The 63,069-nt window shown below is 45.2% G+C and overlaps 1 protein-coding gene across 1 annotated transcript; it reads right to left on the bottom strand.

The window, feature by feature from the left end:
- Positions 1-2,492: 2,492 nt before the first annotated feature.
- On the bottom strand, positions 2,493-21,212 carry srd5a3 (steroid 5 alpha-reductase 3). Its single transcript, XM_041196069.1, has 5 exons — positions 20,992-21,212; positions 17,884-18,035; positions 16,776-16,967; positions 7,050-7,181; positions 2,493-3,425 (listed from the first exon to the last, which is right to left on the bottom strand). The coding sequence occupies exons 1-5, from the start codon at positions 21,195-21,197 to the stop codon at positions 3,166-3,168; spliced, it is 942 nt and encodes a 313-aa protein (XP_041052003.1). The 5' UTR covers positions 21,198-21,212; the 3' UTR covers positions 2,493-3,165.
- Positions 21,213-63,069: the final 41,857 nt, after the last annotated feature.

The following is a 63,069-nucleotide window of genomic DNA, read 5'->3' as shown; positions in this document are numbered from 1 at the left end:
TCCAACAACTCTCAAGAAGCTTCAGGACAAAGCAGCCTATTTAATCGGCTCCGCATCCACCACCTTAAACATTCAGTCCCACAACTACCAGCTCACAGTGGCAGTACTGTGTAACATCTACAAGAAACCCTACAGCAATTCACCAAGGCTGCTTTGGCAGCATCTGCCAAACCTGCAAACTCAATGACTTAGAAGAACATAGACAGCAGGTGCTTGGGAATATGATCACCTGCAAGCTCCCCTGACTTAGAAATATATTGCTGATCCTTCACTGTTTCTGGGTTAAATCCTGGAACTCACTCAAGAAAACAAGAATTAGGAATAGGCCATTCGGCTCATCGAGTCTGCTGTCATTCCATAAGATCACGGCTGATCTGACAGAGACCTCAACTCCACGAGGGGCATAGATAAGTTAGACAGGAAGGAACTTTTCCCCTTGGTGAAGGGATCAATAACCAGGGGTCATAGATTTAAGGTAAGGGGCAGGAGGTTTAGAGGGGATGTGAGGAAGAATTTTTTCACCCAGAGGGTGGTGGGAATGTGGAACTCACTGCCTGAAAGGGTGGTAGAGGCAGAAACCCTCATAACATTTAAGAAGTATTTGGATGTGCACTTGCAATGCCATGGCAGACAAGGCTTTGGGCCTAGTGCTGGAAAATGAGATTAGAATAGTTAGGCACTTGTTTGACTGGTGCAGACTCGATGGGCCAAAGGGCCTTTTTCTGTGCTGTAGACCTCTGTGGCACATTCCTATATCCCTCCATAATCCTGCACTCCCTGGTCAATCTAACTCAGCCTTGAATATGTTCAAAGACCCAGCCTCACTGCTCTCTGAAGAGAATCCCACAAACTAACAAACCTCAAGAAAAAAAAATTCTCATCTCAGTCTTAAATGGGAGACTGCTAATTTTTAAACTGTGCCCCTTACCTAGTTCTAGACTCTCCCACAAGAGGAAACATCATCTTAGTATCCACTCCCTAACAGCACGTAGAGTATATCCCTATGCCACGTGGACTGCAGCAGTTCAAGAAGGCAGCTCACCAACACCTTCTCAAGGTCAATTTGGGTTGGGCAATAAATGTTAGGGTTGGCAGCGACAGCCAAATCCCATGAACAAACAAACAATCTTCAATGTTCTTTTGCAAATTACCTTTAATATGTTGTTGACTCTCAGATCCATGATGGTATTTTAAATATTTCTATCTCCAAATGTATTGTTTTCCCAAGTCCTTTTCAAATTTATCATACCTCATCCCCTAGACCCTCTGTTCTTGCAAACTGCTGTGCCACCTTTTTTATGTTAGCAAAGGTGGTCCCACTAAGCTCAACAGCAGGAGAGCATTGGAGGAGGAAGGCGGATGGCAAAGGCTGCAGGGAAAATGAAAAGGAAAATAATTGAGTCATTTTGACTTTGAATAGAGTCAGTTCAATGCTTTATTGGAGAGCTTCAAACATGGAGTTGCAGGGAAGATGGGTATAGATTTTGGAGTTGACATGTTCAAGGTCTTTGGAGAGCAAAGGGTCATTGAAGATGGGGCAGTAGCTTGCCATGACAGAGGGATCAAGAGTGTTCTGAAAAGGTAGTGATGACAGAGAGGGAACTGTTTATATTATCAACTGGTACAGGAGCTGAGGGAAAGTGGGTGATCAGCAATTTGATATAAAGAGGATCAAGAAAGCAAGAGATAGCACACTTGCTTCCATTACTTTTACTTAATTTCTGCAAATGACACTTCAGCAACAAACTGGCACCACTAGGCATCATATGATTGAGCGAAAGTACTAATGTATTCAATTAAAAATTTACAAAACTTCTATAAACAGAAAATTACCCATGATCTACATTCAGTTTGTTCTCCTGAACCACTCAATTCTGATTAGTAATATTTTGTTGTTTTCAATACATCATTTGAGCGATAGGCCAATGATGTAAATGTCCTTATCAATGTGACACAGTCCCAAATTAATACCCAGTGACTTGGGTTCCACCCTTCCAAAAAGTTTAGCATTAGATTTGTACTGCATCAGAAAAGCAGTATACCTTCACAAATATACTCGTAATGCAGCTACATACCTCTAGAGAGTATTATTCTGATCACACTGGAACATGGCTTTTCACATTTGTTCTTTGCAGGAGTAAGATGGAAACTAGTGATCAGTGTAGAACAAGGGAGTGGAGGTAGTGGAAAGAAAAAATGCTTCAAGATTGCTTTAGGGGCAAGAAAAACAGGCATGAATGAGGTGGAAAGAAGCAGTGACAGGGAAATACCACTCAGAGAAAGAAAATAAAAGCAACGTGTGGGAATTATCAGGCATTATAGAGCTCAGGGGGCTAGTGTAGTAGAGTCCACTACCACAATTCCATGCATCTTGTACAGAGCTGGGTATTCTCAATGGGAGGCAAGTATAATTAAGTTTATTTCTAAAAGGCAAATATTACAGAAAACGACACCAGGAGTAAGTGTGACACTTGAAGGAAATATACACTGTATGAGAGTTTTAATATATTTATTTTATAGCAATGCAGCTATAATTATCATAAACATTTAGTCATTAAGTCACAATCATAGTACAGACATTGTTATACAAAAACTATTTGGAGCATTTAGACAACATACTGTCATCATGCACTGATAATTGCATTGCTGTAATCATTATAGATATTACAAAAATATACATTGTACAGAATTACAGCAAAACTGTATATGATCTGGAAGATCATATATGTATGATCTGAGAAGAAGGCTGTTGATGGAACTGAATGGTCTGTTCTCATTCCACACTTTTGTTTGGTAACAACATCATAGTTAAGAAAAGCAAGAGAGCTACTGGGGCCTCTAACACTAAGGCTCAACTGAAAAAATCTTAATGCAATGAAAAGCTCTTTTAAAACTACTTCTTTTGAAGACTTGCCTTCATATGAAAGTTTAGCTTGTCAATTATAGCAATATTTTCCTTAAAGTCCACTATTGCACAAATTCAGGCATTTAAAAAAAATCCAATTCATCAATGACAAAGTTCTATTTCAGTAAAGGATTAACTGACAGAAAGAACGTACGATGAGTTTTAAGCTGACTTCAGTGAATTTCATATCATCAAATACAATACAATAACAGGAGATGCATCAAAATATGTAAACTATAGTACTGTATATGAAAATAGTATTAATATATAAAAGGTATTAATGCTTTCCGATTTTTTGGGTATGTGTCAAACTTTTTCACATAGAATTCATGGCATAAAATGGCCATCATTGCATGGCTAAACAACACATACAACACAACACACCACCAAGTAAGGTGTCGTCCTTCAAAGGTCACACTTATAGCAAGGTAGATCAGCAGTTCAGCCAAGTAATGTGGGCAGGAAACTACATCAAACCAGTCACCATAGGGGATGCTATGCCTGAAGTTAATCACTTCACCTGTATATTAACAACAGAAACAGTTCATTATGCAGGTAAAGTACATCAAATAAATCTTAGTACAGCTCATTGTTTAGCATGTAAATTTCAATTTGAAAATTATTCCAAACACCATGATAATTGCTTCATAACTTTACCGTCATCAAAGGGGAAATGAAAAGTAACATACATTGAGACAAGTTGCTTTTTGGAAAGAAAAATCTCTAACGAATATCTTCTGGCAGAGGTTCTGAGTGAAAAACTTAATAGATTTTTGATTGTCTGAGTACAGAATATATGCCATGGTATTTGGGGAAAGTAAAGAGCTTATTACCTTCGGAAAGCTGGATTTCTACATCCTACAAAAAGTACTTTTGCAAATTTCTACTGAATATCCACGTCTATTCAGTTAAAACTGATGAAAATACAACATTTGATACCAAATAACGGCAAATCTCAATGACCTAATTAAACTCCCTCATTACTACACAGAAGTTACTTTCACTAAATCTCCTCCTGTGGCTACATTGTCTGTCTATTAGTTTCCATAGCTAGGCAGCAAATATGCTTGTACTTCAACTTTCCATACCAGGTAGTAGAATGTGGTTTCCTGAGCACTGAATTTCTTATTATGCCCATACCATTAGGATAAAATGCCCAGTGAAAGTTGGACATCTTTGTATTGTTAGGAGAGACAATCAAAAATCACAGAGGCTGAATCAATCTGGGCATACTCTAGCTAGTGCTCTGCATATGTCCTAAAATATGAGCCTTTCCTGTATACATTACTCAGCCAACAAAACTCTTGGGATATAAAAGAAAGATAAAATCTTTACCAAAAAAAAATAATTAAGTAAATAGAACAGAGATGGCAGGGCAGGCAATGTGTTGCAGCTGCAGCATGTGGGAGCTGATGGATGCCAGTGTAATCCACGGTGACCACCTCTGCAGCAAGTGTTGGCTGCTCAAGGAACTTTGGCCCAGAGTTGATGAGCTACAGTCCGAGTTACGGACAATGTGACACATCAGGGAGGGGGAGAGTTACCTGGGCACTGTGTTTCAGGAGGCAGTCATGCCACTTAGACTAATTACATCAAATTTTATCCATGGTCAGGGACAGGAGGGTGTGACTGTGAGTGAGGCAGGTATGGGGATCCAAAAATTTAGCTTTGGAGGTACGAGGTTCTTGCTCCCGGTGTGGATGAGGGCACAGGAGGATGAGCAAACTGACATAGCACCGTGGTACAAAGCACCATTCAAGTGGGGGAGAAGAGAAATGTAGTAGTAATAGGGGATAGCATAGTTAGGGGAATAGATACTGTTCTCTGCAGCAAAGACAGAGTCCCGAAGGCTGTGTTGTCTACCTGGTGCCAAGGTTAAGGACATTTCTTCTGGGTTGGAGAGGAACTTGAAGTGGGAGGGGAAGGATCTAATTGTTGTGGTCCATGTAGACCAATGACATAGGTAGGACTAGGAAAGGGTTCCCCTGAGGGACTACAAGCAGCTTGGGGTTAAATTAAAAAGGTAATAATCTCTGGATTACTACCTGGGCCATGTCCAAATTGGCGTAGGGTAAATAAGATTAGAGAGGTAAATGCATGGCTCAAAGATCAGTGTGGGAGAAAGGAGTTCCAATTCATGGAGCACTGGCACCAGTACTGGGGAAGAAGAGAGCTGCTCCGTTGTGACGGGCTTCGTTTGAACCATGCTGGAACCATTGTCCTGGCAAATCGTATAACTGGGGTTGTAGATAGGAATTTAAACTAATTAGTCGGGGGGAGGGTTCAATTGAAGGGAAGTTTAAAGAAAATCAACAAGAAACGAGAGCAATGCTGCAGGTTAGTGAAGAGGTGAATGATAATCAAAGTGTGACAGGAAGGTGCAGAAAATATAAACAGAAGAGTGCCTCAGAAATTAGAACCAGAATGAATAATAATGGTAAAAAGTCAAAGCTTTAGGCTCTTTATCTGAATGCACACAGCGTTTGTAACAAGCTAGATGAGGTGACGGCACAAATAGAAATATATGGCTATGACTTGACAGCTATTACAGAGATGTGGTTGCAGGATGACCATGTTAGGACTTTATTCATTAGAGTTTCAAAGTATAAGGGGTGATCTTACTGAAATGTACAAGATTCTGAGGGGACTTGACAGGGTAGATGTTGAGATGATGTTTTCACTAGTGGGGGAATCTCGAACTAGGGGACATAGTTACAGAATAAGGGGGCACTCATTTAAAACTGAGATGCAAAGGAATTTCTCCTCTCAGGAGGGTAGTGAATGTTTGGAATTCTCTATCCCAGAGAGTTGTGGAAGTTAGAACTGAAAGCATTTAAAGAGGAGGTAGATAGATTTTTGAAATATTGGGGAGTTGAGGGCTATGAGGAGCTGGCACGAAAGAGGAGTGGAGGCGTGGGGCAGATCAGCCATGGGGGGAGGGCAGAAACAAAAACAGAATTACCTGGAAAAACTCAGCAGGTCTGGCAGCATCGGCAGAGAAGAAGAGTTTACGTTTCAAGTCCTCATGACCCTTCAACAGAACTAAGTTTGTTCTGTCGAAGGGTCATGAGGACTCGAAATGTCAACTCTTTTCTTCTCCGCCGATGCTGCCAGACCTGCTGAGTTTTTCCAGGTAATTCTGTTTTTGTTTTGGATTTCCAGCATCCAGTTTTTTGTTTTTATGGGGGGAGGGCAGGTTTGAAGGGCCAAATGGCCTTTTTTTTTAAAACAAAATTGAATTTCGACCTTGGGAGAACTTTATCTTCAGAAATCAACATTTCAGCTGTAGCCCAGCACAGAAACTCCCTTGACTTATTTAGTTTTAATTGAATTTATATTATCATCTAATTCTCCCATTCCTCTTTGGCTTAAGGCACAAAATAATGTGATATTATGTGATAGGGGCCAGAAGGTCAGGTTCAATTTGTCCTCTGTGTCAATTTAACAGATCTTAGCCTGGGCATAAAGTGGACACTATAATTAGACTGTGTCACAGGATTGGTTGGATTTCCACTGCTGATTCAGTGATGGTTGCTGGAAAATGTCCATGAATAAATATTGGATGATAGGATCACTCAGCTGTGATGCTCTTTACAGTAGGATAGCCCACTAACACTTAATGTTTATGTTCACACATGAAGAATAGCACATGGACAAGGTCCTGGGTATAAAACTATGAATCAGTGAATTGAAGGATGAAATTAGTGAGGAAAAGTAACCTTCCAGTTAATAACTGAAACTAAGCTGTTTCTTCACCTTTCGATCTGTCAGATCAAATGAATAATTATTGCAAGCATCACTACAACATCGGTAACATTACATTTTACAAGATGTTTGTTAAATAGCATTCTTCATGTTATATTGATGAACTGAAATTTAAAGCATTTTTATGATTATTAAATAACAGGTGTTCATTAGAGCAATCATTACTGAATTTACAGAATGTAAAACAACCTTGCTTTTTTAAAATTATTCATTCATGGGATGTGAGCGTCACTGGCTAGGCCTGCATTTATTGCCCATCCCTAATTGCTCTTAAGAAGGTGTTGGTGAGCTGCCTTCTTGAGCCACTTGCAATGTTATGGATGAGCAGGCAGGTTCACACTCATTTCTCGTTGACAGAAAAATTGTGTAATGTTCTTACCCAATTTGTTCTTCCTAAGATTGGCCAGTATCACATGACTCTTGTGGTGGTGAACTGTCGCCCAGAAAAACAGCATTACTCCAGCTGCATGGTACCACTTCCCTTGTGCAAGCAGGTCTCGAATAGTGTACACTAAACAAGGAGGTAAAAGAATGATTAAAATAGCAAATCACATTCGACCATTTTATTTTAGGTTGCATCCATACTGTAGCGTTGGGGAAGAAAAGCTGTTCAATTGGTAACTATCAATTTACTAGCTAAGTACCCATTTGAATGCATAAAAGATAAAACAGTGAATTGGTTGCTCAAAGGAGTAAAAGAGAAAACAGGAGAGACAAGTACCAAAATAAAACTAAGATAAAAGCAAAAAACTGCGGATGCTAGAAATCCAAAACAAAAACAAAATTAGCTGGAAAAACTCAGCAGATCTGGTAGCATCTGCGGAGAGGAACACAGTTTCGAGTCCGTATGACTCTTCAACGGAACTAAGGAAAAATAGAAAAGAGGTGAAATATAAGCTTGTTAAGGGAGGGGGGGGGGGGTGGGGAGGGGGTAGAGGGCAAGTGATAGGTGGAGACAACCAAAAGATGTCATAGACAAAAAGGACAAAGAGGTGCTGAAGCTGGTGGTATTATCTAAGGAATGTGATAATAAAAGGTACATATAGCTCTAGTGCGGGTGGGGTGGGGGGGTGGGGGGGGGGGAGAAAGGGATCGAAATAGGCTAAAAGGCAGAGATAAAACAATGGATGGAAATACATTTAAAAATAATGGAAATAGTTGGGAAAAGAAAAATCTATATAAATTATTGGAAAAAAGGGGGATGGGAAAGGGGGTGGGAACAGAGGAGAGAGTTCACGATCTAAAATTGTTGAACTCAATATTCAGTCCAGAAGGCTGTAAAGTGCCTAGTCGGAAGATGAGGTGCTGTTCCTCAGTTTGCGTTGAGCTTCACTGGAACATTGCAGCAGGCCAAGGACAGACATGTGGGCATGAGAGCAGGGTGGAGTGTTGAAATGGCAAGTGACAGGGAGGTCTGGGTCATGCTTGCGGACAGACCAAAATAAAACTGTTGGAAGAAGCCAGTCTTAGTCTTTATCTTTATTTCAAGCAGGTATTAGGATTTTATCAGTGGTAACAGAAAATGGTTCCTGCTTGTAGTAAAAGATTGGAAACTAAATTTTCTTCAGACAAAAGACTGTATTTGGAGTTAGCTTTGAGAGGAGTGGTTTTGGATTAACTTTGGCTGGCCGAATCAAAACGTAGAGTTTTGGGGGTATGATTACCCACCGATGTTTTCTGAGAGTAAACCCTATGAGCAATGGAACAATGAAGTAACTACGTGGACACTGGTTACGTTCTTACGGAAGAAAAAACAAGGAATGGCCTTGGCACTTTCATTACCATACAAAAGCAAAGTAAGATGCAAAGTATTTTTGGAATTGGAGCCTGAGCATTTGAACACAGATGAAGGTTTGAAAACATTATTAAATTTTATGGATAAGATCTACAAGATGGAAGACTTATTAAGAGAAACTTCTTTAGCCAGAGAATGGTGAATCTATGGAATTCATTGCCACAGAAGGCTGTGGAGGCCAGGTCATTGAGTGTATTTAAGACCAAGATAGATAGGTTCTTGATTGGTAAAGGGATCAAAGGTTACGGGGATAAGGCGGGAGAATGGGGTTGAAAAACCTATCAGCCATGATTGAATGGCAGAGTAGACTGGATGGGCCGAATGGCCTAATTTCTGCTCCTATGTCTTATGGTCTTAAGTACTTACAAAACTTGGCCAGGTTTTGTCAAATTTAGAAAGTGGAGGATAGTTCCATAGAAGATTATATAATAGAATTCAGTAGACTATATGCAAGATTGGGGAATTTCTAGACAGAACTTTTGCAATCAGTGCTGGCATTTAAATTACTAGACTGTGCCAAGGTATCGAGTATGGATAGACTTCTAGTTTTGACAAGAGATAAATTTGCAGAAAGACACACACTGCTAGGAAAGATGACAGAAGCGCTAAAAAATTCCTTGGAAAACATTCCTCTCCGACAGCACTCATGGCGCAAATGAGTCATTTGGCAGTAAAACAGAAAATGGAGAATACAATGTTAACGGAATGGCTAGAAGTAGGGCGCAGGTGTCAGTATGAAAGGAGATTTGTAACTAGAAACAATGAGGACAGAGACACCTTTGACAATTATGGCAGGAGAAAAGAATTGGGGATGTACAACAAAAGGATGAACCCCAGAAATGACCACCAGGGTGTGGTCAATTGGTCTTTTGCGATTCAAAATACCATTATGCAATGAACAATATAATGTGTTCAAAATTAAACATGGGACAGAAGACTCTGGAGATGATGATGGAGATATTGACCAAAAAGAGGGCTTTGTATTAGTTACAAGAAGTTTCAGCCCCGTGTTGAATATCTTGGTTGCAGAATTTTTTAAACTGTGCAGTGCTAGGTAGTGGATGCACATCTACAGTCTGTGGAATAGACTGATTAAGATGCAAACAAAAACAAAAATTGCTGGAAAAACTCAGGTCTGGCAACATTGGTGGAGAGAAAGACAGAGTTAACGTTTCAAGTTCGTATGACTTTTCTTCAGAACTAAAGAGAAGTGAAAATGTGGTGAAATATACACTGCTTAAGGGGGGTGGGACAGGTGAAGCTGGATAGAAGGCCAGTGATAGGTGGAGGCAAAGGAGAGATTGCAAAAGATGTCATAAACAAAAGGTCGAAGGGGTGTCGACGGTGGTGATACTGGCTAAAGGAGGTGCTAACGGTGAAAATGCTAACTCGACTGCTTAAATTTCAAGGACTGGAATAAGGTTAAGGAATTTGAGAGTTTCACCAGTTTTAGATTTGGAGATGATAAAACCCTAAATTCTTTAAAAAGGGTATTGATTCCCTGTAACATAGCTGGAGTCAATCATTTCATCAATATGGACACAATGTCTCACAAAATACCGTTACCATTGGCCATTGAGGAAGAAAGTGCAAATGAAGCTAGACATGGAGAACGACAAGGCTCTTGTATCTGGAAAACCTGTGGATTTGCAATTTACGCAATCTAGACACTCTTGGATTCCTTTAATGAAACCTAACTTTTCTACTAAGGAGATTAAAAAGTGTTATTAGCGTCAGGGGCTAGGAATTTGGAAGACAAAAAGCTAATTGCGTTAAAATTGCATCGGCAGTTTGCCCACCATTCTTCGCAAAGGTTAAAAATTTTGCTAAGGGATGCAGGAATAAGGGATGGAGAGTACACTAATGTTATAGAGGAGATAAGCGATAGGTGTGATATACGTAAGAAATATAGAAGGACACCATCACAGCCCATAGTGAGTCTACCCTTAGTGAGGGATTTCAATGAAGTTGTGGTGATGGATTTAAAGGTGTGGGATAAAGAAAAAAACATTTTTATTTTACATTTCGTAGATTTGGCCACAAGGTTTAGCCAGTCGGCAATTATACACAGTAAAGAAATTAAAATAATTGTGGCTCAGGTAATGGAAAAGTGGATTGGGACCACCAGCAAAATTCTTCAATGATAATGGAGGGTGGGGGGGATATGTGCAAAAACATGAATACCCAGCAGAAAGCCCTTTTAGAAACTGAAAGGAATCAATCAATCAGCGATAGATGAGATGCTTCGTAAAATATTGGCAGATAGACCGAGCTGTAAATTAACATCTGCTCTACCATGGGTTGTTCATGCCAAGAATTCACTGCAGATGGTTGGGGGCTATAGTCCATATCAGCTGGTTTTTGGTAGAAACCCCAAAATTCCTTCAGTTCTTAGTGATCATCTCCCAGCTTGGGAGGAAACTACGATTAGCTCTACCTTTTCTGAACGTTTAAACGCACTACACGCAGGTAGAAGAGCATTCCTTAAAACTGAAGTTTCAGAAAGAATTTAGCGAGCTCTAAGACACATGGCCATCAGAAATGATTTCTAATAGGGAGACATGGTATACTATAAAAGAGAAGGACTTAATGAGTGGAAAGGTCCAGGAAAGTTTACAGGTAAAGATGATAAAAGAGTCATTTTACAGCATGGGAACCAGACTATTCAGGTACACTCATTGAGGTTAGTTGGCACGGATTACAAATTTGCGGGTCAGGAAAGGGTTGTAGGAAGGGATGAGAAACCACGTACTTCTCATACCCAAATGTTACATGACTGAGGACCAGGCTGCTGAGGCTGACAGGATATCTGAAGATGGACACAGTAATTCTGGCGAACAAGATGAAGCAATTTGTCCAAGTGGGCAACTGCCAAAAGCTGGCACTAAAGTTACATTTCTGCCAGAAGTGGCTAGTCAATGGAGGGATGCAACAATTGTTAGTAGAGCAGGGAAGGCCACTGAAAAATATAAAAACTGGTTAAATGTATGTGATAAAGGGCAGGAGGTTAGGCCTATGGATGGGGAATATGAAGTACAAAAATGGAAGACACAAAAACGCAGTATCAGTTCAAACAGTGGGTCTGGGAGTGAACATGCCTCTAGGAAGAGATCATGAATGATTGAAAGAACATCTATAAATGGTAGAGGGAGATCAAGCAGTAACAGTCCAGAGTGTGATGGAAGGCAGCATAGAGGGCATAGCTTAATAAGGTCAAGGAATATGACACAGACTAGTTTTGCTACAAGGAGCAGAAGCCCATGTGATCGAGACGTCTTAGTAGCTTTAAACAAATTAGGTGACAAATTAATAAAGGATGCCGAACTATAGTTGGAAAGAGTTTGGAGTATACACAGAGGTGCCAGATAGGGGACAACCAGCTCTATCTCACAGATGGAAATGCACGGAAAGGGTGCTTCAGGTGCTGATAGGACTTATAAAGCTAAAGCCAGGCTTGTGGCACGAGGTTTTCAAGAAAAATTGGGTGACCAGGATATACCCACAGCAGGAAAAGTTATTCAGAAGATCTTCTTGGCTCTGTTCGTTACAAATGCTTGGGAATGCAAGTCAATTGATATTAATGCTGCCCTTTTGCAAGGATACCAACGTCAAAGGGAAGTTTTCCTCTGTCCGCCGAAAGAGGCGCCAAATGCAGGAGGGACACTCTAGAAGCTAAATAAATGCATATACAGTTTAAAATGATGCCTCCAAAGTTTGGTACTTCTCAGTGAGGTCAGTTTTGTTAAAGTTGGGCTATCTTCAGTTGGAAGCAGACCTGGCAATGTTTTGTTGGCACCATGGAGGGAAACTTGCAGGCATCTTTACGATGCACGTAGACGATTTTTTTGTGCGGTGGTAGTAGTGAATTTGAAATGGTTATCCATAATGGGGTTCAGAACGGAGTTCAAAATTGGAATTCAGGCTTCTTGTGTGTTTAAATACATTGGATTGGAAATTGGGCAGAGTGGATCACAAGTCACTCTACATCAGCAATCCTGCTTGGAGAATGTCAATCCCATTGCAACTAGTTATGGTAGGGCCTCCCAGAAAGATACAGCAGCTTCTGAAACAGAAAAAGAGGAACCCAGGAGTCTAATTAGGCAACTCATTTGGCTAGGCAAACAAAAGGCTGAATGTCAGTTTTGACGTTTTGGAATTGAGCACTAAAATGAATGATCCCAAGGTTGAAGAAACAATTCAAGTAAGCAAAACATTAACAAAATTAAAAATGGAGCAGTGTGTTTTGAAATTCCCATCTTGGGTGATCTTAGAAAAACGACACTGTTTAGTGACGCGTCGTATGCAAATCTATGATGGATTTTTCAGTGAGGGAGGATTTATAATATTTCTCAATGGAGGGAAAGATAAACGTTGTCCTTTGGCATGGGAGACTAAAGATACGATGAGTTGTAAAAAGTACGTCGGCAACGGGGACTCTCGCTCTTGTTGAGGCTGTAGATATGGCATTCTTCATATCAAAGATGCTGGCAGAAATTTTAAATGGAAACGGGTATTCGGGAACGGTACCTATCAAATGTCCTACAGACAAGAAGTCACTTTGGAAAAAAGTGTTCACTCTACCAAGTGGGTTAACGAAAAGAGATTGCAAATTAACATTGAAAGCTTAAAACAGATGCTAGAGAATAAGGAGATTGCCATGATCAAATGGATTAATAGTAGCTACCAATTGTCCAACTGCTTCAAGAAAAGAGAAGCGAGCTCCAAAAAGTTATTGGAGATCCTCAAAGGGGGATGTCTTTTAATTTGAGAAGACCTAAAAGGAATATTCTTTTTGTGTGGACATTTCTACACATGTTTTGTTTTAAAGAAGTGGGAGGAAGGCGGAGTTACTGAATGGAAAAATACATCGATAATTTTGTTATGGAAAAGATCGATCTTTATTTATTTTTGCTATTTATACTTAAGGTTTACTTTCATCTTAAGAAGAAGGGAATCTGTTGGGGAAGGGAACAGTTAACTCACAAGAAGTTCAATTGGTAATTATCAGTTAACTAGCCAAGTACCCATTTGAATGCATAAAAGAGAAAACAGGTGAGACAAGTTCTCTGCAGAGTTTTATGCACCAAAATAAAATTCTGTTGGGAGAAGCCAGTCTTAGTCTTTATCTTTACCAGATTTTGGGACTTTATCATGCAGCAAACAAATTCAGACTCATGGTATAATTGGACACAATGAAACCTATCCACTAACCAGGCAGAATCAGCTCCCTAATATTAAAACTTTGAAAGAAAAAGTTTATAAAGTGTCTAAACTTTATATGTTTAAAGTGTAGATATAACCAGTGCGAATTCAAATGGCTTCCTGAAAGGGTTCACACATATCTTGGATTTAGTGTGCTCAAGAATCAGATCAGGACATGGCACTACGTTACACTGCACTTCCATATTGATGTCCACCCAAAATTAAAATAGCAGCAATTTATTTATATGAATTCATGTGATGTGTGCATCACTGACTATGCCAGCATTTATTGCCCGTCCCTTATTGCCCTCAAAAAGGTGGTGGCGAGCATAACTTCATCCTTAATTTAAACACTGCACTTCACATCCTGATTTGCAACTTCAACTAAGCACAAAGAAGCAAGGACAAACAGAATAACATCTCAGTATGATACAGCACAGAGAACTGTGACAGCTTATCGTATCTGTTCTGGATGTTTTAGTCCCACGACACTGCTCTTTCACCATAGCCTGGTAAAATGTTCCCCTTAAAATATCTGTCCAACTCCCTTTTAAAAGTTATTACTTAATTTAATTTGACTATCCTTGCAGGCAGTGCATTCAATATCATGACTCGCTGCAAATTAAGAATTCTCATCTCACCTCTGATTCTTTTGCCAATTGTCTTAAATCTGTGACCTTTTACCAACCATTTTGCCACTGCAAAGAGATTATAATTTTGAACATCTCTATGAAATCTCCCCATAACATTCTCTTACAACTTCGATGTCTCTAGTTTCTTCACGTAACTCAAGTGTTGCAAGCCTGGTATCATTTAGTAAATTTCTCCTTCATTCTCTTGAAGGCCTTAACATCCTTCTTAAAATGCGGTAGCCAGAATTGAACACAATACTTGGCTGGCAACTAACCTCAAAAAGTTTAGCGTGCTCTTACACCTCTATTAATAAAGCCTAAGATCCTATGTGCTTTTAACAACCAGCTCAACTTGACTTCCCACCTTCAGATTTTTGTATATGTACAGACCAGATGTGTCTCTGTTACTTCACACCTTTTGAATTATACCATTTTGTTCATATTACCTCTCCACATTCTTCCTAAAATGCATTACTCCACAATTCTCTGCATTAAATTGCATGTCATCTTTCCCAGTGTGTCCAAGTCCTCCTGGAGTCTGTTACTATCCTTCTCACAATTTACTGCATTTCTCAGTTTAATGTTATCTGCAAACTTTGAAATTATGTGCTGCACACTAAATCCAAGTCAAATATCAAAAAGGGCAGTGGTCCGAATGCAGACTCCTGGAGAACACCAGTGTGTAATTCCCTCCTATCTGAGAAACAACTTTTCACCACTACTCTCTGCTTTCTGTATCATAGCTACTTTGTATCCATGCTGCTCCTGCCCTTTAATCCCATGGGTTTCTACTTTGCCAACAAGTTTATTATGTGGTACCTTATCAAATGCCTTTTGAAATTCCATATATACAGAATCAACCATATTATTTTAATTGACCCTCTCCATTACTCCAAAGAACTAAAGGGATAAAGACTGATAGAGTGATGCTGGTATAACAGTAAGCGGCTGCTATGCTGTAGAATTATTCCGCAGGGATCGTTCCCTCCGGGACACCCTGGTCCACTCCTCCATCACCCCCTACACCTCGATTCCCACGGCATCTTTTCATGCAACCACAGAAGGTGCAACACCTGCCCCTTTACTTCCCCCCCTCCTCACCGTCCAAGGGCCCAAACACTACTTTCAAGTGAAGAAGCACTTCACTTGCACTTCCCTTAATTTGGTCTACTGCATTCGCTGCTCCCAATGGGGTCTCCTCTACATTGGACAGAACAAATGCAGACTGGATGACGGCTTTGCGGAACACCTTTGGTCTGTCCGCAAGCATGACCTAGACCTCCCCGTCGCTTGCCATTTCAACACACCACCCTGCTCTCATGCCCACATGTCTATCCTTGGCCTGTTGCAATGTTCCAGTGAAGCTCAACACAAACTGGAGGAACAGCACCTCATCTTCCGACTAGGCACTTTACAGTCTTCTGGTCTGAATATTGAGTTCAACAATTTCAGATCATGAACTCTCTCCTCCATCCTCACCCCCTTTCCGATCCCTCTTTTTCCAATAATTTATAATTTCTTTACAACTATATATTTTTTCCTTTTCCCTCCTATTTTTAAATTTATTTCGATCTATTGTTTCATCTCCACCTTTTAGCCCATTTTGACCCCTTCCCCCCACCCCACCCCACCCGCACTAGGGCCATCTGCCACTATGTTGCTTCCCTTAATGTCTCCATTAGCACATCCTTTAGATAATATCACCACTATCAACACCCCTTTGTCCTTTTGTCTATGACATCTTTGGCAATCTCTTCTTGGCCTCCACCTATCACTGGCCCCATATCGAGCTCTCCTGTCCCACCCCCTTCTACCAGCTTATATTTCATCTCATTTCCATATGGCTTAGTTCTGAAGGGACATATGGACTTGAAACATCAACTGTATCCCTCTCTGCAGATGCTGTCAGACCTGCTGAGTTTTTCCAGGTATTTTTGTTTTTACGCTGTAGAATTATTTCAGTCTTGCTCAGGACATATAGTTAAGTGGAAAATGCAAGAGAGGTTATAAATTGGATTAATTAGTGGCATTATAGGATACCAAATCATCAACAGGCACCTGTACCCAATAGAATACCATAGAGTGTATCCTTGCTACTTACAAAAATTCTTTATTACAAATAATACAAAGCTACTTCAAATCAAAATGCAGATTTACTGGTGAAAGCAGAAGCAGTGTTTACCAAGGAAGAGGACTTTACCAAAGCTAAGGTAAATAAGGAGGCTGCCAGGATATTGGACAACATAAAAAATACAAAGAGGCACAAGAAAGACTGGCAGTACTTAATGATTTGAACTTTGGGTGCAGGGCACAATTTGGAGATTTGCAGATAACACAATAAGTAGAAGCATTGTAAACAATGAGGAAAATAATAAATAGCTTCAAGCGGATATAGACAGGTGAGCAGGTGGCAGACAAAATTCAATGCAGAAAAGCTATCCACATACATACTTAAATTATGTATATAAAAACTTACCTTTGGTCCCAAGAACGGGTCCTTCACAATGCACCGTTAAACCAACAAGCACATAATAAACCAAACCCCAGCAATATTGTATGGGGTGAACAACTCCATTTGAAAACACAGAGGTAAAGAGGCATTCTATAAGACGTCGAACAGCCTGCATACACAACATCATTTGAACCAACAGAATGGACAGTTCATCACCTGAGAAAGAAACATAAGGCTATTAAAAAAACTTGCAGGTTTAAAATATACGCCAGTAACTGTCCCTAGCCTTGTTCATATTTGTCAAATAGTGTGTTTGCTTTGGCTCAGTAGTAGCACTCTTGTCTCTTAAAGCAAAAAGTCAAATGCCCCAATTGAGGCTTGAGCAGAACTCAAGTGCAGTGCTGAGAGATTGCTGTATTGTCAGAGGTACCAGATAAGATGTGAAACCGAGACCAGTTCAATCCTCTTAGGTAGACATTAAATGATTCTTGATACCAGTCGAAGAGAGTTCTCCCTGGATAAATTTTGACCAGGTCACAATCAAAATCACTAACAGATCATCAAAACAAGGTTGTGTGACCCTGCTATGCGCTATTTGGTGACTGCATTTCTCTACATTACAATAGTAACTATGCTTCAAAAGTACTTCAATGCTCGTGAAGTACTTTGGGAGGTCCTGAGGTTGTGAAAGGCACAATAAATGTAAGTTCTTTCCTTCTTATTGTGTAATACTTTGGATTGGAAATTGGTTACAAGATTCAATGTTATCACAGTTGAAAAGTGGTGCAATACTTCATTTCTTTATTCCTATATAAATAAGTCAAAATGTTTGCTTAAAATATTACTCCAATGAAATTACATTGCAGCATAAAGATAAGCTTCCTTAATGAGGACTGGATAAATTATACTAATTCTAATTGCGATATCCAATTCCAATAATTAATTCTATTCTGCATTTACCCTACAGATCTCCCCCATTCTTCTGGTTTCCTGAGTGCAAGAATTGAGAACCTTATTTACAAAAGGCTTTAACTTATTCATTACCACCCAGTGTTGTCAATGCACTGTTGCTTTTAGAATCAGCCTGATACTGTTTAATTTGTGCAGTAACAAGAAGTACTTTAATACTTGCCAGAGGTTAAGTGCAATACATTTCCACAAAGCAAGCTGAGCAGCCTTTGAAGCCAGGTTGGGAATGGGTAGCCCAAAAAGAGACTTCGACAAGTAATTCCAAGTAGAAGAGCATTCCAGATCACTGAAACCACATAGAAATGAGCAAACCACCTATAGAAAACATAATAGAGCAAAGTCATTCTGTTAACTGTAATTATATCCAAAAGAAAAACATTTTATGACAATTTCTGAGCTTACATAGTATCAGATGTTAAGAGCTAGGAATGGAATATTTTCTGCTTTTTACACCTGATATCAGGAACAAATTCCCAAAGGTCATCCTACAGCACAGATTCAATGCAGAATAGTATCACTTGCTCTAATACAGCAAGTTAGTTTAGACTCAAACTCTCATTCATCAGTTAGGCTGTTTTGTTCCAATTTCCACTGTCATTCTTACAGGTCTGCATCAGTGAAACTGCCAATTTAGAGTCAAGAGTGTCACAATGTGATTACTTTTGTGCTGTAACACCAGAAAACAGACTGAGGCTGCTTGATCTTTGTATGTTTAGGACTCTTGCAGCAGCATATTTTATTGCATCATTAAGGCTCATAGGGAGGAGAATTCCTTTTGAGATGTCACTTCTATTACAATACAATTTTCCACTTTTGAACACAGTACCTTCGGGTCAGGTACAACACAATATCTGAAGCTTAAAGTAGGCCTATTTATATTGCAGACTTCTTCAGGACATATTTCTGTAATGTAGCGTGAAGGTCTGAGTTCTGTGAAAACTTGGTCATTTACACAGGAAGGTAAGATTCCACAGTACCAGATAACAGAAATCAGTGTACATCCTAGCACAATTGTACCAAAGTCCACATTCATAACTTTAGCTTCCTGGCCTCTATTTTCCTCCTAAAGCCCATGGAAATAAAGTGTTGATCTGGAGAGCCAATAGATCCACTGGCAGCTAGAAATGATGGCGCTTATGGAATCCATCATTTTATGTGGGCCTTGAAACTTGTGAAGTTAGCGTTGCCATCTTGAATTTATTGTTTTACCTTCAGAAGCATATTCTAATGAATGAGATATAAAGACACTTCTACTTTACTCTTTGTAACTGCATCACAAAGGGACATCCCATTTGTATCAATACTAGATTTTTCTGCTTCCTAAACAAGCTGTGTTTTTGACATTTGTGTACTATTCAAAACGGAATACAGGCAATTTTACCCCCATACTCACTGGGAACTGAAATGGGTCCATTCTAGAATCCTTACTACCGTCACAAGAAAATTTCATCCCATAGTCTGAGGGAGATTGAAACCCAGAAAAATGAACAGTATGCTAACTTATTAAACTAACTAGTCATCTATGACAATGTGTTACTGATTCTTGTCTTAGAATCAATCTAATAATTGTGAATAAAACCAAAATATTGCAGATGCTGGAAATCTGAAATAAAAACAGAAATTGCTGGAAAAACTCAGCAGGTTTGGCAACATCTGTAGAGTGAGAAACAGTTAATGTTTCGAGTCTGTGTGACCTCTTCAGAGCTCTGTAGAGTCATATGGGCTTGAAACATTAATTCTAATAATTGTGAAACTATTCAGTACTGCTATGCCCTGTACAACATTGATTTCAACAGAACAAAAATCAGGCAGGTTCTACAGAAGACACAGAGTATTATCATACAGATAGCAAGTTGAAAACCAATGTCTGTGTTTACAACTAATAGCACTTTATCAAGCGAAAAGAACCTGTGTAATTATCCAGGAAACTAGGTATTGGACAGATTAAAGTAGCACCAGCAGTCAGATAAAAATCTTAATAGAGTGTCAAATTGAAATGGTCAGTAGTGTGGCTATAATCACCTGGTGAAATTCCCCATTATCTGAGTTTTCTACATACTTCTCACTCACTCACTTTTCCAGAACCGCTTTGTCCAATTCAGCGTCACAGGGAGGTGGAGCCTATCCTGAAAGGCAATGGGCGCTAGGCAGGGTATACCCAGGATGGGACGCCAGTCCATCATAGGGCACGCACACACTAAGGGGCAATTTACCACAGCCAATCCATCTAACCAGCACATCTTTGGATGGCGGGAGGAAACCGGAGCACCCAGCAGAAACCCACATGGACATGGGGAACGTGCAAACTCAACACAGGGACACACCCAAGGTCAGAATAAACCCAAGTCCCTAGAGCTGTGAGGTGGCAGCAACGCTAGCCAGTGCACCGCCCTCTACATACTTCCTATTAAATTTTAAGTCAATTTTTAGTTAATTTTAAGTTTGCTGATCTATCACACCATTAGAAAGTGTCCCAACTGTATGTTTCAAAACCAACATTTACCCATTTGCTTTCCCTCCACTTAGCCCAGGCATTTATGCCACAGAACAACCTTCCAATACTTCACCCAATCCATAATTTGCCAGTCTGGCCAGTAAATATTGGTGAGGTATTCAGCCATAGAAGCGACAACCAATCCTGTCCTTGCTACTGTCAACCCATATGGATTTCCAGCACTTGGAACTTGAGATGCCATGAGCAACTGTAGTACCCTTCTTTAAGGCAATATCAGAAATAAGAGTTGCTATTACATATGAATCAAAGACCTGTAAAAAGACTTGCATTGATATAGCCCCATTCACAGTTTCAGGGCAACCCAAAGCACTTTACAGCCAATGAAGTATTTCTTGGAGCGTGGTCATTGTTGTCTTGTAACCATGTAAGCCAATTAGTGCACAGCAAAGACCCACATATAATTTGTGTTAATTAAGTTGCTTTTCTTGAAAATAGTGCCATGAGATCTTAAATGTCTACCCGAGAGGGCAGATGGAGTCTCTCATTAACCTCTCAACCCAGAGAAGACACCACCGACAGTGCAGCACTCCCTCAGTACTGCACTGAAGCACCAGCCTAGATGTTCTCAAGCCTGGAGTGGGACCTATCAGCAGAAACACAACAATGTGAGCTATACTAGGCCAGTGGCATATGCTGACCCTCCGGTCACAACTCAGTCGGAGAAATGCTTCCTGGTGACTCAGTGCCAATGAAGATCCTGAGTTCTGACTTCTATCCATCCCCGCGCTGCCACTGCCGCTGGCTTCAGCCTTTTACCTCTTCGGGAGATCCAGGTGCTGCAGCCAAGGCGGCCGCTGGAAGAAATACTGCTTACTTTTACCATAACGTATGAAATCCTGAAATAAAACCGCGAACATCCCGAAACCTGTCCACACATTGTGAAAGATCACACAAAATAGAAAAACCGCAGCGAAAGCGAGCCAGGCTGAACCGATTAAACCCACTCCTGACCCGGAAAACATCCTGTAATAACAGCTGAGACGGAGCATGCGCAGATCGGGGCCCCAGCTCAGTCAATTACTCCCTGCTCCATTCATCCTGCATCATTCACCATTACCCTATACCGTTCATCCTGCATCATACACTCTACACCATTCACCCTGCATCATTCACTATTAGCCTATACCATTCACCCTGCATCATACACTCCCTACATCATACACTCTACACCATTCACCCTACATCATACACTCCCTACACCATTCACCCTGCATCATTCACCATTAGCCTATACCATTCACCGTGCATCATACACCACACTATTCCCCCTCCATCATTCACCATTACCCTATACCATTCATCCTAGATCATACACCTTACATCATACACTCCCTACACCATTCACCCTGCATCATTCACCATTAGCCTATACCATTCACCCTGCATCATACACCACACTATTCACCCTGCATCATTCACCATTACCCTATACCATTCATCCTACATCATACACCCTACATCATACACTCCCTACACCATTCACCCTGCATCATTCACCATTAGCCTATACCATTCACCCTGCATCATACACCACACTATTCAACCTGCATCATTCACCATTAGCCTATACCATTCACCCTGCATCATACACCACACTATTCACCCTGCATCATTCACCATTACCCTATACCATTCATCCTACATCATATACTCTACACCATTCACCCTGCACCATTCACCCTGCATCATTCACCATTAGCCTATACCATTCACCCTGCATCATACACTTTGCACCATTCACCCTGCGTCATTCACCATTACCCTATACCATTCATCCTACATCATGCACTCTACACCATTCATTTTGCACCATTCACCCTGCATCATACACTCCCTACGCCATTCACCCTGCATCATTCACCATTGCCCTATACCATTTACCCTACATCATTCACCCTACATCATACACTCTACACTATTCACCCTGCATCCTTCACCATTCCCCTATACCATTCATCCTATATCATACATTCTACACTATTCATCTTGCACCATTCACCCTGTATCATACACTCCCTACTTCTTTTATATATTCCCCAAATATAAACAGCTCACTGTTTTTCGCAATGCACTGTGCAATTTTGTAATTTCCTTCTGTGGCTTGATTTTTGCTGATACTTGAGCATTTAAAAATTTACTGCCTTTTTGATTGATTCAATCTCGTCTGCTTCGTTAAGAAAGGTTTCCCCGTGCTTCATTTGAAAAGATCGTTGAACACTTGATGCGCAACAAACAAAACTTTCAAAATGGAAAGCACAGGTAGCAAGGTCCTTCTTTTGAATAAATCCAAATTCATCTGTCTAAGAAGGCAGAAGTGAACGGACATTTAATTTTGCTTTCTTAACAGCTGACATTTTGTCAGATGTGCCCTTCAATTTACAGTGAAAAAAACCACGACAGGCAATGTTAAATTCAGTGTGCTGTTCCACATTACATGATACTGATGTTAGCAGTAAATCAGGACTTAAAAATATCCCAGTAATGAATAAAACAGGCATTTACTATTTAAATTCTATACATCTTTTATTAATACAACATACCTTCTTGGGATAAGTAAATGACGAAATATTTTTTTCTTTAGAACTTTTCATACCATTAATTGGACTAGCAGTGTGAGTGACACTCAAAATCATCTCGCGTGCCACCTTTAGCATGTGTGCCATAGGTTGCCGACTCCTGATCTACACCATGCACATTGCAATATTCCCCATAACCTGCACAGTTCACCATTAACCTATACCATTCACCCTACATCACACATTCTACATCAACCACTCTGCACTATTGACCCTGCATCATTCAGCATTACCCCATGTCATTCACCATACATCATACACTCAACGCCATTTATTTTTTTATTCATTTACTGGACGTGGGCTTCGCTGGCTGGGCCAGCATTTATTGCCCATCCCTAATTGCCCTTGAGAGGGCGGTGGTGAGCTACCCTCTTGAACCGCTGCGTTCCCTGTGGTTTTGGTACACCCACAGCCCTGTTAGGGAGGGAGTTCCAGGATTTTGACCCAGCTATAGTGAAGGAATGGCGATATATTTCCAAGTCAGGATGGTGTGTGGCTTGGAGGGGAACTTCCAGGCGGCGGTGTTCTGTCTATCTATCTGCTGCCCTTGTCCTTCTAGATGGTAGCGGTTGTGGGTTTGGAAGGTGCTGCCTAAGGAGCCTTAGTGAGTTTCTGCAATGCACCTTGTAGATGGTACACACTGCAGCTACTGTGCATCGGTGGTGGAGGGAATGAAAGTTCGTGGATGGGGTGCCAATCAAGCAGGCTGCTTTGGCCTGGACGGTGTCAAGCTTCTTGAGTGTTGTTGGAGCTGCACTCATCCAGGCAAGAGGACAGTATTCCATCACACTCCTGACTTGTGCCTTGTAGATGGTGGACAGGCTTTGGGGAGTCAGGACTTGAGTTATTCTGCACCATATGCCCTGCACCATTCATCTTACACTTTTTAGCATAACCCCATCCCATTCACACGACATCATACACTTTCTACACCATTCACCCTGCACTATTCACCGCATGCCCTATATTATTCACCCTGCACCTTACAAACCAAGTCGTTCATTGGATAAGAAATGGCAGTGACAATCAGTTAGGATTTTACAACTCTTTTAGTTTAACAATTAGGATAGGATTGCCAACCGCAATTAAATGTATTCCTGGAGGACTCATCATATGGATTGCCCCCATGATCCAGCCATTAGTCAGTTATCATATCCATTCTTGTGACACACTGCCTTCCTGTGCCAATTGGAAAGCAAAAAGACTCATTACCCAATTGGATTATGCTTGACCATTAACCGAACAGCCTTTTTCCAATTTTCAATATTTCTTTATCTGGTAAAAAGAATGTTCAAAGAAAATGAAAAAAAACAACCTTTCTTTTAAGGTCCCAATGGTTTTTTCTACAGAGTTGCATACAGCAGTGTCCTGAAGATTGATCTTCAATTCCTGGAGGCTCCAGGCCAATCCTGGCAGGTTGGCAACCCTAAATTAGATGACAAGTCCTTACACAAAAACATATCAATCCTTAAATCATAATTACTCTCCTTTTAAACGAGCATAATTTTTAACATTTCAAATTATAAATTTACAGCAATGATTATAACGTTTCAAATTTTGATAGTGTTTCTTTCACCTACAATGCACTTCATTCCCTCCAGTGCCCACCAGTCACAGAAAGCCAAAATCATACCCGGTAGACACTGTATACTCCCTCTCCAGAGACAGCTGTGTGCAGTCGTAGCTGCAGAAGTGAAGCAGGCAATTGGAGTGGAAACCCCCATCGACTGTGCTTTGCCTGGACCTGTTAATGGCCACCTTGGTCAGGTCTGGGAGCAGGCCAATCAGGGGGTCCTCCAGTCTGCTTGTTCCCGTGCCACTGAATGACCAAACATCAAGACTGGGATTTTCCGTACCCAAACAGGACGGGTGTATTCGATGACGAGATCCGGAAATCTTGTAAGAAAGCCCTAGACACGTTTCCCGGCAACGTAATTCTGGGAAGTGATTGTCTCCTCCCCCTGTCAGTGGCAGGCCATGTTTCTCAACATCAGACATCAGGAACTTAATTTGAATACATTTGCATTTCATTATTGTGGCCACACGCCAGAATCACCATCCCCCCATCAGATTTACCACCATCACCATCAAATTTACATCCCAGATCAGCGTGATTTTAGAACGGCATGATTTACAACTGCTTTTAATACACATATACCTGGCAACCTGAACTTCGAGGGGAACTCGGAGGTGAGCGCACATAATGTTGCATAGCACTTACAATTATCCCAATGCAAGGAAGTGGCTCTGCGGATTCAGGGTGGTCACAGGCAATTCTCTATAGCGGCTTCTTGGTTGTTGACTTGTGGTGCCGGGTCTAGGTCATCAGTGCCAGAGAGAAGGGAACTTCGGGACAGAGCAACAGTGCCAGGCGGGGCAGGTTCCTGGCAGCACAGACTGAAGGTGGCACACTAACACTTCTGGTAGGGAGGTGTGGGGGAGGAAAACAACCAGGCAAATACAAAAGCATGTCAAAGATGAGCACTGTTCCGCAGCTGAGACCGTCTAACTTGGGCCCAATTGACAAGCTTGGAGTCAGGCTGGTCAAACAATTGTGCCCACCCAAGCAGCACTAAGTCCTGATGGTGCCAATGATTGCTCCTGTATTGTTAATCCCTTGTGTGCAGACTTCAAAATCGAATGAGTGCTATGATGCTGCAGAACCATTGGGTGACTGGGCAGGCTTGAGGATCACCTTGGGAAAGATGGCCATGGGACACTGACAGAGGGGTGTGCTCCTAATCCCCTGCATTTTGTTTAAGTGGACATTGAAAATTCACCCTCATGGACCAGGTAAACCATGAAGCCTGAGTGCAGGTTAGGTCAATGCCTGTGCCTGAAATGAGTGCTCAGGGCGCAGTCAAGTGGCCGAAGCTGTCACCACTTGGTCATGTGGTGTGAGGCAGTGTGTTAGTCAGCCATCATGAGCACTAAACGCTAGGCATCCATGCAGTGGCCTGGACTCTCTGACATGTGTAAAGAGATCTTGAGAGTTAGTTGCAGGTGATGACTTGACCAAGAGTGATCCTTAGGAGACAATTGCTGACTCTCACATCTCTCTCTTTGATAGTGCAGTGAAGAGACCATCAGGAAGATGGAGGCTAGTGATCTCATTGTCTACCTCATTGCAAATAGGCAGGGAGGAAGATGGAAGAATGCGACACAGACGCCTGGCTTGCCAAAGAGAGGAGCAGAACCTTCAAGGCCAAGGGGCAGCAGGGCCTCCTCCGCCTGCAGAGGATGAATCCCAGAGAGCTGTCATTCGTAGGCACCTCACTAGACCCAGGGTCTAGACACGCCACATGTGCTACCTGCAGATGAGCGAGAACCACTGCGCATGTCAAGGGAACTGGTCACTCACATATGCCACCTTCTGAAGGATTTGTCGCCATGGGGACTCGGAAAGCATCCACTGCCAGTGATAGTGACAGTGAAGGTGACCGCCACACTCAATTTCGATGGCAGTGGCTCCTTCCAGAGCTCCACTGGCGACCTGTGTGAGATCTCACAAGCCTCCACCCACAAATGTATTCAGGGGGTCACAATGCCATTTTTGCCGAGGCACATAACTTTGTCAACTTTGAGAGATCAGGCAAGCCAGGAAGCAAGAGCTTTGGAATTTGTTGAGATTTCCGGATTTCCACAGGTGCATGGTGCCATCAACTGCACTCATGTGGCTCATAAATCTCCCTGGCAATAATTAATCCAGTATGTGAACCCCAAAGGCTTCTACTCTCTCAATGTTCAGCTGGTCTGCCACCATAACAAATGGATCATGCAGGTTTGTGCAGGATACCCCGGAAGCATCCATGACTCATACATCCTCAGCACGTCTCAGATCCCTGACATCTTCCAGGGACAACACAAGCTGCAGGTTTGGCTCCTCGGGGACAAGGGCTACTCCCCAAGGACGTGGCTGATGGCAGATGTGCAGTGGCCTCAGACTGCGGATGAAAGAACAAGGCTCATGCCACAACATGGAGTTTGGTAGAGCACACCATGGGGATCCTGAAAATGAGGTTCTGGTGCCTCGACAGACTTAGTGGAGTACTCCAGTGCACTCCCGGAGGGTATCGCGCATCATCATGGGTTGCTGCGCACTATACAACCTGGCGATGCAAAGCGGGGAGGATCTGGGTGATGAGGAGATGGAAGAGCTGCCGTTTCCTCCAATGAGAAGGTAGTCGAAGGGGATGAGGGTGATGAGGTCCTGGAAGGGGAGGATGTAAGCTGCACTGGCCAGATGAGGCAGGTGTGCTCATCGTGAGACGCTCATTGCAACAAGATTCCAAGAGGACGATGATGAGATGCAGTGAGGACACTCCTGAGATCTTCACAATGCATCTGGGAACGTCTGACACCCTTGTGGCTGAGAGCAGCGCAGATATGCTCTATGAAGTGGGTCATATTGTTATGACCGGGATGGGAGGAGTATGTGTATGATCCAGCCCCACTACCCTGCAGGTTGTACCATTAATTTAAAAGTTTAATTTTCTCACCAAAATAGCCAATCATCTATTTCCCCTACCGGTGCCCAGAATTAAAGTGTCTTCAACTAGGCTTCTTTCAATAAACTCATAACGTTTGTTTATTATAGAACAAAACTTATTTTTAACATGTTGCAATTATCAGTTAACACGCAATTGTAATCAGGAAGTATAACTATCTATCTGTTCCTAAAGAATTCTCCCAGCATACACACAGACAAACAAAGGACAAACAAATAGACTATCTCTGCAGAGATGGGCTTTAGAGGATGGGTGTTATAAAATAAAGGATAAAGTTCTCAGTGTCACAACGCTGTCAACCTGAGTTCCTTCATGTGAAGACCGGCTGCTGGTCCCGGTGGACACCTGGAAGTTCTCACCAACTGATCTCAGCTTTGCAGGTCTGAATGCAGACTGGTTGCACACAGATGAGGGTTCTCTGGCTACAGATAGCCACAGACAATTGCAGGCAAGGTAGAGAGAGGGAGAGAGAGAGGGCCAGTTAGGGTAGCCTTCCTTCCTCAGCTTGTTCCCCAACAAGACTGCCTTCAAAACCAGCAGCTTCAAAACTTAAGTTTTTTTTCTCTCTGCCATGTGATTTCCAGCAAGTTACAAGCCTTTGCTTTACTTCAGTTTTTTCTCCCCACCAATTAGAGTGATTGCAGCTCAAACAAACAACCAGGACTTCCTCAAGTATCATAAAAGTTGGGAGGCCTGCTGGTTGACAGTTCCAAGGTGAACTTAAGACCTTCTTTTAAAAAGAAATCCCAGGTCAGCAACCAAATGTACAGATCATGCCATGTCCTTCCATCTTGTAAAGGAAAAGTTCAGTCTTGCGATGTATGATTCCAACAATATCATGGAGAACCTGCTGAGAAACAGCTAGCACATGGACTTTAGCAATCTTCATCACTTGTTCCCTTCAGCACCACACCTTCACTTGTCAGGAATGGTGTCGAGATAGGGGGCAGCCCCGCCTCAAAAGTGCTGAGAGCACACAGAGGACATCATGGAACCCACCGATGCTTGGGTACGAGATTCTTGCAGCAAACACAAGCCACACCGAAGTGCAGGCATCACTGATCTGGAAAGTGACTTTGAATCCGGATAATCACTGTACTCAGAAGGTGAGACACTGCATAGTGGAGAGGTCCTGGACTGTGAAACTTTTGTGCAGGAACCAAGGTCTCACAATTGATTGACATGAAAACACTGCTCATCAGAAAAAGGAGGCATAGACAAGGAAACATTCTTGGGAATGTATTTACAATGATCATTAAGTACAAGTGATTAACAGCCACGCTTTGCAACAACATCTGCTTGATGCCCCTCCGTCCTTTTCAATGGTTGGCAGAGAGGAGGGCTGTGGCTGCAGGGGTGACCAGGATCGGGGACGTGCTGGGTGGCGGAGGACTGGGCTGTCTGCTCCCGCAGGAGTTGGCGCGTCGCGCGTCTGTGAGTGTCCAGGTCGCAGCCGATGCGATCCAAGACCTGAGAACGGTCGTGCTCGGACCCGATGTAATTTTAGGTCTCGAGGTGGCCCAGGTGCACGGTGGTCTTCCTGCCGGACGTTCCCCTTTTCGGACAGAATTCCACATTGGCCCCAAGCCCCGACCACTCCCTCGGGTGCTGGTGCCCCGCAATATGAGCCACCTTGGGGACATGCCCTCCGTACCATTTGGCACGGCGCGGAGGAGCCTTTTGTACGGACTGCTGCTGCACACCTTCCATTTTCTCGCCCTCGTCCGCCGCCCGGACACGCCCTGGCGTGCCTTGTTGCCGTCCGGCGGCGGAGGCCCCCGATGGGAGGCCCTCTACGGAGGTGTCCTCCTCCTTTCTATCGGGGACCTGGGTTGGAGGGTGTTGCATGCGGCAGTCCCATATAATCGTAGGATGCACAGGTTCACGGACTCTCAGGACACCTGCCCTTTCTGTGGTCTTGTGGAGTCCGTGGACCATGCTTACATAGGGTGTGGTAGGTTGCATTCCCTTTTTAGTTATTTGAAAAACCTTTTATTAATGTTTTGTTTGCACTTCAGCCCCACGCTCCTGATCTATGGGCACCCGGTGCGGAAGGGGGTCGGGAAGGAGGAGGACCTCCTCGTGAACCTGCTCCTGGGCCTGGCCAAGTTGGCCATTAACAGGTCCAGGCAGCGGGCGATCGACGGGGGAGTCCCGCCCGATTGTTTGTCCCTCTTCCGCGGCTACGTTCGCTGCCGGATGTCCCTGGAGAGGGAGCACGCGGTGTCTGCTGGCATGCTCGAGGCCTTCCGTGCTTGGTGGGCACTGCGGGGACTGGGGTGTTTTATTGACCCCTTTAATCACATTTTGGTTTAAAGTTGTAAGTTTCCTTTAAATTTTGCCTTTAGTTTTACAGCTGACCTGAATTAGGGGCTGTGCTTGATTTATCCTAATTTTGTTGATTTGGTTTGATTGTTTTAACTCACAAGATTCCTGACACTGAGGAGAGAAGGTGGTGTTTGTTGTTGCTGCTCCTGCTCCTTAGTGTTTCTACTGTTGCTGCTGCTGCTTTTGGGGTTTGCTGCTTCTCCTGCTGTTGCTGCTCCAGTGTTGCTGCTGCTGCCCCTGCCCCTGTGGGGCCAAAGGAGAGAGAGGGAGAGAAAGAACAGCTTCTGGTACTACAGGACAGGAAGGCCAGGAGGCCAGGATTGAGTTTCAAAAACAACATCCTAGGTGGGTGTCTGGACTGTGTATTTTTGTTAAGGTGGACGCAATTAAAGACTGTGTTTTGTAGGGGGAGGCAAGAAGACTGCAGGAGGGTTTGGGGAAGGAAGAGAGGTGGGTGTGTGTGTGGTTCAAACCATCTTTCTGCCACCCCTCCCCCACCCAGCCCTTTCCCGGTAAGGCCAGCCGTAGCTGGTGAAGACATCGCTTCCCCCTGCTTGAAGAACATCAAGCCCCCACCCACTGTCCATTCAACGTCGGCGACACCCACCTGGACTTTCCCCTTTCCCTCCTGTGCCTCCCTGTCCTCTACTCCTCTCCCTCCTCTCCTCTCCTATCTATATATATATATATATAAAAAAAATATTTAAAAAAAAATGGCCAATCCTTCTCAGAGTGGGTGTGACTCAGGCCCAAAGGCCAGTTTGCCATCACCTGTGGCCGGGCACTCGAGGGCTAATGTGGAGGCGGCTTTGTCACCGGTGGCAGGGCCTCCAAAAAAGACCTATGCGGGGGTGGCTGCTTCTGCGGCTCCTGCTACTCCTGCCGCCCTGTCACCATTCCGCCTCCTGACGAGGGCCCTTGGGGTAAAGAGCTACGCTCACTCCGACATGACTATTGAGGCCTGCGTGAAGGCTGTGGCTGGGGTCGTCGGCCCCTCAGCCATAGTTCGTGGCCTCAAAAATGTATGGGAAGGCCATCTTTTTTCTGAGGTCCGAGCGGGCGGTGCACCTCGCCCTGCAGAAGGGGCTCACTGTGGGCGGGACCTTTCTGGCGGTGGATCCCCTTGAGGCCACCACCCAGAGGATTATTATTTCGAACATCCCGCCCTTTCTATCCAGTGAGCTCCTCCTCCCCCACCTTAATAAACTGGGGGAGGTCAGGTCGGGGGTTGCACCGATCCCGCTCGGCCTCAAAGACTTGACCCTCCGCCATACGTACTCCTTCCGGCGCCAAGTTTCGTCTGTTTGGCCTGGGAGGAGTGCCTGGAGGGGGCCTTTGCTATTAATTTTGAGGGGACCGCCTACCGGGTGTTTTGGAGCGCAGAGGGCGTGCGGTGCCATGCTTGGAGGCGGGACATGTGAAGAACTGCCCCGCCTCCAAGGCCACCAGCCCCCACCCAAGCGGCCGCAGGTGGCACCGCCCCTCCTCCCCCCGCCACCACTCCATCTCCCTCCCCGCAAGGGGAAGCGTCGCTGGCAGCCACTGTCATCCCGGCTGCTGGTGAGGCGGGGGGAGAGCCCCCGCGCCGTAAGAAGGCGCGGAGGAAGACCCGCAACCTAGAGGCGGCCCCAGAAACGCCCCAAAACCCCCAAACCCCCCAAAAACCCGCAAACACCGGCTCGGGGGGAAATATCATCCGGCCCCGGCGTCATGTCCGCGTGTGGTCCCGGGCCCGTGGGTGCTAAGGTGCGGAGTGCTGGGCCCAGCGTCGCCCTGCTTGTGCTCCTGGGGCCGGCGGGGATAAGACGCGAGATCCCGAGCCGGAAACGGACAAACCGAAACCCCAGAGGGTGGAGCATCCGGGAAGGCTGGACAAGGTGGAGGGGGCCTCGGTGATGGAGGTCTCCCTAGCCCCCAGCCTGACCCGGAAGAGACGTCACCCCTCGGAGGAGCAAGAGGGCGACGCCCAAACTGAAGAGGTTGGGTGTGTCCCTTCCCCCGATGAACAGGTGGTGGCGTCTCCACCAAATAAAACCTTGCCCTGCCCTCTGGGGGAATCCCAAGTCCCTACCCCCACACCCACTGTTCCCCCTATCAACCAGCTGCAGTCCCCTTAACAGGGCCCCTCGGGGGTCACTGTGGGCACCTCCCTTGAGGTGGTGCCCGACTCCGAAACACTCAATACCCCCGAGGTACCTTCTGTCTCGTCGGGGGACTGCAGCATCCATAATTTAAAAAAATTTAACGGGTCATTGTGTGGCGGTGAAGAGGAAGGCCTTCCCGCTCCCTCCCAAACTTTAGCACCGGGCTTCCTAGTTTTAGGTCAGGAGCTTGTCCTGAGCTCCCCGGACGACCCGGTGCCGGGAGGAGAGCGGGCATCAGAACGGCCGCCGCCCTCTGACCTGAAAACGTTAGAGGAGACCAGAGAGGACCCCTCTGGTCTTGATCCTGGGGGTGGGATTGAGGTACAGGTGGAGCCAGCTGGTAGCTCCGAACCAGCCCACATACTCAATGCGGGGGAGAGGTCGGAAGCTGGAGGCGACGACCCGGAGGAGGACGGAGTGTCGGTGGTGAGCGTTGGGGACGGCGCTGAGTCATTCTCAAGCGAGGCGGTGGATCCCCTGGTGCTCTCCACTGACTCTCCCCTCATCCCCCCACGGGAACTCCAGTACTTTTTGGCGAGTCATCGCGGTCGCCGAGACAGGGTTCAGTTGGCCTTGGACCGGTCGCATTCTTATCCGCTGGTGTTCTGGTCCACTCGCGAGACTCTCAAGGCTCCCGAGTTGGACAGGAACGTTCGGCGGAGGATCCAAACGTTTCTCGCTGGGCTCCTGAAGGAGAGGAGGGATTAAAAGTCCTGTCCTTTTTATTTAAGGTGAAGGTTTGATGTACTTTTGACAATGAAGACGACTATAGCCAGCCTCAACATCCGCGGCAGCAGGGATGCACAGCGCAGGTTCCAGAACTTCTCGGTCCTCAGGGACGGGAAGAATGCGTTGTGCTTCCTGCAAGAAACCCACACCGTTCTGGGAGACGAAGCCACGTGGCTCCTGGAGTAGCGAGGGGGGGGTCTACATGAGTCACCAGCCTCCAATTCTGGCGGGGTGGCTATCTTGTTGGCCCTGCATTTTCAGCCGGAGATCTTGGGGGTCAAGGAGCCGGTGCCAGGCCGGTTGCTGCACCTGACTGGGCGCCTGGGGGGGGCGGTCCTTCACTTTGTGAATGTATACGCTCCCCTGGGCACGCAGCAGCAAGCGAGCTTCTTTGAAGAAGTGTCCACTTATCTCGGCTCCATCGACGCGGGCGAGTGCATCGTCCTCGGGGGGGGATTTTAATTGCACCCTCGAGGCCCGGGACCGTCACGGTACCCCGCACTGCACGCGAGGTGTGAGTAAGTTACGGGACCTGGTCAGGTCCTTCGACTTAGTGGACGTCTGGCGAAATCTCCATCCTGATTCCAGCGTTTTCACCTTTGTGTCACCTGGAGTTGGAGCGTCCAGACTCGACCGTCTTTACGTTTCGAAGGCGTACGTGTCCTCTGTTCCGGCTGCTTCTATACAGCAGGTTCCGTGCACGGACCACCGTCTGGTGTGGGCGGAGCTCACTTTGTTCTGCGCTCGGACGGGGGTCTGTGTACTGGCATTTTAACAACCTGTTGTTGGAGGACCAGCGGTTCCTGGACTTGTTCCGTCGTTTCTGGGCCGGCTGGAGAAGGAAGCGGGGAGGCTTCCCCTCCTAGAGGCTATGGTGGGACGTGGGCAAGACTCACGTCCGAGTTTTATGTCAGGAGTACTCGAAGGGGTCGACAAAGAGGCGCAAATCCAGGGTCGAGGAGTTGAAGGAGGTGCTCGACCTGGAGGCACGTCTCCATCAGCCCGACGCGGACCCGGCCCTGCGGTTGGTGTACGATGAGAAGAGGGGCGCGCTGCGGGACCTGCAACTGGTTGGGTCTCGGGACGCATTCGTGAGCTCGTGGATCTGGTTCCTCAGAAACCTGGACTGCGGCTCCCCCTTCTACTCACTGGAAAACAGGCACGGGGTCCGTCAGCAGCTCTTTACGCTGCTGGCCGACGATAGATCCCTTGTCTCGGACCTGGAGGGCATCAGGGCCATTGCCTGAGATTACTATACTGCCCTGTTCTCTCCGGATCCGTCCAGCGAGGACGCTTGCAGAGTTTTGTGGGAGGACCTGCCGCAGGTCGGCCCGGAGTGCGCCGGAAAGCTCGACTCCCCTATAAGTCTGGGGGAGCTGACCGGCGCACTCAACGGTCTCTCCAGGGGCAAATCCCCGGGACTAGACGGGCTGACCATGGAGTTCTTCAGGGCGTTCTGGGACGTCCTGAGGAGCGACTTCGCGGGGGTCCTGGGGGAGAGCTTTGCTACCGGGGAGATGCCCCTTTCGTGGCGCAGGGCCGTGATTGCCCTGCTGCCAAAGAAGGGGGATCTCCGCCTCCTTAAAAACTGGCGCCCGGTCTCCCTCCTCAGCACGGACTATAAAATATTTGCCAGAGCCATGTCTTCTTGGCTCGGCACCGTGTTCGACCACATGATCCACCCTGACCAGTCCTACACCGTCCCGGGCTGTACAATTTACGATAACATCCACCTGGTCCGGGACATTATCCACCATTCCCAGAGGGCTGGTCTGTCGAGTGCCTTCCTGTCCCTTGATCAGGAGAAGGCGTTCGACAGGGTGGATCACGAGTATTTACTCGGAACTCTCTGAGCGTTCGGGTTTGGGACGCATTTTGTCACCCGGATCCGACTTCTGTACACTGCCGCGGAGTGTCTAGTGAAGGTTAACGGGTCCCTGACGGCGCCCCTTCGCTTTGGGAGAGGGGTACGTCAGGGCTGCCCCCTGTCTGGCCAGTTGTATTCTATTTGCGTGGAGCCTTTCCTGCGCCTCTTGCGGAGGAGGTTGTCGGGATTGGTTCTGTGCGGGTCGGGCATCGGGGTGGTCCTTTCGGCTTACACCGATGACGTGCTCCTTATGTTTAGTGACCCGGCTGACCTGTGGAGGATGCGCGAGTGCCAGGAGGTCTACTCTGCCGCTTCTTCTGCCAGGATCAACTGGGATAAATGTTCTGGACTTCTGGTCGGCCCATCGCATGGATCCCCTACCCAAGGAGCTCAGGCCTTTCACCTGGAGCAGGACCAGCCTCCTCTACCTGGGGGTCCATCTCTGCCCTGCTGAGGAATCCTGGCCGGCGAACTGGCAGGAACTGGAGACGAAACTCACCGCTCGCCTGCGGCGCTGGACAGGACTGCTCCGAGTGCTATCTTACCGAGGTCGAGTTCTGGTCATAAACCAGCTAATCGCCGCCATGTTGTGGTATCGGCTGGTCACTTTGACCCCTCCCCCGGACTTTGTCACAAAAATCCAGAAATTGTTAGTCGACTTCTTCTGGGACAAAAGATTGCACTGGGTCGCTGCTGAGGTTCTGAGTCTCCCGCTTAGGGAGGGTGGTCAGGTGCTAGTGTGCCTACGCACACAGGTGGCGACTTTCCGCCTTCAGACCCTGCAGCGATACCTTTATGTTGAGCCTCCTCCGAGATGGTGTGCCCTGACGATGTATTTCTTCCGTCAGGTGCACGACCTGAATTATGACATGCAGCTCCTGTTTATAGAGCAGAGGGGCCTTGGCGGCTCCGTGCAGGCGTTGCCCGTCTTTTACCGGGACCTGATTAAAGTCTGGAACATGGTCGCCTCGCGACGCAGCTCTCCCCTGTCAGGAGTAGCAGCTATCGTCAGAGAGCCGCTGCTCAGGGATCCGCCCCTCCGTCCTTTTCAGTGGTTGGCAGAGGAGGGCTGTGGCTGCAGGGGTGACCAGGATCAGGGACATGCTGGATGGTGGAGGACTGGGCTGGATGAGTGTCCAGGTCACAGCCGATGTCATCCAAGACCTGAGAACGGTCGTGCTCGGACCCAATGTAATTTTAGGTCTTGAGGTCGCCCAGGTGTGCGGTGGTCTTCCGTCTGAGCGTTCCCCTGTTCGGACAGAATTCCACATTGGCTCCAAGCCCCGACCCCTCCCTCGGGTGCCGGTGCCCCACAATATGAGCTGCCTCGGGCACATGCCCTCTGTACCATTTGGCACGGCGCGGAGGAGCTTTCTGTACGGATTGCTGCTGCACACCTTTCATTTTCTCGCCCTTGTCCGCCGCCCGGACACGCCCTGGCGTGCCTTGTTGCCGTCCGGCGGCGGAGGCCCCCGATGGGAGGCCCTCTATGGAGGTGTCTTCCCACTTTCTATCGGGGACCTGGGTTGGAGGGTGTTGCACGCAGCAGTCCCCTACAATCGGAGAATGTATAGGTTCATGGACTCCCAGGATACCTGCCCTTTTTGTGGTCTTGTGGAGTCCATGGACCACGCTTTTATAGGGTGTGGTAGGCTGCACTCCATTTTCAGTTATTTAAAAAACCTTTTATTAATGTTTTGTTTGCACTTCAGTCCCACGCTCCTGATCTATGGGCACCCGGTGCGGAAGGGGGTTGGGAAGGAGGAGGACCTCCTCATGAACCTGCTCCTGGGCCTGGCCAAGTTGGCCATTAACAGGTCCAGGCAGCGGGCGATCGACGGGGGAGTCCCGCCCGATTGTTTGTCCCTCTTCCGCGGCTACGTTCGAGGCCGGGTGTCCCTGGAGAGGGAGCACGCAGTGTCTGCCGGCACTCTCGAGGCCTTCCGTACTCGGTGGGCACCGCGGGGACTGGGGTGTTTTATTGACCCCTTTAATCACATTTTTGTTCAATGTTTTTTAAGTTTCCTTTAAACTTTGTCCTTAGTTCTACAGCTGACCTGAATGAGGGGCTGCGCTTTTGTCCCTTATTTTGTTAATTTAGTTTAATTGTTTTAACTACAAAAGAGTTACATCTGCTTGACCTTTCTAACTCTGCTGCTGCATCTTGGTGCTTCCCTGACATTCACAGCGGAGGTGAAGGTGGCCTATTGTCTGTGATAATCTTGGCGGACATCCTCTGGAGGGCCAAGACCTGGAAGGCTCTGGCCTGATATCAGAGTCCAGCAGTGTGGCAGTGCCACCCTCCTCGACTGTGCAGCTGGAGCTGCTGGGGTCGCAGGAAGAGGAGATTCGGATGGGCCAGTCACTCCCGGAGTCACCTGGGTGGATAGCCCCAGGGTGTGCACCTGCTGATCCTCCTCCCTATGGGAGCCCAGGGCCCCTGACTGATTCATTGAGAGGAAGAGACAGCTGGAGTGAGCTTGAGATGCCCCATCTCCCCTCTTGTGTTGACACTGATGGCTGCCAGCAAATGCCTCAGTGATGGAGTGCAGCTCCTGCCGCAGTGCAGGACAAAAGATCTCGACCAAGGTCTCCACGGAGGTTGCCATCTACCAGTGTTGACTTCAGTGCGTTGGCAAGCCACCGCCATCATCTCGGACTGAAGGCAGACGGAATCCTCAGTTAAGCCTTGCAATCTGAGGAGTGCAGCAGGCATCCCTTCCTGATGTTCCCGAGCTTGTCTTTGCAGTTCCAGCAACTGAGGTATGACAGAGTCCAGAGGCTCCTTATCTGACTTTGGCTCAGCAGATTCCTGGCCTCAAAGTCCTCTGAGTGCCGGCATCCTGGAATGTCCCTGCAGCTGCATGCTGTGTGATGTGCTCACTAGATTGTGACCCCAAGGGTACTCTAAAAGTTGGTCTCACTGAGGTGTGTACCTCTGTGGTAATGGAGGCTGTGGGTGAGCACTGTGATGGGTCTTTAATGCCAGTGTCTGGGGATTCCTCTTCCTTGGTGTCCTTGGGGCTTGAGTTGAGGACCTGGCTCATGGACTCCCCTGGCTAATTCCCTGATGTGCCTGCGAGAAAAAGGAGAGATAATTAGTGCCATGGCCCGTGAAACAGGACATATCACTCACAGCATTGTTGTCTGATGGATGTTGCAGTGCTGGTTCCTCACTTGGTTGAGTGCCGCTGACCTCACCGTCAGCACAGTAATGGTCCAGATTGTCGCTGGCCAGCTGGATGGCTCCGTTTTCAAAGATTGCAAGGACCTTGATTTCAAGCATTCCTCCACCAGTCTGCAACCTCTCCCTTTTGTTGCCTGCCAGCTTGTCCTGCATGAATAGAGATGGAGAGAGTATAAGCAGGACGCCTGCCAGGCTAGATGACAAGTGTGTGTGGTATGTGTGGGTGGTGAGTGACCCCATGGATGAGATGAGAACAATGAAGGTGTGTGAGACAGTGAATGGTGATGTTCCTTGAACTGGCAGTGAGTGAGGGCCCTGTGGATTTGTGATGGGTTTGTGAGTGTTAGAGTTGAGAGTGATGAAAAGAGTGACTTACCCTGGCAGAACAGAGGAGCTCATTCATCCTCTTTTGGCACTGGGTGGCTGGCCTCTTTTGGAGTACGTTGGTGCTGACCACTGCTGCCACCATCTCCCATGCTGGATTGCTTGCTTGTCTTTGCCCAGAGTGGGGGTAGAGCATATTGCGGTGGGCCTCCACAGCGTTAAGTTGGCACTCAAGAGAGGAGTCGCTAAATTTGGGGGCAGCCTGTTTCCTAGCTTTGGCAGCCATCAGCTCGCAGCAGCTTCCTACTAGATGCTGGCCTTTAAATATGGTGCCTGGGTTACTGAGGCTCTGAGATCATAGCGGGGCATGTGAATCCAAGGGTGCACCGCCAGCGATCCAACGTAAAACCTGTGCCTCTGATTTTTTTCTAACAATGTTCCACATGATACGGGTGAAATTATGGCATTGCCTTCGGCAGGCCAAATGCCTGTTTCCCCACCCGGTATTGGACTTTTTCGATTTCCCAGCCCAAGAGTGTGGGATTGAAGTGCAACCTGTAACAGAGCAGTCCCCCTTAATAGTCAAAAAGGTGCTATAAACTCTCATATTCTACATAAATATGAAACATAGATTCATCCAAGCCACATAATTTACAAACAACTTGGGCAACTGAGAATCAACTTAAAAACACATTAGACAGGACTGTTCTGTGGAACACTCTCCATGCCAGTGCCCCAATGGAAAGGGGGGTGGAAGCACATGGCGAAAGCCATACATCATTTGGTTTTTACAAAGCACATTTTCTCCACTGGCCCTCATCATTTCTAGTCTTAGACTTTTTACCCCTTTCCCTTACAGTTAACTTGCTAGTTAAATCAGATGCTCAAAACAAATAGTTCGCCTTCAAGTAAAAACTTCAACCCCTGTATCAGGTACATGTTAACTCAAGGGTCTACCGTCTCTTGTGAAATAATGCCTCCATATCCTTTGGAGGACTCTATTATAGTCTTGTTCTCTTTTTTTTAGTTTCACAGCAATAGTAATGAAATCACCAGCATCATCATGTTTATTTGTGTTAAATTCTGCTTGTTTTAGAGACAGCAAAGGAGAAATCTTCAAGAATGCTACCCTCTAGTTCTTGTCCAGGGGTCAATTGCAGGTTACTGCAAGTTTCTATGATGCTTTTCCTGATATTGATGTTTTTGGCTTATGGGATTTAAAAAAAAATTAATTTATGGGCTGTGGGCATCGCTGGCTGGACCAGCATTTATTGCCCATCCCTAACTGTCATTAAGAAGGTGGTGGTGAGCTGCCTTCTTGAAACACTGCAGTCCATGTCGTGTCGGTACACACACACTGCTTTTAGGGAAGGAGTCCCAGGATTTTGATCCAGCGATAGTGAAGGAACAGTGAAATATTTCCAAGTCAGGTTGCTGAGTCACTTGGAGGGGAACTTCTAGGTGGTAGTGTTCCGATGCATCTGCTGCCCTTGTACTTCTAGATGGTGGTGGTCGTGGGTTTGGAAGGTATCATCTAAGAAAGTTTTTTGAGTTCCTGCAGTGCATCTTGTAGATGGCACACACTGCTGCTACTGTGTGTCAGTGATGGAAGGAGTGAATGTTTGTGGATGGGGTGCCAATCAAGTGGGCTGCTTGGTCCCAGATGGTGTTGGGCTTCTTGAGTGTTGTAGGAGCTGAACTCATCCAGGCAAGTGGAGAGTATTCCATCACACTCCTGAAATGTACCTTGTAGAGGGTGGACAGGCTTTGGGAAGTCAGGTGATGAGATACTTTCTGCAGGATTCCTAGCCTCTGACGTACTCTTGTAGCCACAGTATTTATATGGCTGATCCAGTTCAGTTTCTGGTCAGTGGTAACCCCAGGATGTTGATAGTGGGGGATTCAGCAATGGCAATGCCATTGAATGTCAAGAGGTGATGGTTAGATTCTCTCTTGTTAGAGATGGTCATTGCCTGACACTTCTATGGTGCGAATGTTACTTGCCACTTTTCATCCCAAGCCTGGATATTGTCCAGGTCTTTCAGCATCTGGACATGGACTGCTTCAGTATCTGAGGAGTCAGGAATAGTGCTGAACATTGCACAATCATCAGCAAGCATCCCCACTTCTGACCTTATGATGGAAGGAATGTCATTGATGAAGCAGCTGAAGATTGTTGGGCCTAGGACACTACCCTGAGGAACTCCTGCAGTGATGTCCTGGAGCTGAGATGATTAACTGCCAACAACCATAACCATCTTCTTTTGTGCTAGATATGACTCTAGCCAGTGGAGAGTTTTCCCCCTGATTCCCATTGACTGCAGTTTTGCTAGGGCTCCTTGATGCCACACTCTGTCAAATGCTTCCTCACTCTTAAGGGCAGTCACTCTGTTTGAACAAATGCTGTAATGATATCAGGAGCTGAGTGGCGCTGGCGGAACCCAAACTGGGTGTCAGTGAGCAGGTTATTGCAAAGCAAGTGCCGCTTGATAGCACTGTTGATGACCCCTTCCGTTACTTTACTGATGATCGAGATCAATCACAAGCAACCAATATTTCTTCTTGTATGCTTTGTCCGACATTATTTTCACGAGGCTTCTAGACCATTCTGACTATTGACTTCTTTCCCCTACCATTCCTCATCTCCACCCAAACCAATCCTATATCCTGATCTCCTGAACCAAAGTAATCTCTAACTATCGCATCAATGCCATCCATGATCAACAGTGCTACTCCTCCTCATTTACTTAGCTTCCTTTTTTTTTTGAATGTCATATACCCCTGAATATACAGGACCAAATACTTGTCATCTTGCAGCCATATCTCCCTAATGGCTTTCAGATAATAGTTATTTACTTTAATGTGCACTATCAATTCATTTACTTTGCTATGAATGCTGCGCACATTCAGATACAGAATTTATAGTTTTGTCTTTTTACTATTTTTGTAACTTCTAGTGTTGATTATTGGTGTGTTCTTAGGTTTTATCTCTCTGTCCCTTCCTGCTATTCTATGATTCTCATTTCCCATATTACTATTATGCTCTCCTGCCTTGAATCTACCCCTTGATTTGTTACTTCTACTAAAGCTTGATGCCTCAACCCCGAGGATTATTTTGAAGCCCTCTCTACTTCCCTAGTTATGCGATTCACAAGAACACTCATCCCAGCGTGATTCAGGGGTAGACGGTCCCAATGGTACAGCCCCCACTTTCCCCAGTGCTGGTTCCAGTGCCAGTATTTGAGCCACAATACTTTACTGATCATCGAGAGCAGAATGATGGCGTGGCAATTTGCGGGTTAGATTTGCCCTGCTTTTTCTGTGCAGAACATAACTGGGCAATTTTCCACTTTGCCAGTAGATGCCAGTGATGTAGCTGTACTGGGTGCAGCAAGTTTTGGAGCACAAGTCTTCAGTACTATTGCCGGAATATTGTCAAGGACCATAGCCTTTGCAGTAACCAGTGCCTTTAGCCATTTCTTGATATCACATGGAGTGAACTGAATTGGCTGAAGACTGGCATCTATGATGCTGGGGGCCTCTGGAGGAGGCTGAGATGAATCACCCACTAGGCCCTTCTGGCTGAAGATTGTTGCAAATGCTTCAGCCTTATCTTTTGCACTGATGTGCTGGGCTCCTCCATCATTGAGGATGGGGATATTTGTGGAGCCACCTCCTCCAGTGAATTGTTTAATTGTCCACCATCATTCATGACTGGATGTGGCAGGACTGCAGAGCTTAGATCTGATCCATTGGTTATAGAAATCACTTAGCTCTTATATTGTATGCTGCTTACTCTGTTTGGCAGGTGGGTAGTCCTGAATTGTAGGGCAAAATTTTTCTGCCCCTCCCGCTGCCGGAATCATATGGTCCCACTGAAAGTCAGTGGGCTTTTGGCTGGACCGCTGAATCTCCTATGGTTGGTCGAGCCATGACGGTGCTGGAAAACCCCAGCTTTAGCTTCACCAGGTTGGCACCTCATTTTTAGGTATGCCTGGTGCTGCTCCTGGCATGCTCTCCTGCACTCTTCTTTGAACCAGGATTGATCCCCTGGCTTGATGATAATGGTAGAGTGGGGGATATGCCGGGCCATGAGGTTACAGATTGTGGCTGACTACAGTTCTGCTGCTGCTGGTGGCCCACAGCACCTCATGGACACCCAGTCTTGAGTTGCTGGATCTGTTCAAAATCTATCCCACTTGGCACGGCGGTAGTGCCACACAACACGATAGAGGGTATTCTCAGTGTGAAGGCCGGACTTTGTCTCACAAGGAATGCGCAGTGGTCACTCCTACTGATACTGTCATGGACAGATGCATCTGTGGTAGGCAAGCTGGTGAGGCTGTTATCAAGCACCAACTGCTGCAAACCCAGTCTAGCAGACTCAGTTGGGTCGGTCAGTAGTGGTGCTATTGAGCCACCCTTGGTGATGGACACTGAAGTCCCCCACCCTCGCCACCTCAGTGGTTCCTCCAAGTGTTGTTCAACATAGAAGAGCACTGATTCACCTGCTGAGGGGCAAACAGTTTGTGGTAAGCAGCAGGTGGTTTCCTTACCCATGTTTGACCTGATACTATGAGACTTAATGGGGTCCGGAATCGGTGTTGAGGGCTCCCAGGGGAACTCCTTTCTGACTGTATACCACTGTACCACCACCTCTGCTGGTGCATGGTGATGGTGGAGTCTGGGACATTATCTGTAAGGTATGATTCTGTGAGTGTGACTATGTCAGGTTGTTACTTGAATAGTCTGTTAGACAGCTCTCCCAATTTTGGCGCTAGCCCCCAGATGTTTGCCATTGTGATTTTCAGTGCCTAAGTCCATGCCCAGTGGTCTGCCTGCTTTCATTCCTTATAGACTTTGTAGCGATTTGGTACATCTGTGTGGAGTCAACCACATTGCTGTGAGCTTGGAGTAGGGCCAGACCAGGTAAGGATGACAGATTTCCTTCAGGCAAAACTTTTTTTTTGCCTTCTGTTATTTTATGCACTTGACTGCCTCTAAGTGATAGTTCACAGCTGATTATAATGATTAGTACTTCTTTATAAATATGAGTGGCAGCATTAGTCACTATTTGGGAGGTCAGGGCATCTGGCAGGCCTGACAATTTTTAAAGCCAGCCTGCACACTTTTAAAGGGGAAGTGGAGTCCTGGCAAGTAGCATTGACACATTGCAGTCACCTCATTGAGTTGGACGCTGTTTGCACATTGCTGTAGTATCCACAGGAGCATCTCTCAGGCAACTTAGAATGGCACCAGGGAGGAGAAACTTCAGTTAAGTGGAGAGACTGGAGAAGCTGAGGTTGTCCTTAGAACAAAAACTGTCATGTGGAGATTTAATAGAGGTGTTCAAAGTCATAAAGGGTCCTTAACTGTGTTGGAACTACTTTGCATAGTGTTCATGCTAAATAATATAAAAAGAGTGATGCAGAGACACAAAGCATCTGTTTTATGGGGAGTGCAATGCCCATTACTGATAAGCACGTAAGACATTTGTCTTTTTACTCCTGTAGATAATGTGGGATTAGAGCTCCCTCTGTCTGTAAGCTAGTGTTAGCTCTACAGAGTTCAACTGGCTGCAGTGATTGTATCTGGGTATGATTAGAAGAAAAAAAACTTGAAACTGCTTTTGTTTGTATTTTAATTTTAATTTCATACTTATATTTAATACACCTAATATCATAACACAACAAAGTTAATATGCCACTTTGATTTAATATCCATTTTAAGTCATGTAAGACTAACCTAACACATTTTAAAAATAATATTTCTGCAATATTTCTGCAATTATAAGACAAGCAGTCTTAATCTGCAATTACCACAATATTTGGAAGTCTAATGAATTCATTTTAAATTCTCGTTCTTATATTCAAATTGTTCCATAACCTGGTCCTTCCCTAATTATTGGCCATGACACCAGGGAAAACTTCTATGCTCTTCTTCGAAATACTGCCTTGGATGATCTTTTTCATTCACAGTGAGAAAGCAAATGGGGCCTCGATTTAATATCTCATCCAAAAGACAACACCTCTGACAGTGCAGCACTCCATTAATACTGTCCTAGAGTGGCAGTCTAGATTTTTATGGTTAATGCTCTGGAGTAGAACTTGAACACACAACCTTCAAACTCAGAGATGAGAGGACTACCATTGAGCCACAGCTCACACTCAAAAAACACACAATGCCAAGATCAGGAATCAACAATATGACCTCCTGGAGAACTATATGGTTTAAACTGGTCAGATATGAAATGTGAGGAAATTACCAATGGCTTTTCTGCATCCCCTCAAATCTGCAGCAGCTACTGCAGTATTCCACTCATTGAAATCAATGGAAAAAAGAAAGAAGAGGTGTAAAATGAGCTGCTGATTTGCTATAATCTCTTTTACACTATTGTACAAAGTAAAAATTGACTTCATGAAGTAATAACAAAATGCAAAGTGTACAAGATACAATTTCCACTATCTTAAAAGATAAATGCTAATGGAGAGTGGGTTAGCTGCTATACAGTTGCCCATGTGTTGCTGCTCAGATACTAGGTTACGAAGATATGAATAATAATGGACCGGAAAGATCCTCTAGTCCATCCAGCCTGTCCCCCTTATTGTATTGGCTTGTGCAGAATATATACTCCCACCTGCCTGAAAACATGTGATCTCCTGGGAGAGGCTAAAAGCCAGATGGAAGACTCAGGCCAATTTGTGGGAGAAAATGTGGGAAGTTCTTCTCCGATCATCTTGAGCTATTGAAATTAGAGATCACTCCGGGCCTGATAATACCACTGGTAACTAACATTGGTACAAGACAACCAAGATCATTCTGTTGCTTTCATGGGCGGATTTTTATGCTGGTGGGATTTTACGGTCCTGCCGAAGTCAGTGGACTTTTGAACAGCTTGCTGCATTTCACAGCCCCCCCCCCAACACCCGCCATGACGGGGCTGTAAAATTCGGCCCCACGTTACAGATGCACACATAATTTGCAGGAAGGATGATACATCAACATTTCTCCTTGAAGGAAAACAATATCAAAAATGAATCTGGCATCATGAGTGGCCTAGAGGTTCTATCAAAGGTTCTGCTTGCAGAAAATGCAGCTGCTGGAGATAGAGACAGCAAGTTTGCCGTCATGGGACTTCTCCCAGCTACAGGATGGAAGCATCATCAGATGAAACCACCAGGCCTAGAGGCAAGGCACAGAAGAATGAAGGCCATGCTCTCTTTGACATAATTGATAGAAGGAACAGGCCTTAAAGTCCAGCAGCCTTGAAGTGTTGTGTTTTTAACAATTATTAATATTTCAAAGATTTTTAATTGCTTTTATGAGCTTGTATAACTTTTAATTTAATGTAAGTGAATGTAGAAAAGTTTTGAAATGAATTAAAAGTACCCTTAAAAGGAAATAAATGGTAAAGTGCAGTATTGTAAGTATAGCCTAGTAAAATATGTAAGATGGACAGGTACTTGAAATGGACTTAAGTACTTGGTTAAAGAAGATGGCAGAGCAGAAGTTTGATGTGAAGAAGAGGTGTCATCATTTCACAGATGAAGATACAAGGTTGAATCAGAATTTTACGTTGTAAATTGAATCAAAGTGGAGACAAATGACAGGTGAAGTAATGGTGATGGTGGAGGCAGATTAAGGAAATCTTCAGGTGGTGATTGTTACATTCTAATATCTGATATGTGGATTTGCAGTACTTGGTATTTAATGATAAGTTTTCAGAAAAATATCAAATTAGCAGTTAGTGAACAGAATAAAAGATCAGTATTGTTGATAAGGTGATTTCTAAACAGGTTCTGATAGTAATGCTTTTTAATAAAGGTCGAAGTTTTATTACTTGAAATGTTTAAAGTTCATCAGCTTTTTTTTTCCTGCCATTAAAGGTAAGAGAGAGTAACCTTCAGTTTGAATCTAGTTGTCTGGCAACATTTCCCTTTTCCAGCTGAATAACCTTTATTCCCTGAACTGACCTTCATGGTGAGAGATGAATTGGAGATCTCTCCCTCCAGCCAATGCTAGCTGTATCTTCCAGAGTAGGTCACATGACTCCTTTCATTCATATTACCCTAAGTTAAGGAGACAGTCTCAAAATGTTACAATCTTACAGATTTCCAGTCAGATAAAATGTATTACTTTGGATCAGTTTTCTATGCTGGTCATTCTTGATTGCTGGGTGGTAAGAAGCCTTTTCAGTTGTTTGTTGATGGTATGAATTGAGGGGACCAAAGGTGGGTAGCTGGTTGGTAGTAGGACAGTTTTGTGACAGTGGGATTTGTGATGGCATTTGATCTGGAAGCAGCACAGTAAGGAAAATATATGATTCCTTTAAAATGTGTGTAATCTGCAATTGTTATTAAAAATATTTGAAAAGAGTTTACATCAATTATAAAGGGATCAGTTGTAATTTTTGTTGATAATAAGAAATACTAGTCCATGTGAACTGGCGACCCTTGATATAGAAGCAGTACCAACAGGAAAGAAGTTAAGACAGAAGCCATATGGCCAGACACAAAGGAGAACTGCAGACACAAGGGAGAGCTACAAGCAGAGGATTTGGAGGGTGAAGGCACAGAGAGAGGCAGAAAGAGAAAGCAGACAGAGACAGAAAGAGGAGCACAGAGAATTCTTATAAGGAGAAGAAGCAAATCTCTTTCAGGCAGAAGTTTGGCATAAAAGGGCTTAAAAGCTCCTGGAGGTGCTGTGTGATTTGGCTAAAAAGGTCTAAATCCTGGAAAGGTGTGTGAATAGCTTGGAGGTACTGAAGAGCTGGGTATTTTCCCAGAAATGGACAAATTGTGAACCAATGTGTTATTGGTTGGTCTGTTAAAAAGGAACTTTGGAAAGCTACATCATCAGGATTGTTGTGACATGAGGGAAAGGGGATTCATAGAAGAGCACATTGCCAATATTGATAGTAACCATGAAACTTGGAGGTGAAAGCTGTTGTTGAATAGGACTCCTGACCTACCCTGCATGAATAAAGAACAGAATGCTGTGGAACTGTTTTGCTGCGTAATGCCATATATGCTGCAGGAGAATGTTTGTGGTTGTGTAAGACATGTATTTATTGTATCGACTATATAAAGTGAAATTTACCTTCTATTTGAAGTATAATTTGCCTATTAGCTTATGTTTAATTTGCATTGGTTCTGATTAGTGTTAAAGTAGAAGTTACAAGAAATGAAGCCTTGTTGGTAATTCCTTCATTTGGGGGTCATTTGGTAAATGACCCATGGGGATCGTAACAGATTGTAAAGTGGGGATGTAAGAGCGGTGTGGCATAAAATTTGCCTTTAGGTGTGGTTGAAACATGGGCCCATTGCTGGTAACTAACTGAACATTACAGCTACAGGGGAATTCTTGGTTTCCTGGGCAACAATGTGAGTGGCTGGTGTAGCGATGAAATAGATATCTTACTCCTCCTCTTCCTCTTCCTCACTGAATTCCTTTGGCACAATGGATGCTCTGTACCTTGTTTCTTCTGTAGCTCTAATCCTCATTGCTGCATAATGTGCAGAATGCAGCATGCCACACTTATTCCAAAAACACTGGTCAATGAGTACTGAAAGGGACCTCTCCATATGTCTAGGCACCTGAAGTGCATCATAAGCCAATTGCTTGTTCAATGATACAATTAGCTGTCATAAGGCTTTTGTTACAATTCATTGGTTAGGTTCTTCACATGTATCGTCAGCCAATTTGAAGAGAATATCCTTCATCTCCTAGCAGCCATTCCTTAAGGCTGTTTGCAGTTCCAAACAGCTGAGAAGCTTGGACTGCTGAAGGGTGAAAACATGGCAGCTGCCTTGGCACACACTCGTATAAAGCTTTTCTTATAGATGGACATTAGCTGCACCATAATGGAGTGGAAACCTTTGAGGTTTATGAATAATTCTAGTTGATTTGGGAGTGTGCAGATTTCCATATGTATGGAGCTTTTGGTACCATACACACATGGGAAGCCACCCAGAGATGCAAGCTCACCTGGCCTCTCATGATGACAGGTGAAGATGGAATAAATGCCAGGGTGGCAGGTTAAGTTTATGCAATATGTGAACAAGTCCAGAAGCTGGCTCCAACCTGCTAATTTCTAGGTTTAATTTGGGCATGATCAGCTGTTTGTGTGTAATGTCTTTGAGAAAGACTGTACTGAGATTGTCGCTTCAGTTGGTGGCAGATACCTGAAGCCTTTTAGCAGAAGACCTGCTGGATCAGGTGGTCTTGCATTACCAGTGGCTGTGAAAGTGACACAACCCTCTATGTTTTTGCCTGAAGATCCTTCCGAGGCTCTGCTGAAGGTGTATCCAGAGTCTCCAAATCAGCTGCACACAAATGCACAAGGCAGGTCACCAATAGGATGTTTGCTAGATTAGGAAGTTGAGCCTCTGCCTGCCAATCCTGTTATGCAGTTGGAGCCTCCTCTGAGCTGCTCTCCTCTTGGCTCACCAGCTGCAAGTCTTTAAGCAGCTGCTAGTTGTCATCTGTTTCTGCTGATGTTCATCTTCCAAGTTCCAATCTAAGGCATCCAATGTGCCACTTATCAAGATCTGAGTCTCAAAACATCCAAACTGTAGAAACTAACTTCTCAGCACAAGTACTGTGAACAGGTCCTCTCCTCATGGTAGTAAAAAGCAGCTGTGAACACTGAGCATTTTTTGCACTATTAGCCTGATTTTCAATGAGTCTCGTGACCTTGCTTTATGTTCTCTGCTGGATTTCAATGGCAAGTTTCGGAAAGCCTGGGAAACCCACAGAGATGCTGTTGAGCCTGAAAGTACAGAGAAATACTGCTGCAATCCAGCGATTTGCATATTTAAGTTGTCAACCTGCCACTTCCCAGGGTGTCATGTGCAAACAGTTGAATATATCCATGTTAAACCTGATGGTTGGCAGGTTGGGGCTCACATTTTCCATGAACTTGATCTTCCACCAACACTTCAATCCACACACAATTCTACATTAAAATTCCCTCCTATGGGCCAACTTTTTGCCTGGGCTCGAGAAAACCTGGCCTGACTTTCATGGCTTGCAAAATGCACACCTGAACCATGTGTCACCTTATGAGGGATTTTTATCTTTTCTCACAGGGATCAGGTATGCAGTGCATTTTGTGAGCCGTAATGTGTGAGGTATCAGTTAGAAGGCCTGCCTTGATTCTCTGACAAAGCAGCTCAGCTCCCAACATCATTTAAAGGCCCCCTAAACGTCATCCCCCACTCCACTCACACACCCCCACCCACTCTCCATGCCACGTCATGTCACATCTCACTCCCCAATGCCTCCCTATTCCACCTCTCAATCCCCCATGCCACTCCCTGCCACCTCATATTCCACATGCCACCCCAACCCACCTTTCTGCCCCCATGTCACCCTATGCAACTTCACATTCCCCAATGCCACCGCATTCCACCTTTGTGCCTCCTATGTATCCTCCATAGCCACTCATCCAGTATGCTCTATACACAGGAGTTCTCGCAATAGCAATGGGAAAAACATTAAACCTCTAATAGCCTAAGGAAACCCAAGATTTTTTTGTATTCATTCACAGGCTGTGGGCATTGCTGACTGGGCCAGCAATTATTGCCAATCCGTAGTTGCCCTTGAGAAGGTGGTGGTGAGCTGTCTTCTTGAACCGCTGAATTCCATGTGATGTGGGTACACTCACAGTGGTGTTAGGGAGGGAGTTCCAGGATTTTGACCCAGTGACAGTGAAGGAACGGCAATATATTTCCAAGTCAGGAAGGTAAGTGGTTTGGAGGGGATATTCAAGTTTCTGCTGTTCCCATTTATCTGCTGCCTATATCCTCCTAGATGGTAGTGGTCGGGGATTTGGAAGGTGCTGTCGAAGGAGGTTTGGTGAATTTCTGCAGTACATTTTGTAAATGGTAAACACTGCTGCTACAGTGCATTGGAGGTGGTGGGAGTGAATGTTTGTGGATGTGGTGCCAATCAAGCAAGCTGCATTGTCCTGTCAAGCTTCTTGAGTGTTTTGGGAGCTGCACTCATCCAGGCAAGTGGGGAGTGTTCCATCACATCCTGACTTGTGCCTTGTAGATGGTGGACAGGCTTTGGGGAGTCAGGAGGTGAGTTACTTGTCACATGGTTCCTGGCCTCTGACCTGCTCTTGTAGCCACAGTATTTATATGGCTAGTCTAGTTCAGTTTCTGGTCAATGGTAACCCCCAGGATGTTGATAGTGGGGGATTCAGTGATGGTAATGACATTGAACATCAAGGGGTGTTGGTTGGATTTTCTCTTGTTGGAGATGGCCATTGCCTGACACTTATGTGGTGTGAAAGTTACTTTCCACTTGTCAGCTCAAGCCTGAATATTATCCAGGTCTTACTGCATTTGGACATGGACTGCTTTAGTATTTGCGGAGTTGCAAATGGTGCTGAGCATTGTGCAATCATCAGCGAACATCCTCAATTCTGACCTTATGATGGAAGGAAGGTCATTGATGAAGCAGCTGAAGATGGTTGGCCTAGGACACCAACTTGAGGAACTCCTGCAATGATGTCCTGGAGCTGAGATGACTGACATACAGCAGCTGCAACCATCTTCCTTTGTGCTAGGTATGGCTCCAACAGTGGAGAGTCTACCCCCGATTTGCATTGAGTACTGTTTTTCTAGGGCTCCTTGAAGCCACACACTGCTGCCTTGATGTCAAGGACAGCCACTCTCACCTCCCCTCTGGAGTTCAACTCTTTTGTCCAGTTTGAACCAAGGCTGAAATGAGGTCAGGAGCTGAGTGGCCCTGGATGTCAGTAAGCAGGTTATTACTAAGCAAATGCCACTTAATAATACTGTCGATGACCCCTTCCGTTACTTTACTGATGATCTAGAGTAGACTGATGGGGTAATTGGCCAGGTTGGATTTGTCCTGCTTTCTGTGTACAGGACATACCTGGGCAATTTTCCACATAGCCGGGTAGATGCCAATGCTGTAACTGTATTGGAACAGCTTGGCGAGGGGCACAGCAAGTTCTGGAGCACAAGACGTCAGTACTATTGCCGGAATATTGTCAGGATCCATACCCTTTGCAGTATCCAGTGCCTTCAGCCGTTTCTTGATATCACATGGAGTGAATCGAATTGGCTGAAGGCTGGCACCTATGATGCTGGGGACATTGGTAGGAGGCCGAGATGGATCATCCATTTACCACTTCTGGCAGATTGTTATTGATACTGGATCAAAACACCCAAGGGAAAAAAAAATTGTAATCCTTTAAATGCCGATTAGGTTTGTAAACAAACAACAAACCACATCAAAGTCATAATCTATTATTATAGGCTCATAAAAGTTTCAATAGTTCTTGGATCAATAAGACCATCTGCGGGGGTTAAGCTTTTGAAACACAGCCAAGCATTCATAATGGAAGAAATTTCTTAACAAAATCTTCCAGCTCCGCTGACAGAACAGATATTGATTTCCATTTCAAACCAGGGTGCCTGTCAATTAATGGAGGGGAGCAGCTGCAGAGCATTTGTTCTAACTTCAGAAGCAGGATATTTTTTAAACAGCTCAATTGGCTAGTCCATTTAAAGTAGAGCACAAGGACATGACAGATGAGGACTTTTTTAAACCTTTTTTTAGAACATTATGATACTTTCTCCATTGGAAAAGCCCTGTAATGCATGTGAACAATTACATAATGCTGGTCAATGTATGGTTAACTTAACTTTGCAGGGCACATCCCTATGATGAATCACTTCATTAAAAACATATTACAATACAGCATCTAATAGTCACATTTGAAGGTGTCACAGCACTTTATACTTACCTTTCAGAATGTTCCTCAGCAGGCTTTCCATTTTCTTCATGAACTCTCTCAAATCTTGTTCATTTTTAATGGTCTTCCAAAATTATGTACCACTGGATAAAAATAGTGTGTGGGAGGAAATTGATTTTTTATACCCCATTTAAAATGGAAAACCCAACATCAACAGGGGTAAAAACAAAAAACTGCGGATCCTGGAAATCCAAAACAAAAACAGAATTACCTGGAAAAACTCAGCAGGTCTGGCAGCATTGGCGGAGAAGAAGAGTTGATGTTTCGAGTCCTCATGACCCTTCGACAGAACTGATTGGATATTAGGAAAGGGGTGAAATATAAACCGGCTTATATTTCACCACTTTCCTAATATTCAATCAGTTCTGTTGAAGGGTCATGAGGACTCGAAACGTCAACTCTTTTCTTCTCCGCCGATGCTGCCAGACCCGCTGAGTTTTTCCAGGTAATTCTGTTTTTGTCATCAACAGGGGTGGATGTGTGTTTTGCACACTAGGCATTTCCAATGCACAAAAAGGCCAGAGGAAAATAATGTGATGTTGGAAATACAGGAAAAAATTGGATTATCTCCAAAAATCATCAAAGTATGGTCATTCATGCACTGACACCTTCCTCTGCACCCAGCCAAAAATTCGGTCTTATGTGTGTCTAAGTGCATCTGTTTGGGGTTTGGAGCTGGGTTTGGTAGGGGTGGGGAGAGGATGGAGATCCTGTGTAAGATACTAAATTTTGTTTCAGGTAGGGTTATCTGTTCTTCTCAATCAATGCTCAATGACTGAGACAAACTACATTGTAAAACACCACTGTTTCCTCAACTGTTAGCCCATTGTTAATTTAGAGTTAACCTGTAGTCTAAATCTTGCTAACTTGCTGGCTTTCACAAAAATAAGTTTCACAATTCAGAAAGATATGTATAAACCAATTAGATAGCTTTGTACTGAATGGAGACCAATGTCACTGTGACATCAATGTACAACGTCCAAAAAGCAGGTTCCTTAGTTAACTAACAGGGCAATCTGATTGCAATATTCAGTTCACAGTTCAGCAAAATGCCTTTAAATGAATAGGACACCTAGTTTACGATGAGTAAACTGTCATCTTGCTTATATTGAAGGGGATGGATTTTACAAATCCCACCGGAGTGTGTTTTCAGCAGGTGGGCAGGCATGTAAGATATGATGGGTGGCTAACCCACCGCATTCCTGTCCATCCCCAATCCATTCTCCATAAAGCGCCCAGTAGTCCACCCTCCCTTAGGCCTAATGAGGTCCTTAACTTCCGAATTGAGGGGCAATTAAGGGCCTCATTCTACTTCCCCCTTCCCGCTCCGCTCCTCTATCCCCCTCCACCATATACCCCAGCATTTAGGATGTTTGCAGTGAGGATTGACACTGCTGACTACTACATGTCCAGCCCTGTCAAGAGTCTGGATATTAGCTTTTCGGAAATGGGCAGTGGAAGGCAGACTGAATGGGAAGTCTGCTTTCTAATCTTCTGAGTTGAAAAGGTGGGAAGGGGAGAGGGGGGTGGGTATCACATTTGTGGGGTACCCTGTGCAAAGCAGGGGCACCCCCAAAAATGGTACCCCTCATTTGTGTCTCTCTCCCTGGCCTTCAAAACCTGATACCCCTCTCCCACCCTTCCCTAGGGTGTCTGATCCTTCCCCACCCAAAAATCCCAGGTTCATCTGAGTTCAGTATCCATGCTACTTTCTTTGTGGAACTGCTTGCAGTCCCAGCAGCAACCACTATTGAGATCTGGCACTGCTGCAACTGCAATCAGATTGGCTGGCAGCTCTCAAGCACAGGACTTCTTTCCACTGAGGGGCAGAAGTCCCACTCTCAGCTTGTTTAGTCCGCCCTCAACATGCTATCACTGCAGGGCCATCTTTTTTAAAGTCGGTCGGCTTGTGACTGACATTTCTACCAGGGTGGAGGGGCTGGGGGAGGGGAGGGGGGCAATATGGCTGCCTGTAAAATTCACCCCAAGGCTACTATGAAACATAACTACATGCCTCCACAATAATATTTTACAGTCACAGGACAACTGCTGGTAGCCATATTTATCAAACTTGTCCTAGTACCTCTTGTTTCAATTGGCTAGTTGGTATAGTTTCTGCCACATCTTATTGACAAGACTTGAACAATTCACAAGTTCATGAATTTTTAATCATAGCAGTCATAATCTTAAATACAATGCGACCCAACAAGTCTCATAGCAAGAGCATACGTTTTCAAAACAGACAACTAATGTCTGAATCAGAAGTAGCTTATAGATAGGGAAATTAAGTCAGTGTTGAATATGCAATATTTTTGCAGATTTGAACAGACAGATGCAAGAAAGCAATTTTTGCATTTTGTTATGATCAAGAATAGAGAACGATTGAAAGTAAAGATTCTGAGTTCAATGTTGTTGCATATAGTATTGTTTTCTGTTTGGTTATCAGAAGTTTATCCTCATCTATATAGTAATCAATAAATAATCCTCACTGTGCTAAGAATTGTGCTGACAACCAATAGTCAGTCAGTCTTGCATTTGCTACATATATTAACACACAGGGCCCTGTTCTTTGCAGACAGAAAGAGCGTGTACACACATTGCGTCAGTTTCAGCTAAAAAAAAATAAGTGACAGCCATTCATTGACTCATTCCTCAGAGCAATGCCTTGACCAATCAGGGCCAAGCTGTCTGGTTTTAAATTTTAAATGATGCTTGGCAGTTAACTGCCAGTCACCATAACTGGTGCATTTTCCATGGCAACACCTCTACCAATCAGAGCCCACTTGACAACCAATCAATACTCTTTTCTCTTACAGGATAATTGTTGTTTTCCCTTTTTTATTGCCAAGTGTCCAGATGAGTGTAAGATGAAAAGCTTTGACATGTCTCTTTTTTTCAGCAATACTAGTATTGCTATCTAATATTTAGATTCTCACTTTCTGACCCACCCAATTGAGGATTTCTTTTCTGTACTGCATGGGAGCGAAGAGATTACAGGTCATACACAGTGACTTGACCCTAACTAATGTTATAAGACATTAATCATTAACTTAATTGACTAAGATTTTCAAGAGTTCAATGTTTCTTGCAAGAGAAAAATCCATACAATTCTGGTGGAGTCCCAGCATAAGCCTAGAGAGAGTTCAAAGGAGCACGCTAACTCTTCTGTTCTCATATATTTGAACTAGAGGGTAGTCAAGGGTTATGCGGAACAGGTGGAAAGTATAGTTGAAGCCAAGTTTAGATCACAGAATCACCGAATCACACAGTGCAGAAGAGGCCCTTCAGCCCATCGAGTCTGCACTAACACATAAGAAACACCTGACCTACCAACCTAATCCCATTTACCAGCCAATAGCCTTCAATTTTATGATGTGCCAAGTGCTCATCCAGGTACTTTTAAACTCACTTCCACCACCCTCCCAGGCAGCGCATTCCAGACCATCACCCCCCTCTGGGTAAAGAAGTTTTTCCTCACATCCCCACCTAAACCTCCTGCTCCTCACCTTCAACTGTGTCCCCTCGTGACTGACTCTTCAACTAAGAGGAACAGCTGCTCCCTATACATCCTGTCCATGCCCCTCATAATCTTGTACACCTCGATCAGGTCGCCCCCAGTCTTCTCTGCTCCAGTGAAAACAACTCAAGTCTATCCAGCCTGTCTTCATAACTTAAATATTTCATCCTAGGCAACATCCTGGTGAATCTCCTCTGCACCCCCTCCAGTGCAATCACATCATTCCTATAATGTGGCGATCAGAATTGCACACACCACTCCAGCTGTGGCCTCACCAAGGTTCTATACAACTCCAACATGACCTCCCTACTTTTGTAATCTATGCCTCGATTGATAAAGGAAGTGTCCCATATGCCTTTTTCACCACCCCACTAACATGCCCCTCCGCCTTCAGAGATCTATGGACACACACGCCAAGGTCCCTTTGTTCCTCAGAACTTTCTGGTGTCATGCCATTCATTGAATACTTCCTTGTCAAATTGTTTCTTCCAAAGTGTATCACCTCACATTTTTCAGGTTTAAATTCCATCTGCCACTTATCTGTCCATTTGACCATCCCGTCTATATCTTTCTGTAGCCCAAGGCACTCAACCTCACTGTTAACCACCCGGTCAATCTTTGTGTCATCTGCAAACTTACTAATCCTACCACAAAGTCATCTATGTCATTTATATAAATGATGAATAATAGGGGACACAGATCCCTGTGTTACGGCACTGGACACGAGCTTCCAGTCACTAAAGCAGCCTTCTGTCATCACCCTTGGTCTCTTACAACTAAGCCAATTTTGAATACATCTTATCAAATTACCCTGTATCCCATGTGAATTTGCCTTCTTTATAAGTCTCCCATGTGGGACCTTGGCAACGGTTTTGCTGAAATCCATTAAAACTACATCATCTACCCTACCCTCATCTACATACCTGGTCACCTCAATCAAATTTGTTAGGCAAGACCTCTCTCTGACAAAGCCATGCTGACTATCCCTGATCAAACCTTGCCTCTCCAAGTGGAGATAGATTCTCTCCTTCAGTATTTTCTCCAATAGTTTCCCTACCACTGATGTGAGACTCACTGATCTGTGGTTCCCTGGCTTATCACTACAACCCTTCTTAAATAGCGGAACCACATTAGCTGTTCTCCAGTCCTCTGGCACCTTCCCCCATGGCTAGAGAGGAATTAAAAATTTGGGTCAGAGCTCCTGTGATCTCCTCCCTTGCCTCCCTCAGCAGTCTGGGACACAAATCATCCGGACCTGGTGATTTGTCCACTTTTAAGCCTGCCAACACTTCGAATACCTTGTCACTCCCTATTTTACCTCGCAGTCTGTCCCCAAGTTTCATACCTTCATCCTCATTCTCTTGGGTGAAGACGGATGTGAAGTATTTGTTTAACTCTCTACCGATGTCCTCTGGTTCCACCCATAGATTGCTCCCTTGGTCCTTAATGGGTCCTACTCTTTCCCTGGTTGTCCTCTTCCCTTTGATATACTTATAGAATATCTTGGGATTTTCCCTACTTTTACCAGAGCTTTCTCATATCCCCTCTTTGTTCTCTGAATTGCTTTCTTAAGCTCCCCCCTGCACTTTCTGTACTCCACTAATGCCTCTGCTGATTTGCTCCCCTTGTACCTGTTAAAAGCCTCTCTTTTCCTTCTCATCATATCCTGAATATCACTGGTCATCCATGGTTCTCCAGGCTTACTACTCCTTCCTATCACCCCAGAGGGAACATGTTGAACCTGTACCCTCCCCATTTCCTTTTTGAATGCCCCCCCACTGCACTTCTGCAGATTTCCCCACAAGTAACTGTTCCCAGTCTACCTTGGCCCGATCCTGCCTTATTTTACTAAAATCCACTCTCCCCCAGTCCAGAACATTTTTTTGCAACTTGTCTATTTCTTTGTCCATAACAATCTTAAATTGGATTTCCAGCATCCGCAGTTTTTTGCTTTTATATTAAATTGTACCATGTTATGGTCGCTATCACTAAAATGCTGCCCCATCACCACCTCAACCACCTGTCTAGCTTCATTTGCCAGAATTAGTTCCAGCACTGCGCCACCTCTTGTCGGTCCCTCCGCATATTGTCCTAAGAAGTTCTCCTGTATACATTTCAAGAAATCCACTCCATCCAAGCCCTTAACACCAAGTCTATCCCAATTAATGTTGGGAAAGTTGAAATCGCCTAATATAATTACCCTATTGTTATTGTTTTTACTCACCCCCGCAAATTGTGCACATATTTGCTCCTCAATTTCCCACTGACTATCTGGGGGTTGATAACAAACACCTAATAATGTGGCTGCCCCTTTTCTATTCCTAAGCTATACCCACAAATCTTCATTTGATGCCCTCTCCAAGATATCATCTCTCCTTACTGCAGTAACTGAATCCTTAACTAATAATGCAATGCCTCCTCCTTTTTTACCCCCTCCCATGCCTCACCTAAAGATTCTATATCCTGGAATGTTGAGCTGTCAATTCTGCCCCTCCCTCAACCATGTCTCTGTGATGGCTATTATATCACAATTCCACATGTCAGTCCTCACCCTTAACTCATCCGTTTTACCTGTAATACTCCTGGCATTAAAGTAAAGTTCATCCAGCCTTGCCTTACGCCCTTGAAACATAATGTAGCTGTACTCCCTCTGACTTGATTGTTTCACTGCATTATGATGTGTCCCTATTCTGCTAACATTCTGTGTCCCCTCCCCCTGCCAAATTAGTTCAAACCCCTCCCAACACCACTAGCAAACCTGCCCGCAAGGATGTTGGTCTCACTCTGTTTCAATGTAGACCGTCCCGCTTGTACAGGTCCCACCTTCTCCAGAAACGGTCCCAGTGATCCAGGAATCTAAAACCCTCCCTCCTGGACCAACTCTTAAGCCTGGTATTCATCTGTGCTATTCTCCTATTTCTGTGACTGCTAGCACGTGGCACTGGGAGTAATCCATGTATTACAACCTGAGAAGTCCTGCTTTTTAGCCTACTGCCTAACTCCCTGAATTCTTGATGCAAGACCTCATCCCTCTTTCTACCTATGTCATTGGTACCAACATGTACCATGACCTCTGCCTTATCACCCTCCCTCTTCAGGATGCCCTGCAGCCATTTAGTGACATCCCGGATCCTGGCACCAGGGAGGCAGCACACCATCCTGGAGTCATGTTGATGGCCACTGTAGCGCCTATCTGTTCCCCTGACTATAGAATCCCCTATTACTATTGCTCTTCCTCTCTTCCTCACCTCCTGTACAGACAGGCTGCTTGTGATGCCAGAAGTTTATCTCTGTCTGCACTCCCTGGAGGAACCAGCACCCTCATCAGCCTCCAAAATGGAATAATGATTTGTGAGCGGTACTCCAGGGGACTCCTGAACTACCTGCCTGTTTCTCTTGGACTGCCTGGTGGTCACCCATTCCCTTCCTGCCTCAAGACCCTTCATCTGCGCTGTGACCACCTCTCTAAACATGCTATCCACGATGCTCTCAGACTCGTGGATACTCCACATTGTCTCCAGTTGCCGTTCCAGATCTGAAAACCCAGCTTCCAGGAGTTGCACTGGACATACTTCCTGCACACATGCTGGTCCCGGGCACTGGAAATGATCTCAGCTTTCCACATGGAGCATGAGGAGCACACCACGGTTTGAGCTCTCCTGCCATGACTTATCCCTTTAAATTAAACCTTTTAAATCAATTGCTCCTTGAACCTTCTTTCCTGATCCTCATTACTAAAGAATATACAAACTATAAACCACAAAAAGACCTTAAACTATAAGTGATAAAAGTAATAAATACTTACCCAACCTTACCCACTACTTACCAGTCATTCCTCTCCCTTGTAGCCTCTACTGCTGCAGCAGGGAAAGATCACTCTCTGAAGATTTAAGAAGTTGGAAAGCAAAGAAAAATATGCAAGGAGCACCTCTTCCCCTCTGCACTGAATTCCCACTGTGCACCTAATTGCCAATACCCACAATCATTCTGGCTGTGTCTCATTCAGGATGAGGTCTCTCCCCTGCTCGTGTGCAAGCATGCTGAGTATGCAATCAGCCATGATCTTATTGAATGGCAAAGCAGGTTCCCACATCTGCCCCTATCTTTTTATGTTCTTATGTTCTTAACTCAGCTGCCATCTGGCTGTTACTGGGATGAGCTTTGTGGAGGCAGACTCACCCTTCAAAAGCTATCAATGTGAATGGGATGGGGGAGGGGGTGGGGTGGTGGGGATCATTAAGTTCATGGTTTCTGTTCCTAGGCCTTTAATTAGGACCATGAATGTAATCAGTGTGGGTATGTCAGGTCTCAGCAGGTGGAACTGGCCAAAAAAGATAGAGGTGGGAGTCACTTAGGGATCCAAGCTATGGTCAAACCCTGGGGGCAGAATTTTCCTATTGGCATGCGGGGGCGGGCACTGCACGCTGACGCGTAAAATGACACGGGGTGACGTTGGGCTTGCGTCCCGACATTACCACGCACCATCGCGATATTTTGGAAGGTGGGCGTGCTATAAGTTTGGGTATGCACCCGCCATCAATTAACGGGCCAGTTAAGGCCCTTGAGGCGCAATTGAATTTGATTTTTCGCAGCCTGTGTGATCTTCAGGACATTGCATGGGTGCAATGGGCAGGCGGTTAGGAGACATTTGTATAAATCTCTTCCACGGACGGATAAGAGGGGTGAGTGGAGTCGTGAATGTGATCTTTCAGGTATTTAAGTGTGAAAGTTACTTGCCTGTGTGAGCAGGAATGCTTCAAAACTCATACCAGCTGCTAGGACTGGAGTAAAAGCACACCCGCCATCCTTTAATCACCCAGTTAAGGCCCTTGAGGCAGCAACTGACTGCAATTTTTCAGGGCCCATGTGATCTTCAGACATCACACGGGCACAATGGGCAGGTGGGTAGGAGACATTTGTATAAACCTCATCTGGGATAAGAGGGGTGAGTGGGGTTGTGAATGGAATCTGTTAGATATTTACTTGCGAAAGTTACTGATACTTGCCTGTGTGAGCTGGAATACTTCAAAATGCATAGCAGCTGCATGGACAGGAGTAACAACATTTAGGTTAGGGCTCTGTGATAAAGATCATTTTTGGGGCCTGCAGCTTTCAGGAAGCCTTCCCTTAGCCTGGGAACGGGAATTGTGCTCTCCATTGAAGGCACCTGCTCTGAGGAGGAAGGGAGGGCTAGAGGGTGGAGGGGGCCAGGAGTCCACATTTGGCCTCCAGGAGAGCCACTTCTGGTGGCTCAAGGGGCTCAGGGCCAACAGAAAGCCCAAGGTGGAAGAGGCCACAGAAGACGCCTATATCCTGCTGCCAGGATATACAGGCGGCGAAGCAGCTACCTTAATATGTCTGAGGTCCAGTGCCGAAGGAAGCTCCAACTCTCAAGGAAGACAGTCACCTCCATCTGTCATATGATAGGCCCTGAGATCTCTGCAAACTGTGTGTGTGGGCACCCCATGCCAGTGGCTCTAAAGGCCACAGCTGCCCTCAACATCTATGCCTCCGGATCTTTCCAGGGGTCGGTGGGCGATCTCTGCGGAGTCTCCCAATCAGTTATCCACACTTGTGTCAAGCAGGTGACAGATGTTGTATTCAGGAGTGCATTGACCTTCATCCACTACCGCTGGGATGAGGCTAGCCAGACACAGCGAGCCAGAGGCTTCGCAGCCATTGCTGGCTTCCCCGTGTCCAGGATGCAATAGACTGTACACATGTGGCCATCAAGGCACCAGCAGGTGAGCCGGTGTCTTCATCAACAGGAAGGGCTTCCACTCCATCAACGTGCAGATAGTGTGTGATCACAGGATGCTGATTCTACAAGTTTGTACAAAGTACCCAGGCAGCTCCCACGACGCCTACATCCTCAGACACTCCCAGGTGCCGGGGCTCTTCAGTGCTCCAGCCCGGCTGGATGGGTGGCTGCTGGGTGACAAGGGCTATCCCCTCAGAAGGTGGCTCATGATGCCTCTCCGCCATCCAAGAACAGAGGCTGAGCAGTGGTACAATAGGAGCCACGCCTCCACAAGGGCTGTGGTGGAGAGAATCATCGGTCTTCTCAAGATGTGCTTCTGATGCCTGGACCATTCAGGGGGCGCACTCCAGTACCCCCAGACCGTGTGTCACTGATGGTGGTTGCATGCTGCGCTCTCCACAATCTGGCGCTGGAAAGGGGGAACGCTGTGGACAAGGAGGACGTGGATGCAGTTGCTCCAGATACACACGATGAGTCCAGCAGTGAGTCAGAGGATGACCATGCACAGGGAAATGCTGCGGGGGTAGACGCTGACCTGGGCATACTGTAGGGAGGTAGGGACACCCGGGAGGCTTAAATCCTTTGAACCTTCAGCTAGCGCACCACAGATGGACCTCCAACACGCTAGGGCTGCAGGTTCAACACTCGATACCTGAGTGGTCAATCAGCCTGGATACTAACATTAACTAAGGCCTTTGACAATAAAGCTCAATGTCAAACAACTCACTCATGACATCATGGCTTCCTGTAAATGTGCAGAAGTAAGGAATCATCCTGAGGCATGGCAACATGTCAAAATTTATTCAGGGAACCAATGTAATTTCATAAAGCAAAAAAAAGGTGTTGGACATCACATCAAGTCTTCCAGAAACTACTATGGGCCAATATAAAAGCACCAATGAGAAACCCTTGGTGTGCCTAAGGTGCCTTAAATTTACACTTATGGGTGCTACGTCTTGGTGCCCCCACCCCCCACCCATCTGCCTTGCTGGCACTGGCATCTGAGACAGCCTGCTCACTGTGCTGTCCTGTTGGCCTCGATGACCTTGGCAGATGTCCTCTCGCCATTGGAGCATTTGAAGGCCCCGCCTGGGAGGGAGCGGCCAGTTCCACAGCTGGCATCTCCCCAGTTGCTGCAGCCTCATCGGAAGCCATGGTCACTGGCAGAGGGGTGGAGGAGCTGCCGCCCTCATCCAGAGTGCCCAGAGAGGAGTCCACAGAGACGACAGGCAGCTGCTTCACCGACATGAGGTCGTTTCGGACCTCCATTGATTCCACCTATGTGAAAGGTGTTCTGTGCAGCTTTAGCGCAATAAAGGAAGCGTGAAAAGGATAACAATTGCAGACAACCCTTGAAATGATGTCTCCAACAGAGTGTAGCATTATCTAACTTGGATCTGTACCAAGTGGACCCCACAAAAATGCTTGTAAAAGTGAGCAGCATAGTTATCTTTGCCATCTTTTTGATATCAGCAAAGCTATTCCTCACTTGTCTCACATGTAGGGACCAGAATGACTCCATCAACCCAATTAGCAACCCCATTCTCACAATGTGTAAAAAAAATAAGAGACTGTCCTTCAGCCCCAGTCGGGACCTCAAACACTACAGCATCTAAGAGATTTGTTTTGCCCACATGTCTCCACTGTTTCATTGTTGACAATTAATCTATTCAACAACAACTTTTCTTTTAATTTTGTGCTGCAAACTTGGAAGAGCTGATGTCTTGTCAGATTTTATGCTTCCCAGCCAAGTGGGCAGCAGACCAACTGGCCTTTTCAAACAAGACGACTCACATCAAAGAATTTGGCATGGCCTACACTCCAAGCTGCCATCACAAGGAGCCTTGACCATGAGCCAGCTCATACATCCTTTTAAAGGGCTGCTTTTGTGATCGGTTCAGTTGTATTTAAATAGCAACCTGAAATTTACTGAGGGCAAAATTGAACAGCTCCGATATCGGATGCAGGGATATGATGCACAATTGACCTGTGCCTGTTGAATATGATGCAGACGGCATGCAAACTTCGTAGACACTGAGAGATTGTTTCCCCTGGCTGGGGACTCTAGAACACAAGGGCACAGTCACAGGGTAGGGGG

The sequence above is a fragment of the Carcharodon carcharias genome, chromosome 1, assembly GCF_017639515.1.
Source record: "Carcharodon carcharias isolate sCarCar2 chromosome 1, sCarCar2.pri, whole genome shotgun sequence".
NCBI lineage: Eukaryota > Metazoa > Chordata > Chondrichthyes > Lamniformes > Lamnidae > Carcharodon > Carcharodon carcharias.
The sequence above is the reverse complement of the archived record's forward strand: the minus strand, read 5'-3'. Positions and strand labels throughout refer to the sequence as shown.

What these genes read in the sequence shown, in the direction of transcription:
- srd5a3 (XM_041196069.1), bottom strand. Translation starts at nt 21,197, where the DNA reads ATGTTTTCCGGGTCAGGAGTGGGTTTAATCGGTTCAGCCTGGCTCGCT. An exon ending in CACCTGGATCTCCCGAAGAG is followed by an intron (nt 18,036 to 20,991) that starts GTAAAAGGCTGA and finishes TGTTTTCTATAG; the next exon opens with GTGGTTTGCTCATTTCTATG. An exon ending in TGTATTGCACTTAACCTCTG is followed by an intron (nt 16,968 to 17,883) that starts GCAAGTATTAAA and finishes TTTCTTTCTCAG; the next exon opens with GTGATGAACTGTCCATTCTG.